At 39.5% G+C, this 69,196-nt stretch overlaps 2 protein-coding genes across 6 annotated transcripts in view; both read right to left on the reverse strand.

Annotated features, from left to right (window-relative positions):
• Positions 1-1,670, reverse strand: part of LOC125168612 (disintegrin and metalloproteinase domain-containing protein 20-like) — a 5,957-nt gene extending 4,287 nt beyond the window's left edge. For 2 of the 4 annotated variants that reach the window (XM_047863776.1, XM_047863775.1), the window contains exon 1: positions 1,482-1,670. The gene's annotated coding sequence lies outside the window, so the exon portion shown is untranslated. Of the gene's footprint in view, positions 1-1,471 lie in introns of all 4 variants that reach the window. The other 2 variants (XM_047863779.1, XM_047863777.1) reach the window with 1 other exon arrangement.
• A 31,131-nt stretch (positions 1,671-32,801) lies between these two features.
• MED6 (mediator complex subunit 6) lies at positions 32,802-56,495 on the reverse strand. Of its 2 annotated transcripts, none has more exons than XM_047864102.1 (8): positions 56,355-56,495; positions 51,037-51,196; positions 49,199-49,290; positions 47,151-47,233; positions 46,686-46,794; positions 44,681-44,796; positions 33,797-33,824; positions 32,802-33,212 (listed from the first exon to the last, which is right to left on the reverse strand). In XM_047864102.1, the coding sequence occupies exons 1-8, from the start codon at positions 56,374-56,376 to the stop codon at positions 33,082-33,084; spliced, it is 741 nt and encodes a 246-aa protein (XP_047720058.1). In that variant the 5' UTR covers positions 56,377-56,495; the 3' UTR covers positions 32,802-33,081. The 2 variants fall into 2 exon arrangements, with proteins under 2 accessions (XP_047720058.1, XP_047720057.1); XM_047864101.1 differs by lacking the exon at positions 56,355-56,495 and adding an exon at positions 52,509-52,745.
• Between the last annotated feature and the right edge of the window lie 12,701 nt (positions 56,496-69,196).

Genomic DNA, 69,196 nt, shown 5'->3' on the forward strand with positions numbered 1-69,196 from the left:
TTTAAAAAAGGATGAGAATGTGTGAGTTGGAAGCAGGATATTCAAGATAAAGCATTAGATGGACGCCTGGGTAGCTTAGTCGGTTAAGCATCTGACTCTTGATTCCTGCTCAGGTCCCACATCTCTGCCCCTCCCCTGCTTGTGCACATGCGCACATGAGTGCACGCTCAAACACATACGTGTGCTCTCTCTCTCTCTCTCAAAAAAAAAGAAAAGATAAAGCATTATAAAAAGGAGAATAACCTATATTAAGCTTTGTCAGAAATATGATGCAGTAATAATAGAAAAGTTCATTGCTGAGAATCTTTGAGACACATCAGACTGTCAGCATTGCATTGCTCCAAAGATGAGCCTTGAAGGAACACTGTGTGACCACAAACCATGTGAACCGATGTCACTCCAAAGCCCTCCTTTCTACAGTTACCAGCACTTCAAGCAGTGTTAAGGTTTTCCTCTTAATCAATACTTAGCTCTTCTATTTCCAGCAGCTATTTCAAATTGCCCCGAACCCTTATCTTCCCATGTCTCCTCTCATGCCTAGTCACAGACTCATTTCAGTGTTTCTCAAGCTTAGGCCACAAGCCATACAGGGTCACGAAGTCAATTTAGTGAGCCACAACCAATTGACACATTACTAAATATCAGAGAGCCTCACACAGATCAGTACCCCCTGCTGTTACCTACCACCACAGAAGCTATAGCAGCATTCTACTGACACTTGTTATATAATTATCAATTATTTCCTGAACTCAAAAACTAAAATTTATAGCTGGAGATGGGATCTGCACATTATATTTCTCCGTTGTTACTTGGCTTCCTGAAGTTTTATCAACACGGATTCGAGAGAGAGAATAAAACGCAAGAAAAGAGGACAAGGAACTTGTCATTACCTATCTGCCTACCTGCTGTTACATTCTGTAAATTCCCAGCCATGATGCCTTGCTCTGGTGGGGAGAGTTGGTTACCACATTCCCAGAACCAGCTCCATTAAGCCCTAACAAAGGTATGAGTACTAGATGAACAGTGTGCCCTTCTCAGAAGTCTGAGCACCAGATGTACAGAACCATCCTCCAGTACCCCGGGTGACCCACACTAGCTAGCCAGTGTCCCTTCCTCAGATGTTCCAGGCATACCACAAAGCACCCTGATATAAGCCCCATGTGTATAGCACTTCTCTCTCTGAGATCTGAGTCACAATTCTGGAAGACCTTCTTCTAAGTTGCTAAGTATCAGCTCACCAAGTCCCCCAGTACCAGCTCAGCATCACCTTATGGGAAGAACAGCTATTAGCTCTACAGAACCCCTTTTCTGATTTCCTAAGTTACCAACGTGACCAGAGCAAAGCCCTATCTTCTACAGTCCAGATCTATGAGGCCCATTATGAAACTATCCATTTATGATAACCCCATCCTCTGCCCTTCCCTACCCCCCCCCCAATCTTAGGCATAGAGCTTTTTCTAGCAACTAATACCTCTGTGTACCTCAGCACTTCCTTTTCATCTTTGCAATCCTTTAGAAACTTTTCAAGAATTCCTTTAGATTAATTACTCTTGGTAGGCTTTTCTTTCCTGGACTAGATCTTGACAGCTACAGGACTTGGTACCAAGAGTGCTGCCAAGAGAGACAGACACCATGGGACTCTGGGATTGGTATGGGCATGTCCATGGCTTTACACACTGCTGAACTCCTGTCCAATGGGGAATGAGCATGCAATGACATCACAATGAACTGAATTACCAGCCAATGTTTACTGTGATGAAGTGTACTACTGAAGCAAATGTGTAGGCACCAAGTGTGATGATGGCTGAAGCAAATGTGTGGGGACCAAGTGTGATGATGGCTGGAAGTACCTCAAAGACTGTTCTGGAGAATTTGCACAGTGAGGCTCAAGGCTCTAAACTCTCAGCTCAAAGAGCTGATAATGATAGACCTAAAAGAATCTCTCACTGGTTTTGGCCATAGAGTCAGTTTTACCAAAAAAAAAAAAAAAAAAAAAAAAAAAATCAAACTTTAATCGTGAAGTTACAGAGCCACAACATAAGTTGAATGTGTAGATTTGCCAAGACTCTGATGGGAAAGTTAGAACACTGAGAAGGCAAAAAACCTTGACGCTTGCAAAGAAGAACTCCAGATGGACTTAACTGATTCTGAGTATCTTGATCCTCCCAAGTGTCCCTGAGTCTCAGTTACTGGGAGAGAAGCCAGTCCGAAGAGCCTAGACACCTATAGCTTGAGACCCTGTCCCTTCTGTGGAAGTTACTCTGCAAGGAGATACCTAGTCTCCTGAAGACATACTCTTACCATCCTTTATTGGCTCTAGATGCAAATCAGAATCTAATTCAACACGTTCCAGGGGAACAAATTCAACATCTGAATTGAGAGGAAGGAACTTCTACACCAAAATAATGACAATATCTTACTAATTTGTATTGCCAAAAAGGGGGGGGGGCATTATATTAATAACAGAAAAGCTAAAGTAGTTAAAGATATATTTAGTGTGATAAAATTCAACACAAATTTGTATTTATTTAATAAATACCTTCAAAATATATAAAGAAAACATTGAGAAATCAAAAAGAAATAGAAAAATACAAAATCTACTTGTAAATATTAACATACTTCTCTCAGCAACTGAGAGAAAAAGCACCCACGAAAAAAGGATAAGGAAATAGAAGATTTAAGCAAGGCTAATCAAATTAACCTGACACATATAAAACACTACAGCCAACAACTGCAGAACAGGTATTAGGTTCAATGGCACATGAGATATTTAGCAAAATAGATGATATCCATGGTCATAAAGGAAGTCTCAACAAATGGTAAAAATAGAAATCGCATAATATATGTTCCTTAACTACAGAATTTTTAAAAACTGGATAGGAAAAAGAGCTAGAAAATAGCCATTTCTTTCAAAATTAAAGAAAAGCTTTCTAAATAAGCCATGGTCCAAGTATGATCAAAATATGTAATTAAAAATATTTTGGACTGAATGAAAATACAACATATTAAATTTGTAGAATACAGTTAAAGCAATGCTTATATGGAAATGTCTGTATTTCAAGGTATATATTAGAAAAGGATAGTAGGGGTGCCTGGGTGGCTCAGTTGCTTAAGCCTCTGACTCCCGATTCCGGTTCAGGTCATGGTCTCACAGTTTGTGAGTTCGAGTCCCACATCGAGCTCTGTGCTGACAGTGTAGAGCCTGCTTGAGATTCTCTCTCTCTTCTTCTCTCTGTCCCTCCTCCATGCTCTCGCTCTCTTTCTCTCAAAAATAGATAAATATTTTTTTAAAAAAGGAGAAAGATTGAAAATATTTTATGTAACATATAATGTCACAAAGCTAGAAAGATGAGAGCTAATTAAACTTTAATAGATAAAAATTTAAAATAAACACGGGACAGGGGGCCTAGGTGGCTCAATCAGTTGAGTATCTGATTCTTGGTTTCTGCTGGAGTCATGATCCCAGCATTATGGGATCGAGCCCCACGTGTGCTCCATGCTGAGTGTGGAGCCTGGTTGAGATGCTCTCTCTCTCTCTTCCCTTGCCCCTCTCCCCTGCTAATGCTCTCTCTCTCTCTCTCTCTCTCTCTCTCTCAAATAATAAAATAAAATAAAATTAAATTAAATTAAATTAAATTAAATTAAATTAAATTAAAAATAAATAAAAATAAAGATGGGAGTACAAAACAATAAAACAAAAATATACTAAAAAGAAAATAAAGTCAAACACTGGTTCCTTATAAGGAACTGACAAACACTTAGCAGTATTGATCAAGAACTAAATTGAGAAAATACAAATTGCCAGTAAGTGTTCCTATAGTAGTTTCTATTATGTATAAAATAATAATAATAATAATAATAATAATGATGATGATGCAGTGGTCTGGAACTGGACCAGCAATATCTCAAGAAATGCCTGTATTTAATCTTCCCTCTTCTGTATAATTACCGTACAGCCTGCAGTCACCCTTTGAAATCAACGTTGTTAAGTTAGCTTTGGTACTTGGCCAATCAGTAGGCTGAATATTAGGACAATGGAGACAGAGGTTGTGGGTGATAGGTGTTGGTTGAAATTATCAAGGGGGATTTTGTGTGTGTGACCAAAAGTATTATACAGAGGGTTTCATTTTGGTTTTAAGAATTTTAAAATTGCAAATCAAAAAGCCTAGTTCTGTAGGCATTTCAGTTCAGTTTCTAGCTCTGATTTCTTCTTTTTTATGTATAAATCAGACTACATTTAGCAATAATTTTAAGGGGCCTTTGACTGGTCCCATTTACAAAATTGATTAATTAAACATTTAAGCTGCTTATAAAAGATAATGGAAATTTAAACACAGGAATAAATTTGTCAATAAGTTTGAAAATTTAAGCAAATTTTCATGGGAAAATTTGGGAAACTTCCTGGGGAAAATTCCTTGAAAAACCAAACAAAAGTAATAGAAAAATTAAACAGTTCTACATTAATTAGAGTTTGAATCTATATGAAAAATATAAATTAAAAACAATATACCCTTTCACAAAATCTCTGGTATAGTGGGTTCTCAAAGTGTTTTTTTTTTTAATTTTTTTTTTAAATTTTTTTTTTAACATTTATTTATTTTTGAGACAGAGAGAGACAGAGCATGAACGGGGGAGGGGCAGAGAGAGAGGGAGACACAGAATCGGAAACAGGCTCCAGGCTCTGAGCCATCAGCCCAGAGCCCGACGCGGGGCTTGAACTCACGGTCCGTGAGATCGTGACCTGGCTGAAGTCGGACGCTCAACCGACTGAGCCACCCAGGCGCCCCATCTCAAAGTGTTTTTTGAGGTCATACAAATGACTGAATAGTGATAAAACAGAGACATACCCTAATCAAACTTTACTAATTAAGTTTCAGCAATTGCTTCAACAGTAGTAACCTAAGAGCAATGACTGAATGTTTAGGAATTACAGACATTTGTGCCATGATCAAAGGCTTTGAAGATACAGGGATAATGATAACCAATCACACCCATATTTAACTCACCTATTTTGCATGTGCAAGTGGGTTGAAGAGTTACTACTAATTTTCTTAAACAAGGCAGGGGTGATTATAATTACACCTGCTCTTTCAGTTCTGATTTGTTTACTCACAACCCAACACAACTAAATCTATTATGTAGGTAATAATTATGTAGCTAATAATAGTTATGAAGGGTTGAAAGCAAAAGATAAATCATATGAACACCAAGATATAAAAAAGAGAGCAAACATTAACAAAAATAAATCTGATGAAAACATATTAGAAGATGACAAGGTGAATAGAATTGTTGGATCACTATATTGTACACCTCAAATTAATACAACACTATTCATTAATTATACTGGAATTAAAAAGATTGTTTTAATTTAAAAAAACTGACAAGGGGCACCATGGTCAGTCAGTTAAGCCTCTGATTCTTGATTTTGGCTTAGGTCATGATCTCATGGTTCATGAGTTCAAGCCCTGTGTTGGGCTCTATACTGATAGCGTAGAGCCTGCTTGGGATTCTCTTTCCCTCTTTCTCTGCCCCTCCCCAACTCATGCTCGCTCGCTCTCTCTCAAAATAAATAAATAAACTTAAAAAAAAAAAAGATGATAAGGGAAATATTGACAAAGATAAAGAGGTATCAATCAAGGTAAAGAGGAACAATATTTAATATAGGAAGAAACATTCCATGGTATTTTGTTTTTTTTTTAAATTCTTTTTTCCACGTTTTTATTTTATTTTTGGGACAGAGAGAGACAGAGCATGAACGGGGGAGGAGCAGAGAGAGAGGGAGACACAGAATCGGAAACAGGCTCCAGGCTCTGAGCCATCAGCCCAGAGCCCGACGCGGGGCTCGAACTCCCGGACCGCGAGATCGTGACCTAGCTGAAGTCGGACGCTTAACCGACTGCACCACCCAGGCGCCCCTCCATGGTATTTTGTATGCACCTAATAGCAGAGCTTCAAAATATGTGAAGCAAGAGTTGAGAGGTCAAAAAGAAGAAATAAAAAACCCAGTATCATATTTGGAGACCTTTACTTAGAACAAGCAAGAAAATAAGACAGAATTAAATGACATTAAAGTGTCCCAATCAATACATACAGAACACTATACTCAAAAACTTCAGGATACACATCATTTTCAAATGTGTGTAGGGCATTTACCAAAACTGATGACATTCATGGCATAAAGCAAGTCTAAAAGAATACAAATTGTACAACAGATGCACTTTTGGTTTCTGCTCTGGCATGTAAAAAGCTTGCAAATCATCACTCCCACCCTCACAAAAAGAAAAAAACACGAAAAAACTGAAAAATCAATGACCTTTCTTAGGTCCATCAGACCAATGAGACCACAGGACAAACAAACTGGATAAAGCAGAGAATAGGGATGAGCTTACCTAAAGCAGAAGTGGTTGGAGCCAATGACGCGTAAATGGTGACTTCAGTGAATTCCTGGAGTGTTGACTAACATCGTTATTAAAAACTCTTGAGGTCTCACTCTAAGGGGAGCCTCTATACTGCCATAAGTCTGATCTCCAAAAAATCTACCAGATACTCATAATAAAAATCAGGGGGAAAAAAATCACTAAATGTTTGACCAAGAAGAGGAGAAAAGCAATCCGGGGACATATGGTGAAGGTAACAATAACCACTTTGAAATACACCCAGAGTGTCCTCGAAACAAAGGCCTACCCAGCAAGGGGAACAACTTCACCAGAGCCTTATTCAACTTGAGGGAAGTGAAATTACCCAACTTCATCCCCTTTTAGCCTTCTTATGTCACCTAAGTTTGGGGATGGGGAGATAGGAGAGCTTAAATGCCCAAGTTCATAGTCCAGGGGCACAGGACCACTACAAGACTGAGACCTAATCTAAGAACACAGAATGCTTCCCATTCTCCCACTCCTTATACCACATCAAAAGGGCTTCTGTACAAGTGGATTACACCTGAAAGAACTATAAAACATAGACTCTATTTTAAGGAGTTTCTCAGGAAATCCTAAGACAATATGGTAGACAAAAACAAGGACACTAGAAGAAATTGAAACTTCTCACACCTGCAGCTACAGGAAAGAATAAACACAGCCTAACTTCTGGTCAAAAAAACACTAAAGGCCTATCTATCTCATTTTCTATTGCCCAATATATCATGTCTGGCTTTCAACAAAAAATTACAAAGCATGTTAAAAGGCAGGGAAAAAAAAAAACAGTCTGAAAAAACAAAGCAAGCATTAGAGTCAGACTCAGATATGGCAAGTTTTTGGAATTACCTGAATGGGAACTTAAATAACCGTGATTAATATGCTAAGGGGTATAACAGAAAAAGTTGATAATATACAAGAATGAGTAATATAAGCAGAAAATGGAAACTCTAGGAAACAATCGAAAGGAAATGACAAGATATCAAAAACATGATCACAGATATGAAGAAGGCTTTTGATGGGCTCATGAGTAGACTGGAACATGGCCAAAGAAAGAATCAGTGAGAGCTTGAAGATATGTCAACAGAAACTTCCTAAACTGAAATGGAAAGAAAAAAAACTGGGGGTGTGTGGGGGGAGACTATCCAAGAACTGTGGTACAATTATAACAGGTGTAATATATACATAAAGGGACTAAAAATCAGAGAAGAGAAAAAGAAGCAGAAAAAAATATTTGCAGTAATAATGGCTGAGAATTTTTCCATAGTTAATGATAGAAACCACACCACACCAGGAATCTCAGAGAACTCCAAGCAGCAGAAAGAGCAAGGAAAGTAGACCTAGGGAAACGCTGAGTTTCTGGTGCAGCATGTACAGAGACTGGAAGTCATGACTCCATCAGAGCAAACAAGTAAAAAGCTGAACACACTAAAAATTACTAACTTCTTTGAGATCCATAAGAGAACTGAAGTCATGGAAAAACCGCTGTCTCCAAAACTGAAGAGACCAGCAGTGAATATGGAAACCCATAACTTTCCAGAGCAGAAAGCCACAAGCAGAAATATCTGTGGAAAACTGGAATGGATAGGAAAACTTAAACCATAACTGATGAATTACTGAAGGCTAGGTGTGGACAAGTCTGAGACTTAAAAATTATAGGGAAGGCCAGTTTAGAGGGCCCCTCACACTTCTGGGAGTTTTACCTCCATGAACCTGCCAGGTTCTCATGCTGACGTCAGAGAAAAATCCCCTTCTTGTTCTGGCAGGAAGAGATGAAAGTAGCCATAACTGAAATACATCCAGAGCATTCTATTCTTTTTCATAAGGCTTAAAGAACAACTATTTCCCACAGTCTAATCTACTGGGGTTATCAGCATCTAACTGGACTGGGGGGAAGGAAAATATAAGACTCTAACCTCCTCTAGTCATCCTATTCCACCTAGGAGGGGTGGAGGAACTGAGAATAGTTGTGAGGGTCACAGTATAGCTGTACAGGGCTACTTAAAGATTCAGACCTAATCTGAAGATTCAGAATTTCCCCTCCCCCTATACCTTGCCACCGCATCACTAAAGGCCTACATACCAACACATACATATCCTTTTACCAAGTACATCATACCTTGATTATAACAAAAAATATTACAAGGTTTATTAAATATAAAAAACATTTTGAAGAGACACAGCAAGCATCAGACCCAGATCAGATATGGCAGAGATGTTGGAAATATCAGACCAGAAATTTAAAGCAACTATGATCAACATGCTGAGAACTCTAATGTAAAAAGTACACAATATGGAAAAACAATCATGTAAAGATATGAAAATTCTAATAAAAGAATCTAAAAGAAATGCTAGAAATTGAAAACTCTATAATAGAAAGAATGCCTTGATGAGGTCATCAGTACATTGAACACGGCTGAGGAAAGAATCAGTCAATTCAAGAATATATCAATAAAAGTGTTTAAACTGAAAGGAAAAAGAAAAGAAAATAGAACAGAATATCCAAGAACTGTTGAACCATTATAAATGATCTAACATGGGTATGATGAGTCTATCAGAAGAATAAGAAAGGAAAAAACATTCAGAATCCATGACAGAACATTCCCAAAGATTTGCCAGTAGCAAAAAGCAGTATGTTGGGGCACCTGGGTGGCTCAGTTGGTTAAGCATCCGACTTTGGCTCAGGTCATGATCTCACTGGGTTTGTGGGTTCGAGCCCCACGTCGGACTCTGTGCTGACAGCTCAGAGCCTGGAACCTCCTTTGGATTTTGTGTCTCCATCTCTCTGCCCCTCCCCCTCTTGCACTCTTTCTCTCTCACTCTCTCTCTCTCAAAAATAAATATTAAAACTTTTTTTTAAATCACTTTAAAGGTCAGTGGCCTAAACACACCAATTAAAAGACAGAGAGTTTTAAAGTGGATTAAAAACAACCCACCTATATGTTGAGTACAAGAAACCCACTTTAAGCATAAAGACATACAATTTTAAAATAAAGGGACAAAGACTATACCATGCTAACACAAATTAAAAAAAAGCTGGAGTAGATAAATTAATTTCAGACAGGGAAGACTTCACGGCAAAGAAAATTATCAAGGATAAAGAGAGACATCACATGATTAAGGGGTCAATTCTCTAAGAAGACATAACAATCCTTAGTGTGTATGTATCCAACAACAGAGCATTAAAATATAAAAAGCAAAGCTGATTCAAATGCAAGGAGAAATAGATGAATTCACTATTACAGTTGGAGACTTCAATAACCCTCTATCAGTAACGGCCAGATCCAGCAGGTAGAAAATCAGTAAGGACATACTTGAACTTAATACCACCATCAATCTACTGGATATAATTGACATTTATAAAATACTTCAAACAACACCAACAGAATACACATTCTTCTCAAACTCACATGGAACATTCACCAAGATAAACTGCATCTCAGGCCATAAAATACATCTTAACAAATTTAAAAGAATAGAAATGATATAATAAATACTCTCAGACAACAATAGAATTTAACTAGAATTAATAACAGAAACTATCTGGAAATCCCAAATTTGTAGAGATTTAACATAATACAATTTATATTAGCCCCCCTCCAAGATAAAATATTTAGGTATAAATCAAATAAATATACATAAGATCTATATGAGGAAAAGTACAAAATTGATGAAATCAAAGAACCAAATAAATATGGAGATATTCCATGTTCATAGATAGGAAGACTCAATATTGTCAGGATGTGAATTCTTTTCAAATGATCTATAGATTCAATGTAATCCCAATAAAATCTTAGCAAATTTTTTGTGGATATCAACAAAGTGATTCTACAGTTTACATAGACAGAAAGGCCCAGAATAGCCAACACAATACTGAAGGAGAAGAATAAAATTGGAAAACTGACACTATATGACTTCAAGAATTCTATAAAACCACAGTAATCAAGACAGTGTGGTATTGGTAAAATAATAGAGAAGTAGATCAAAGAGGTAGAATACAATGTCCAGAAAAAGGGCCATACAAATACAGTTGACCCTTGAACAATATGGGAGTTAGAGGCACCAACCAGTTGAAAATCCACATGTAACTTTTGACTCCCCCAAAACTTTACTAATCGACTACTGTTGACCAGAAGCCTTACTGATAACATAAACACTGGATTAACACATATTTTGTATGTTATATATAATACGTATTTTATTCTTAGAATAAAGTAAGCTAGAGAAAAGAAAATGTTTTCAGAAAATAAAAAGGAAAAGAAATTTATAGTACTGTATTGCATTTATTTTAAAAAAATCCATATAGAAGTGGACCTATGCAGTTCAAATCTCTGTTGTTCAAGGGTCCACTGTATAGTCAACTGGTCTTTGACAAAGGAGCAAAGGCAATATGATATAGAAAAGACAGTCTTTTTAAGAAATGGTGCTAGAGTGGGATGCCTGGGTGGCTCAGTCAGTTAAGCATCCAACTTTGGTTCCTGATCTCACAGTTCAGGACTTTGAGCCCCATGTTGGGCTCTGTGCTGACAGCTCGGAGCCTGGAGCCTGCTTCAGATTCTGTGTCTCCCTCAGATTCTGTGTGTGTGTCTCTCTCTGTCCCTCCCCCACTCACGCTCTGTCAAAAATAAGTAAACATTAAAAAAAAAAATGGTGCTGGAGCAACTGGATATTCCCATGCAAAACAATGAATCTAGACACATACCTTACACTCTTTACAGAGTTAACTCAAAATGAATTATAGGTGTATATATAAACTGCAAAACTAGTGGTGCCTGGGTGGAGAATTCATTCTCTCTCTGTCTCTCTCTGTCTCTCTCTGTCTCTCTCTGTCTCTCTCTGTCTCTCTCTGTCTCTCTCACACACACACACACACACACACACACACACACACACACACACACACGTATACACACCCTATTTAATATTTACCCCAGGAGTTTAGGAAAAAAGCAACAACATTCTCTTAGTCTTTCTAGAGGAAACGCAACTGGCATGTGGGCCCCACCCAAATGGTGATTCCCAGGAAGGACCCCAGAGCCTGGAGCGCTGGCAGAGCCTTCCACCTATCTCCCTCAGGATTACCTACAGCCAGTGCTTGGAGGACCACACCCTTCTCCTTTGTCTACAGCCTAAGAAGCTCTGGGTTTCCAGAACTTGCCAGTGTTCAAGCACACAGAGCTGCACGCCCTCCATGCAGATAAGTCCTTCATCTAAGATGACTGCTACCATCATGGTTATGTGGAGGGGGCCCCCAGAGATCCCTGATTGTCCTCAGTACCTGTTTATGGACGATTCAAGGGATCCGACAGATAAATGACCTCAAGGCACTTTACCACATTGGAACACTAATTGTTATGAGACTCAATTCCCACCCATGAAATGCAGCTTAATAAAAGATGATGTAACATCAGAAGTTGGAGTTCAGGGCAGAAAATTCAAAACTTGCCCCAAATTCCCACAGCTGGTGGACCCACTGGCCCTTTGTGGAGTTGGTTATAGTGGTGTTCAACTGTAGTTTCAATTACTCAAACAGGAATGTCTCAAAGACAACAGAAATATATTAAATGTGACCAATTTAGTAGATTCCATCTGTCTACGTGTAGGCCTTCGCATTTTTTAAATTGGGGTTGAGATTTGGAACCAGACAAATTTTATCAATGTTGAACAAGTCAACTTCTTGACAGCTTTCAGTGACCGGAAAAGCATTCATCTTTAGCCCCGTTTGCCACATGATTCTGGGCATCTGTGTGTGGGCTGGGATTTTTCTAATGTATTTGGATTGGCTTGCATCTCAGGAATATGGTACCCTCATTTGGGGCCAGCAGTTTGTAAATTCTTCCATTTTGCAGTAGTCATTGTTCACCAACTGGGCCATAATCCTGATATGTCTCACGTAGAGGAATTCTGTTTATGCAGCAAAAAAATATTGCATCATGATTGCCCATAATACAAATACCTGTACTTTTAGCAACTGCAGTTATGGAAGTTACTTTAACCTCATGAATTACAGCTGGGGTGGGGGTGGGTGGGGCAGGGCAGGATCTGTCTGACAAATACACCTATTTTTGGAAATGTTATCCTACTGGAACAATGTGGTAACAAGGTAGTGGAAGGTGATGAAGAGTGTAACTGTGGGTCAGAACATCTGTGCAGAAAGGATCCTTGCTGGGCCTCTACTTGTAAACTGAAACCTTGGGCAGTCTGTGCTTTTGGACCTTGCTGTATAAAATGTAAGTCTGCTTCTCCCAGAAAGCTCTGTAGAGCATATATCAGCGAGCGTGACCTTTCCAAGCGGTATACTGGAAGTTTAAGGCGGTGCCCTGATGATGCCTTGCGGTGACAGTGCCCACTGTTAACACAAAATGTGCAACAGTCGCAATAAACAATGTCAATATATTTTGGGCAAACAGCAAGGAATGTCTCCCTGAGCTGCTGTAAAACAATTAATATGCAAGGAAATCATTTTGGCCACTGTGGTATGAGGGTTGAACATATAAACATGCCCTCCTCCAAGTACTTTATGTGGAAGAGTACAGTGTGAGAATATAGAAACAATCCCCAATCCCAAACAACACAATGCCATAATTCAGATTATCAGTTAATGGTGCCAAGTGTTGAGGAACCAACTACCACTTTAAGAGGGAGGTAGTTGATATTGGACAAATAAGAGATAGCATCTTTTGTGGTCTAGGCAAGTTATGTATAAGAGCTTTGTCAATTATTTGATCCTAAACTATAACTGCAAATTAGAAAAATGTCATGAGAGGAGTACACAACAATGAAAAACACTGCCACGGTACTTCCCTACTGTGAGTTTACAAGCCAATGGAGGAAGCTCAGATAGCAACCCAGCTCCAAGAGGCAGACCCTTTCCCCTACTATTAACAATTCTTGACACAGTAATTCTATTCATCCTCGTTTTCCTTCCTTCTATAGCTTATGTTTTATCAGAATACTCTGTTTTTAATGGAGTCTCTACTCAAGAAAATATCCTTAGGGGTGCCTGGGTGGCTCAGTCGGTTAGGCAACTGACTTCAGCTCAGGTCATGATCTCACGGTTTGTGGGTTCAAGCTCCGCATCGGGCTCCATGCTGACAGCTCAGAGCCTGGAGCCTGCTTCAGATTCTGTGTGTGTGTCTCTCTCTCTCTCTTCCTCCCCTGCTCGTTCTCTGTCTCTTTCTGTCTCTCAAAAATAAATAAAATGTTAAAAATTTAAAAAAAAAAAGAAAATATCCTTAGAACTTAAAAGAGGACATAGAAGGATTACAAAATACTCACTGGTTCAAAGAAAAAATGTCTTTGGAAAAGGAAGCCACTGCATGATTACTGTCCAGTCGTTCCCAATGACCCGCAGTTCATTAATTTAGAAAGTCTGATCAAAGGCAAATTTTCTTGGTTCTCTATGCTTAACTGAAGGATTAGCAGGCATTAACTTCTGAAATTAAATGTCTTTTGCCTTTTGTTAGTAACTACTCAGTTCTTTTTCCATTTAAGGTAGGGTGACACTCAGTACGAAACCCTCGAAAAGTGTCCAAATGCTTTCGTCATATTAGCACTGTGGCTACCCCCTTTAACCAGATGTAAGGGAACTAGTGTGTGGCACAATCACTGAGACAAAACATTCAAAGGTAAGGCTCCCTTTGTAGTATCTGAAGGCAAAATGGTACAGGAAATCAGAAGAAAGAATGGGGCTAATCCACAAAATAGCCAGAAAAGAGCCCAAAATACTATAAAGAGATACATAAAGGTAAAAGTCAGGGAGTCAAAGGAAAGCACAGGAAAATCTGCTGTTTTTATGGTTTCTGTAAAAGCAGTTAATAGTCTGAAAAAATCTCCAGTGAAGTAGTTTCACAAAGGAATCTGGTAAGGAAAAATGTAGTCTAAAATAAAAATAATATATAGGCCAAACCTTATAGTTACTATCCTGGCTGCTATAAAGGAACCCTGGAGACCCTAGCTGCCTTTAGCATCCAATTAGATGTCTCTGGGTAGTGGGGCTGATGAATTACCTTTCAAACAGACTGTGTGTGTGTGTGTGTGTGTGTGTGTGTGTGTGTGTGCGTGTGCGTGTGTGTTAGTACCAAGTACACTGTACAGAGTTGTGGAGACTCTCCTGCCCTTAGCTGAGGTAAATAGACATGAAAATACAAAATTACAGTGGTAAGATAAATGCTATATAGATGATATGCACAGGATTCTTGGGAAGCACAGTTACTGGAACAGAGGAGAGCCGATCAGAAGGCAACTGAGTTACTTCAGAAGAAGAAGTGATAATGAAAATAGCCAGCACTTACGGAAGTGCTTACCCAAGTATCAGGTTCTAATCTAAAAATAATATTAACTCATTTAACTTTCAAAACAATCCTGACAGGTGGGTATTGCTATTATCCCCGCTTTATGGTTGGAAAAACCGGGCACAGAAGGATTGGATAACTTAGTCAAGGACGCAGCCGGCAAAAAGTGAAGAGTGTGTGAACCTAGGCTTACTGTTAGTCGTTAAGCGAAGAGTAAGACTTAAAAATCTGCGTGGCCAAGAAGACAGTGCACAGACTTTAAAGTTCTGCCACATAGTAGCAATGACACCTGGAACACACTTTAATCTCCACAAAATTTTACCTCCTTGATTGCAACACTGATAGTAACAGCTTACAAGGTTGTAGCTGACACTGGAGACAGCATGCTGTAAATGTAAAATACATATAAAAGCACGTAAAATACTTGTAACATGGTAAGGATGGCAAGGACAATGATGTCGCCCTCTGTACGCTCTGCTGCTCCCCGTGGGCAAAAGTCAAGGGCAAAGACCCAGCCTCTTGCTGAGAAATGGTGCTGCTCAAATTCCAAAGTATGGACTGCACCAAGATGTTTAGGGTGGAATTTTCTGAGACATCCTGAAATATGACAGTCATAGTACACATGGACATATTTATTCATTTGCTCAGCCCTTCATTCAACAAAAATTGTTTAAAGTAGTTCCCATGCCCATTGTCAAGACTCAATGCCCTACCAACTGAGCCAGCCAGGTGCCCCTCATTCAACAAGTATTTCCCGATGTTGGGCACTGCGAGAAATTCTGGGGATATGCCAGTGAACAAGACTGACATTGCTCGTGGAAGTTAAAGTCCAATATAGGAGTCAAACATTAAACAAATAGTTAAGTAAAACTGTGTTGAGAACCCCCACCAGAGAGTTTAGGGCCTATGAAAATGTATAAACTAGTCTGGGAGAAAAGGCTTCCCGGGAAAAAAAAGGCACTTGATTTGAGACATGAAAATGAAGTAAAAATAAGCAAGCTAGGAGGCAGAATGTACAAATTCCATGAAAAGGAAACAGTATCTGCAGGAAATTATCATCAGCATTTGACAGACTTGATCACTCCCTCCTCCTTGAATTGCTGTCTCCATTTGGCTTTCAGGGATTCACTTCACTCGCCCCTACTTCTCATCTTCATTGCTCTTCTGATCTCCCCCAACTCTAAATGTGTTTTAGTGGACATTTTTCCCCTTTTCCACACTAATCCTGACGGTGATCTCATCACACTTCATGGTGTTAAAGACCACAGATATGCTAAGTCAAAATATACGTGTGTGTGCGTATGTAAGTATCTCCAGCCTGACACTCCTTTAAAATCCAGATTCATGCTTCCAACTGACGACTTGGCGTCACCACTTGAATGTTTAATTGGCATCTCAAATTAAGTTCCTTATCGCCTCCCAACCTCACCCTTAAAGTTGCTTGTGTCAGTCTTCTTCATCTCAGTTAATGACGGTTCTATCCTTTGAGATGCTCAGAACAAAAATCTTACTGCCATCTTTGATTCTTCTTTTTGTCATACTTCACACCGCAAATCCTGTTGTTTCAACCTTCAAGATACACATGGAATCTGATCACTTCTCCCCACCCCCACTATCATCACACTAGTCAAAGTCGCCATCATCTCCCCTGGATTATTGCCACAGACTCCTCCCTTGTCTTCTGTTTCCATCCTTATCCCCATCACTCAACTCCCACACAGGGACAGAGTGAACTGTTACATTCTAAGTCATATCAGATTATATCCTATATCCTATCATTACTTTGCTCAGAATCCTCCAGTGGTTTCCCACCTCATTCACAGTAAAAGTCTACAGAACGTTCTACAAGGTCCTACCCAATATACCTCCCTGCCACCACTGCCTGTCCCTCCCTCCTTACCTCTGATTCATCTCCTATGGTATTCTGCCCTTTGTTCATTCCCTTATAGCTGTTCCCCTGCTGATCCACGAACACACCAAAACATACTCCCTCCCTCAGAACCTTTAGCCTTGTTACTTGCTACTCCCTTGATCTGCACTGATTAGGGGTGCGGGTGTAAATAATTGGTCTCAGATTGATCAGAGAAATATGACCTAGATATATACATTTGTGAGTCTCCCAGCACATGGAAGGCAATTAAAGTCATATCAGGGTTAAGATTTCCCGTAGAGAATAGAGGGAGCAGAGAAAAGGGCCCAAGAACGGGGGACACTGACAAAGAATAGCTCACATACGTGGATGGAACTGGAGGGTATTATGCTAAGTGAAATTAGTCAGTAAGAAAAAGACAAATATCCTATGACTTCACTCATATGAGGAATTTAAGATACAAAACAGGTGAGCATATCAGTGGTAGAGCATTTGACTACAAAACAGGTGAACATAAGGGAAGGGAAGCAAAATTAATATAAAAACAGGGAGGGGGACAAAACATAAGAGACTCTTTTTTTTTTTTTTTTTAAATTTTTTTTTCAACGTTTATTTATTTTTGGGACAGAGAGAGACAGAGCATGAACGGGGGAGGGGCAGAGAGAGAGGGAGACACAGAATCGGAAACAGGCTCCAGGCTCTGAGCCATCAGCCCAGAGCCCGACGCGGGGCTCGAACTCCCGGACCGCGAGATCGTGACCTGGCTGAAGTCGGACGCTTAACCGACTGCGCCACCCAGGCGCCCCCATAAGAGACTCTTAAATACAGAGAACAAACAGAGGGTTGCTGGAGGGGTTGTAGGAGGGGGGATGGGCTAAATGGGTAAAGGGAATTAAGGAATCTACTCCTGAAATCATTGTTGCACACTATATGCTAACTTGGATGTAAATTAAACAATAAATTAATTAATGAAAAAAAAAGAATAGCTCACAAAGGCAAATGAAATGAAGCAATCAGAGAGCCCGTAAAGTAAGGATTGATGGATAGATACACAGACGAGTAAATAAATACATAGAGAGGGGCACCTGGGTGGCTCAGTCAGCTAGGCGACTGACTTCGGCTCGGATCATGATCTCACAGTTTGTGAATTCGAGTCCCATGTCGGGCTCTGTGCTGACAGCTCGGAGGCTGGAGCCTGCTTCGGATTCTGTGTTTCCCTCTCTCTCTGCCCCCTCCCCCATGCACACTCTCTCAAAAATAAATAAACATAAAAAAAAAAATAGAGAGGTAGGTAGGCCAGATAGGTAGATAGATAAACGAAATTATGATACTGCAGAAAGCAAAGGCAGAAAATATTTCTAGGGAGTGACTAGAAGGCAAGGCAATCAGTCCTCAAGTAACTTAGGATTACCAGGAGAGATGGGGAAACTATCACACCCAGAAGATTTAGTACCTACACATCCTGTCCCACCCTCAAATCACCAGAGGAAAGCCTCCATTCACTGACAAACACATATTAAACACAAGTTTAATCTGAGTAAATATATTGTTTGCTATGGATCTATAATTACAAGTATGAACAACCAAGATTCACTGAGTAAGAAAAAACACAACAGAAAGATCAACAAAACCAATGGCAAAGTCGCTCTGGCCTCTCCGACCAACCTAGCAGTCTTTAAAGTTTAGCAAACACTCTTAGCCCGTGTGACTGATTAACTAAAGTTTATTGGTATATCTGTGGATCATGCATTCTTTCCCAGAAAAAACAGAGCACTTCCGCTCTCATGAAACAGAAACCAGACCCCCTTGCACGATCCCCGGACACTAAGGAACCAGACCCCCTTGCACAATCTCCAAGCACTGAGATAACGTCTGTAGCTGGCACCATTGAATCTGCACGTAATCAAGAAATGTTAGGGACCCCTGCACTCCCTTATTGATTAACTGCTCTAAACCCCTTTAATAATCTCTGGGCCAGGCAGAAACCTTGGAGCTGGCCTTTGGACAAGAGTCCACCTTCTCCTGGGGTGGCTGGCCTCCTAACAAAGCTCTAATTCCTTTTCAATCAAAGCTCAGCTACAGGCAGCCAAATTTGGGTTTTGGTTAACAATGGTTCTTTCAAAAGATTAATAAAATGACTGGAACATTAGCAACACTGGCTAAGAAAAAGAGACAAAAGATAAATGGTAACTATCAAGAACGGAAAAATTGGGACAAAATTACAGATCCTGCAGACATTAAGAGATCACAAAATATTACAAATAACTTTCAGCCTAAAATAGACAAATTACTTAGAAAGATAAAATCTACAAAAGCTGATAAAAAATGTGTTCAATCTGCATATGTAAGAAAATGAATCTGTAACTGAAAGTCTCAATAAAATACAAGTTTCATGGGTAACTCCTACCAAACGCTTCAGGAAGAAATAACAAATTTTTTTTTTTTCACAAACTACTCCACAAAACAGGAGACAGTATTTCCCAAAGCATTACATGATGCTCATCTAACCTAGTTACCAAAACGAAAAAGCACTTACAGGAAAGACAATATTACAAGCAAATCTTACACATAAAATTAAATGTAAAAATCCTAAACCAAATCTTAGCAAATTGACTCCAATAACATACATTTTTAAAAGGTATATATAAAAAAAAGACAACACCAGTGTGAGCAGAAAAAGTTAGGGGTCCCTGGAAAACAAAGATGAGACATAGCCTTCTTGACAGAAGAAAAGCCATTTTAGGCCCCCAGCCATCTTGTGAAAGAATTAAGAACAAACAGCCACTATCAGGCAGGAGATAGCCCAATCATATGAGGGACAATAAATCAATGGTAAAACTCCCAGTGCTGGTTCCAAAGCAAAAAATGACCTGATGCACATGCTTGAATTATCTTTATAGGATCTGAACCCCGTAGAGCATTCAGATACTGAATCAACTAAAGCCAGAAAACTGATGATGCTGACCCTTATTGGCCCTCTTGACCTTGAGCTGGACTTTTCAGTCACCTTCAGATGACTTGTGCCCCAATGCTTTACTAAATCCCCTTGTGCAATGAATTACCCTTTCATGAATATGTATGCACCCTTAGCTTAAAACTTTCCGGTTTGTTGTCTGAGGAGATATTGCTTTGGGAAATATCCCGTGTTCTCCACTACTTTTTGCAAGCAAAACTCTTCCTTTTCCCATTCTTTGACTTGGTCGTGTCTTTTGGCTCAATATCCATGGATAGGGGAGCCCAGTTTTGGGTAACATTGTGACAAAGTGGGGTTTATTTCTGAAATACAAGACTGGCTAACATTTGGGTGAAAACTCTGTGTAACTTATCACATTATCAGAAGAAAAAAAAAAGAAACCATGAGTATTTCAATAGACTTAAAACAAAAGCATAAAATGTGTTTGCTAAAATTTAAAACTACTAGACTTCCACTTTTTATGGTGCAGTAGCTGGCAACAAACGTGCCCTCGCACCATAAGAATTACATCACCAAAACACATATGTAAAACAACTACCTTTAAACGTTGCCATATGGGCAATATAAAACGATAAACCCTATAATTCACGTGAAATCTCAAGGGATCCCAAATAGCCAAAACCATCTTGAAAGGGAAGAACAGTTTTAGGTCTCACATTTCCTGATTTTGAAATCATGCCCCATAGAGTTAATAAGGTAAAAATTAGTGGAAATTAAAGCTTGTTTTTCAGAGAAATGTTTCCCCTAATCAACCACTGTTTCTTTTCAGACCCCACTAACAAACACACTAGTTTCTTTGCAGTAGCCTGGACTCAAGATCAACTGATATGATTCCAGCTTGTGAACAAACAACTTACTACAAAGCTACAGTCATCAAGTATGTGGTGCTGGCATAAATATAAACACTGATCAATGGAATAGAAAACCCAGATCTTCACATAAGCCTTCATATGTATAGTTAAATGATTTTCGACAAGAGCGCCGTGACTATTCAATGGGGAAATGACAGTCTTCTCAACAAATGGTGTTGGGAAAACTGTATATCCACACGCCAATGAATGAGGTTGTAGACCCTTACCTAACATCAAATACAAAAATTAACTCAAAATGGATCACAAGACCTAAATGTAAGGATTTAAATTATAAAATACTTAGAAGAAAATGCAGGGAAAAACAATGAAATTGGATTTGGCAAGGATTTCTTCAAAATGACACCAAAATGAAAACCGTGTTCTATAGGTTAATGAGGTTAAAACTGTCACCAGTAAACCCCTACCGACTGCCTTTCTTCTTCACAGGAATGTCAACCTTATCTTTTAGCAGCAAACAACAGGAAGAGCTCCACAGGCCTAGACCAGTTTGAGACTGACCACTGACCACAGTAGATGGACCATGAAGCGTCTGACAGCTACCTCGACTTCATTATACTGTTAACACCTCCGCCCAAGGAGGAGCACAAACTTCATTAACGTAACACAGGATACAAGCATAGGCATGTCTTCAAAGTAGCCTGTACAACCTATGTCCATCTCTACATGCAGTAACGAAGTTTCCCTTTCTATTCATCCTAATCCTAAATAAAAGAAACCCACTCGTCCCCATGGGAAGTTATTCCCTGTGATTTCCTTATTTGTTGCAAATAAAAATTCTGTTGTATGACAACTCCAACTGATGTAATCTTTTTTTTTTAATTTTTTTAATTGTTTATTTATTTTTGAGAGACAGAGTGTGAACGGGGGAGGGGCAGAGAGAGAGGGGCAGAGAATCCAAAGCAGGCTCCAGACTGAGCTGTCAGCACAGAGCCTGATGCGTGGCCCGAACCCCTGAACTTCAAGATCATGACCTGAGCCGAAGTTGGACGCTTAACCAACTGAGCCACCCAGGCGCTCCCACCTGGTGTAATCTTTATCTGTAACTCATCAAGAAGCAAACTCATGTTAGTTTGGTCACAAAATCACAGGCAATAAAACAACAGACAAACCAGACCCCATCAAAATTAAAAACTTTCGCACATTAAAGTACACTGCCAACACAATGAAAAGCAACCCACAGGAGAAAATATTTAGACATCATGTATCTGACAAAGGATTAATATCCAGATTAAAGAACTCCTACAACTCAACACCAAAAAAACCCAATTAAAAAATGTGAAAATAACTTGGGAGATACTTCCTAGAAAATATATAAATTTTCCCTATCATTTTATGAGATTTTTAATAAAATATTTAAATGAAAAAAAAATACACAAATGGTACTCGAAAATGTGCTTACCATCATTGACTGTTAGAAGTCATACTGCAATTGTTAATAATATATATTTGGTTTTCATCCCTTTCCTGGCACAGAGCTCCTAAAAACCTTGGGATTTCCTAAGTGGGGTGAGCCACAAAGGTGCCTTTTGAGATGTTAATGAGGTGACTTCTGAAATACCCCAGGTCATCTAAGGATGGGGGCTGGTCACCAGAAGAATCAACCACACGGCTAGAGGGTTGGAACTTTCAGTCCCAGCCCCACCCCACACTACCCCTAGTGGAAACGGATGGAGATTAAGTTCAATCACTAAAGGCCAATGATTTAATCAATCATCTCTATGTAATGAGGCCTCCATCAAAACCCAAAAGGACAAGGTTCACGGAGCTTCCAGGTTGGTGAACATTTGTAAAGAGTAGCACACCCAGGGAGGTCACGGAACCTCTGTACCCCTTTCCATATACCTTGCCCTACGCATCTCCTCCAACTGGCTGTTCCTTGAATTATATATAATCTTTCATAAATAAGTTGGTAACCTAGTAAGTAAATTGTTTCTCTGAGTTCTGTGAGCCACTCTAGCAAATTAATTGAACTGGAAAAGGAGGTCATGGGCATTTCTTAGAGCCAGTCAGAAGCCCAGGCAAGAACCCAGACTTGTGATTAGCTCTGAAGTGGGGTACAGTCGTGTAGACTGAGTTCTTAACCTATGGGATCTGACGCTACTTCCAGGTAGATGGTGTCAGAATGGAGTTGAATTGGAGGATACCCAGCTGGTGTCTCAGAGAACTACTTGGTGGTGTGGAAAAAATATACACAATGAAACTGATGTCAAATTTGTATGAGGTCAATGCAAACCAAACCCACAATGAGCTACCACTTCACATCCATTAGGATGGCTAATTTCAAAAAAAACCCAATAACCAACAAGAGTTGGTTGGAACCCTTGTACATGGTTGGTTGGAATATAAAATGATGTAGTTGCCATGTAAAACAGTATAGCAGTTCCTCAAAATAACACAATTACCATTTTTTTTAAGTGTCAGGTTTTTTTTAATGTTTATTTTTTAGAGAGAGAGCATGGGTAGGGGAGGGGCACAGACAGAAGGAGAGAAAGAATCCTAAGCAGGCTTGGCACCATCAGCACAGAGCCCAAAATGGGGCTCAAACTCATGTACCGTGAGATCACGACCTGGGCTGAAATCAAGAGTCAGACGCTTAACCAACTGAAGCACCCAGGCTCCCCCACAATTACCATTTCTGGGTACATACACAAAAGAATTGAAAGCAGGGACTCGGGGTGCCTGGGTGGCTCAGTTGGTTAAGCGTCTGATTCTTGATTATGGCTCAGGTCATGATCTCACGGTTGGTGAGTTCGAGCCCGACATCAGGCTCTGTGCTGACAGGATGGAGACTACTTGGGTTTCTCTCTCTCTCCCGTTCTCTCTGCCCCTCCCCTGCTTGTGTGCATGCTCTCCCTCAAAATAAACATTAAAAAAAAAAATTCTGACACTTTCTCAAACATAAATGAACCTTGAAGACCTTATGCTAAGTAAAATAAACCAGACCCAAATAACACAAATATCGTAGAATTCCATTTATATGAGATACCTAGAGTAGTGAAATTCATAGTGACATCAAGTAGAAGGGTGGTTGCCAGGGTCTGGGGGAAGGAAGAAGGGGGAAGGGGGAAGGGGGAAGGGGGAAGGGGGAAGGGGGAAGGGGACTTATTGTTTAATGAATATGGAGTTTCAGTTTGGGATGATGAAAAAGTTCTGGAGATGGATGGTGATGGTTGCACAATGATGTGAATGTACTTAATGGCACTCAACTATATACTAAAAAATGGTTAAAATGGCAAATTTTATGTTATTTATGTTTTAGCATAAGCTTTTAAGGTTTAAATTGAAAAGAAATAAAACTCTTTATTCCCATATGACATGATCATGGATATAAAAAATCCTAAGCAATGTACCCCAAAAAACAACAAAATAATAACTGAATTAAAAAAATTTTTTTTTAATGTTTATTTATTTTTGAGAGAGAGACAGAGTGTGAGTGGGGAGGAGCAGAGAGACAGGGAGACACAGAATCCGAAGCAGGCTCCAGGCTCTGAGCTGTCAGCACAGAGCCCGAAATAGGGCTCGAACTCATGAACCGTGAGATCATGACCTGAGCTGAAGTCGGACACTTACTAACTGAGCCACCCAGGTGCCCCAATAACTGAATTTAAGTAAAGTAACAGGATACAAGTTCAAATGCACACAAAAAACTAAATGTCTATATACTGAAATGAACAAATGTAAATTAAAATTTTAAAACATCTTTTACAATAGAATCACCAACCATGTTATGTCGAGGAATAAATTTCACAAAACATGTTAAGACCTGTACTCTCAAAACTTTGCTGAGAGAAATTAAAGAAAACCTAAATAAATGGAGAAATATAGCATATTTGTGGTTCTGAAGATGTGACATTGTTAAAAAGTCAGTTCTTTCCAAATTGATCTATCAGTCAATCCCAACCAAATGGACCACACTCCTGAATGTAAAATGAAGAATAGAGCTTCTAGATAGAGCAACAAATCTCCATAAACTCAATGAAGAGAAAAACCTCAAACAAGGCATAAAAAAGTATTAACAATAAAGGAAAAGATTGATAAACTGAGCTATATTAAAATTAAGAACTTCTGTTCATTTTTAGACTACCATCAATAGAGCTAAAAGCAAGGACAAAAAACTCCTATCCAAGACATACCAAGAACCTATTACAACCCTTTAAGACAAAGATAAAAACAAAAACAGAAAAATGTGCCAAAGAAACACTTCGCAAAAATAGATATCCAAATCGCCAAATAATCATGAAAGGACGCTTAACATCATCAATCGCCAGGAAATACATATTTCAGCCTCAACAAGCTATCACTGTATGCGCAACAGAATGACTCAATTCTTCTTTAATTGACAGTATTAAGGGTCAACACAGATTTGGAACCACAGGAACTCTCATAAACTGCTGATGAGAGTAGAAACTCATACAGCTACCTTGGAAAATATGTTAGCATTATCAGTAGAAGTAGTAGAAACGCATACTTATGACCCAGCAGTCTGATTAAGAACATGAGCACATGCACACTGTTAGGTTCCTAGGGTTGCGAAAATAAAGTACCACAAACTGGTGGCTTAAAGCAACAGAAATTTATTGTCTCAAAGTTCTGAAGGTTAGAAGTCCAAGATCAAGGTGTTAGCAGGGCCACACTCCCCTTGAAACTTATAGGGGAATTTTTCCTGGCTTCTTCGTAGCTTCTGGTAATGTGCTGGCAATCTCTGGCATCCCTAGGCGTGTAGATGAAGCACTCCAGTCCATCTTCACACGGTGTTCTCCCTTTGTCTCTTCACATGGCCTTCTTTTTTACAAGGACACCAATCATACTGGATTAGGGACCCAGCCTAATTAAGATTAGCATGATCTTATCTTGACTAATTACATATGCAATGACCCTATTTCCAAATAAGGTCACATTCTGGGGGACAGACGCACAATTCAGCCTATAATTATAAAAGCAAGTACAAGAATATTTCATAAAAGCATTTTTTTCATAATAGCCCCAAACCATAACAATCCAAATGTCTACCACCATTAGAATACATTTTAAAAGCTGTAATAGAAATAGGCATGTCTTCAAAGTAAGGGAAGGGAATTTATGTAAGGGAATGTTACACAGAAATGAAAATAAAAGAACTACAATAACGTGAAACAATTTGTTTGACTTTCACAAACATAACATTAAACAAAAGAAGTCATACATGAAACACAATGCATTTTTATTAAAAGTAAAAAACAGGGGCGCCTGGGTGGCTCAGTCAGTTAAGCATCCAACTCTTGATTTAGGCTCAGGTCATTTCTCATGGTTCACAAGTTCAAGCCCCATATCGGGCTCTGCCCTGTCAGAATCCCTGCTTGGGATTCTCTGTCTCCCTCTCTCTCTCTGCCCCTCCCTCACTCACACACACACTCTCTCTCTCAAAAATAAACTTTAAAATAAACAAACAGGCAATCAAAACTATACACTTATTCAGGGATGCATGGTTACATGGTATAAATGTAATGACAAGTGATTAACCATAAAACTAAGATAAGCATGATCTCTGATCAGAAGGACAAGCGTTGTGATTAGGAGAGGACAAAACAGAGCTTCTGGGACATTGGCAATGTTCAATTTCTTTACCTGCATATGGTGAATTACACGGATACAATGACCTGTACTCTATTATTTTATACACCTTTCTGTAAGTGATATTTTATAATAATGTAGTTAAAAGGAGCTTTGCTGAAAAAAATTGGAAAAATACTTGAAGCAAATATGACAAAGAGTCAATAACTTTATGTCAAAAGTTCACGCTTAAATAAATGCAAAATAAACAAAGTGCAAAATTTTATAAACTAAGTTGCCTTTTGTATAAGAAGGGAAATAAGGAGTAACCTAACAAACGCTACCTTTCCCATGTGACCAAAGTTAACATCACCAGAAATGAGGCAAATTGACGGCATGTACCTTCATAAGCACCTTTTTGTGGTATTCCTGACAAAACCGTGTGAGGTGAATTTAATCACGAAAACAGACCAAACAAAACCAAACTGAAAGACATTCAATAGATAACTAGACTAAACCCTTTAAATACCAGGTCATGAAAAACAAGATTAAAGAACTATTCCAGATTAAAGTGGACCAAACAGGACAACTAAATCCAATGGATAATTCAAGATAGTCTTTTGCTATGAATTTATTATTTTGCTGTAAATTCTCAGCACCACTGACAAGATGGAATAAATCTACAGATTAGGCAGTAGTATTGTGACAGTTTAATTTTGATAACTGTACTGTGGCTATATAAGAGAAAGCCCTTGATTTTAGGATATGTGCACTAAAGTACTTAGGGCTTGTGGGCCTTATGACTGCAACTGACTCTCAATCCAAAAGTAAAAGGTGTAATTATGTGTATTTTATACACACACACACACGGAGACAGAGCACATGCAAGCAACTGACAGTAAGAGAAGAAAGAGATTAAAGAATAAAGCAAGTATGGAAAAATGTTAACACATGGGGATTTGGGGCAAAAGGTACATATGTAGGAATTGTTTCTACTATTCCCACAACTTTTAAGTTTGAAATTATGTCAAAATAAAAAGCTAAAAGGGGGTGCCTGGGTGGCTCAGTTGGCTAAGAATCTGACTCTTGATTCAGCTTAGGTCATGATCTCATGGTTTGTGGGTTTGAGCCCTGCATCAGATACCAGGATGGTGCAGAGCCTGCTTGGGATTCTCTCCCTCGCTCTCTGCCCCTCCCTCACTCCCACATGCAAGTCCCTCTTTCTAAAAAATAAACAAACGTTTAAAAAAAAAAAACGACAAGAAAAATCTTACCATACAGAAAATCAGACATTTCACAAACACAAAAATCACAGAAGAGAAATTATTCAACCACTCAAAACAATTTTTTGCTACTTAATTAGCACTAAAACAAAAATTACAATAGACCATGGTAGCCAGATTCTGGAGAAGTTGGTATTTTCATACTTTGCTGTTTGAGTGATAACTGGTTCCAAACCTTTTGAGAAAAACAACTTGACGATACGAACCTCAGGGTTAAAAAAAAAAAAATTTTAAAAGTACAGATTCCAGTGATTCTACTGGTGGGACTGTATCCTAAGGGGGAAAAAAAAGCCTAAATAATGAAAAGTCATCATACACAAAGGTAATCATTACAACCTTAAGTGAAACATAGGGAAAATGTAAAGAAAACCGATATAACCACTCATGGGAATTATTCAGTCACTAAATTAGTCTACAGAAACTAAGCAAACATGGAACAGTATTTACAGAAGATACAGTGATATGATCAAGTCTGCATGAACAGAATAATTACATATGCAAGTTCATGCAAGTCTGCATGAACAGAATAATTACAAACTACAGTATTAAAAATTACTATGCACAGGTGAACAGTGGGGAGTGGCCAGGATGGCGGAATAGCATGGAAGTTTTTTTTCTCTTGCATCCCTCATCCCTGAAATACAGCCAGATCAACACTAAAACATTCTGCACACCTAGAAAACTGATTTGAGGATTAACACAACAATCTGCACAATCTGCACAAGAGAATTTAGCAGGTACCTGGCATGGAGAGGTGAACTGGGGGAGAAAGCTACAGAGGGCAGGGAGCTGTTTTTGTTTGCGGAGAGAGGACAAAGACGGTGGGGGGGGGGGGGTACGGAAAGCATCCTGCATCCCCACTGTCCAAAAGCAGCTGGAGAGAAAAGAAAAAGTACACAAGGGACTGAACAAAAAAAGGGGGAAAGGAGAAAGGAGAGGGTTTAAATTTCATTAAGACTCTATAAACAGGGGGAGCGCAGAGTCTGAAAGTACGTGGCTTAATACCTGGGGGTGCTCTGGTGGGAAGGGCGAATCCCCAGGAGCAGAGAATGAGGTCCTCAAGGTCTTGGGTCACATGGGGAGAGATGGTTCCCCTACTGGGAGGACATTTGGTAGAGGCTGTGAGGCCTTCCCACAGGCAAAGGTCCCAGTGGATCTGGGAAAACAACCCCATTCACTGGTGCTGGAACAAGGACACTAAGGGGGAAGCCTGGTGCCAGATGTGTGGGGTGATTTTCCATAATCCCTGAAACCCTGCTGCCACCTGATCACACCAACTTTTTCTGGGGCAGGTTGGCACCCAGCCAGTCTCTGGCCATTGGCAGCAGCATGGTGTCCTGAACGTTCCAGGGGGCAGCTGACACCTGGCCATTGCTCAGTGAGAACCTTCTCCATATGTCTGAGTGGGTCAAAACTGCAGTCCCTCAGAAGTGAGGGGCTGGGAAAAAACAGCCACATCTGAGATAAAACTCAGGAGGGAGGTGCCGCCTGGCAACCTGACAGCTTGGTGACAGACAGTATAAAAGCGGAGAGTGGATGGAATCCAGAGACAAAGGAGGGGTGAGCGATTGCTGATTGGGAAGAGCAAAGAGTTCTGATACTAGAGACTGGGTAGCTAGGTCATGCCATTTTCACCCCTCCCATGCATGCACATACACACCTACAGGCGCCACAATAATCCACCCCAGCAAGCTAAGCAGCGCCATCTAGTGGAGAAAGGAGCTGTTACACTAAGCCCCACCCAACTGGGCCAACCTCACTCTTCAGGAACACCACAAGTCTCTTCATCTGCTTAGTTTACAGACTATAAAGCGCTTCATGGTTTGACTTCTAGGGGAAACCGATGTAATTTCAATGATACTTCAGTCTGTTTGCTGGTCCATCTATTCAATAATTTTTTCTTTTCTTTTCTTATTCTTGAATAAGAGAAAAAATTTATGTTATCCATTTCTACACTTTACTTTTGGGTAAATTTTTCAAATTCTATTTTTTTACTTCCATCATTTCATTTTATTCTATTTCACTGTATTCATTTGTTCAAATTTTCAAACGTTTTCCTTTTTTTTTTTTCTTGCTTTCCCTTTTTTCTCTGTCGAGCTCCTTTAAACAACCAAACCAGAACACACCTAGGATCTAGCATCCGTTATTTGATTTTTTTGTGTTGTCTTTAATTTTAATTTTTTTTACCTTATGGATTCCTTTTCTTCCTTCTAACTGACAAAAGAAAGGAATTCACCCCAAAAGAAAGAACAAGAAGAAATGACAGCCAGGCACTTAATCAGCACAGAATCAAACAAGATATCTGAACCAGACTTTAGAATCACGATAATAAGAATACTAGCTGGGGTTGAAAACAGATTAGAATCCCTTTCTGTGGAGATAAAAGCTAGATGAAATTAAATTAAAAAATGCTATCAATGAGCTGCAATCTTGAATGGATGCCACGGTGGCAAGGATGGGTAAGGCAGAGCAGTGAATCAGCGATATAGAGAACAAACTTATAGAGAACAATGAAGCAGAAAAAAAGAGGAAGACTAAAGCAAAAGAGCACAATTTAAGAATTAGAGAAATTAGTGACTCATTAAAAAGGAACATCAGAATCATAGGGGTCCCAGAAAGTGAAGAGAGAGAAAAAGGGGTAAAAGAGTTATGTGAGCAAATCATAACAGAAAACTTTCCTAACATGGGGAAAAACACAGACACCAAAATCCAGGAAGCACAGAGGACTCCCCATTAGATTCAGAAAAACCCAAACATCAACAAGGCATATCACAGTCAAATTCACAAAATACTCAGGCAAGGAATGAATCATGAAAGCAGTAAGGGAAAAAAAGTCCTTAACCTACAAGGGAAGACAGATCAGGTTTCCAGCAGACCTATCTACAGAAACTTGGCGGGCCAGAAAGGAGTGGCAGGATGTATCCAATGTGCTGAATGAGAAAAATATGCAGCCAAGAATTCTTTATCCAGCAAGGCTGCCATTCAAAATAGAAGGAGAGATCAAAAGTTTCCCAGACAAACACAAATTAAAGGAGTTTGTGACCACTAAACCAGCCCTGAAAAAAAATTTAAGGGGGACTCTCTGAATGGAGAAAAGACAGAAAAAACCCCAAAAACAAAAACAGACATACAAACAAACAAACAACAACAACAACAAAAAAACAAAGACTAGAAAGGACCAGAGAACACCACCAGAAACTCCAACTCTACAGGCAACATAATAGCAATAAATTCCTATCTTTCAGTACTCACTCTAAACGTCAGTGGACTAAATGCTCCAATCAAAAGACACAGGGTAACATAATGGATAAGAAAACAAGATCCATCTATATGCTCTTTACAAAAGACCGACATTAGACCTGAAGACACCTTCAGATTGAAAGGGGATGGAGAACCATCTATCACGTTAATGGTCACCAAAGGAAACCTGGAGTAGCCATACTTATATCAGACAACCTAGACTTTATTTATTTTTTTAAATTTTTTTAAGCGTTTATTTATTTTTGAGACAGAGAGAGACAGAGCATGAATGGGGGAGGGGCAGAGAGAGAGGGAGACACAGAATTGGAAGCAGGCTCCAGGCTCTGAGCCATCAGCCCAGAGCCCAATGCGGGGCTCGAACTCACGGACCGCGAGATCGACCTGAGCTGAAGTCGGATGTTTAACCGACCGAGCCACCCAGGCGCCCCAAGACTTTAAAATAAAGAACAAATGTTGCTAAAATGTCAATACTACCCAAAGCAATCTACATATTCAATGCAATCCCTATCAAGATAACACCAGCATTCTTCACAGAGCTAGAACAAACAATCCTAAAATTTGTATGGAACCAGAAAAGACCTCGAATAGCCAAAGCGATCTTGAAAAAACAAAACCAAAGCAGGAGGCATCACAGTCCCAGACTTCAAGCTGCATTACAAAGCTGTTATCATCAAGACAGTATGGTACTGGCACAAAAACAGACACTCAAATCAATGGAACAGAATAGAGAACCCAGAAATGGACCCACAAACATACGGCCAACTAATCTTTGACAAAGCAGTTAAGAATATTCAGTGGAATAAAGACAGTCTCTTCAGCAGGTTGTGCTGGGAAAACTGGACAGCGACATGCAGAAGAATGAACCTGGACCACTTTTGTAAAGCATACACAAAAAACTCAAAATGGATGAAAGACCTAAACGTAAGACAGGAAACCATCAAAATCCTTGAGGAGAAAGCAGGCCTCTTTGATCTTGGCCACAACAACTTCTTACTCAACACATCTCCAGAGGCAAGGGAATCAAAAGCAAAAATGAACTGTTGGGACCTCATCAAAATAAGAAGCTTCTGCACAGCAAAGGAAACAATCAGCAAAACTAAAAGGCAACTGACGGAATGGGAGAAGATATTTGCAAACAACGTATCAGATAAAGTTAGAACCTTAAAGGGTTAGATAAAAGTTGAGAACTTTTCAAACTCAACACCCCCGAAAAAATAATCCAGTGAAGAAATGGGCGAAAGACACGAACAGACACTTTTCCAAAGAAGACATCCAGATGGCCAACCGACACATGAAAAAATGCTCAACATCACTCATCATCAGGGAAATACAAATCAAAAACCACAATGAGATACCACCTCACACCTGTCAGAATGGCTAACATTAACAACTCAGGTAACAACAGATGTTGGCGAGGATGCGGAGAAAGAGGATCTCTTTTGCACTGCTGGTGGGAATGCTAACTGGTACAGCCACTCTGGAAAACGGTATGGAGGTTCCTCAAAATATTAAAAATAGAACTACCCTATGACCCAGCAATTGCACTACTAGGTATGTACCCAAGGATACAGGTGTGCTGTTTTGAAGGGACACATGCACCCCAATGTTTATAGCAGCATTACCAACAACAGCCAAAGTATGGAAAGAGCCCAAATGTCCATCAATGGATGAATGGATAAAGATACACACACACACACACACACACACACACACACACACACACACACAAGGGAGTATTACTTGGCAAAAAGAATGAAATCTTGCCATTTGCAACTATGTGGATGGAACTAGAGGATATCATGCTAAGTGAAATTAGTCAAGAGAAAGACAAATATCATATTCACTCATATGAGGACTTTAAGATACAAAACAGATGAACCTGAGGGAAGGGAAGCAAAAATAATACAATAACAGGGAGACTCTCAAATACAGAGAACAGAGGGTTGTTGAAGGGGTTGTGGGGGGGATGGGCTAAATGGGTAAGGGGCTTAAGGAACCTACTACTGAAATCATTGTGGCACCATGTGCTAACTTGGATATAAATTATAAAAAAATGAATAAATTATAGAAAAAATAAAAAATGAAAATAACTATGCACAAAGAAACTTCACTGTTATCGTATTTATAGGGGAAGGTTTTTACCTTTTATCTTTCAAATTGCAACTTATTATTTTAATACTGAGAAATGCACAACTAATATAAGAAAATAAGCTTAGTTACTCCTTTCACATTAATCCTTCATGTTTACAAAGTGCATGTGGAAATATTTCAGCGAGAGAAATAAGGGAAAAAAGTCATGATAAAGTGATTTATACAAATACTTTTATTTTGATTTTAGATGTATATATAGCAGTATACATTTGAGTAAGGAAGCTGCTCAAGTTTAGTAGGGGAAAGGTTACAAAAGATACATAAAAAATATTTATCAAAAGCATGAGGATCCTTACATCCTTCTTAAAGAACAAGCACATTCTGTACAAATGGAAGGGTCGTGACAAAGAATTTTAAAGTTCAAGAGCCTGTCACGGTAATGAGGTATCAACAATGGACAAGAGGAGTCTTGCAAGCTTCTCTCTGACCAGTACTCACTGAAGCCTCATTCGTTTTTCCGGGGGGCCTTTAGTGCTCACTATCTGTTGGACATTCTTCGTGGTCTCCTTTTCCTCAGATTTTACAGTTTCTGGTATAGGTTCTGCCTCTTTCTTTGTCTGATCCACTAGACATCAAAAGCAGACATTTTTTGGAGGGAGAGGAAGGTGGAGGGATGAGATCAATTTAGACAAAGGTCATGTGAATGGTTCAGGCTTAAGTTCATTTAGAACTGCTGCTTATCTCAAATGCTAAATTTAGCAGTTTCATCAGGCAGACGAAGAACCCATTTACAAACCTAAAAACCTGATAACCCAAGCAAATCTGTGATAGTAGACAAAAACACAGGACATTATGCATAAACAAGATATATAGTCTATCCCAGGCTGAACACATAGTTCAAAATCTTTTTTCAATGATGAAACAGAACAGCTTTTTTTCACACTGAGATATGAACTAAAAACAACTTCAAATCACCTCATCTTCTCCACACATCCTCAATACTTACTCTTTCCACTCCAATTAATCTTTCAAATACTAATATGACTACCACAAATCACCATCTTTTGGCAATTTAGCAGATCTCAAAAATTAGAAGTAATGAATTACCATGAGAGAGTCTAGAAGGACAAAAGGACCACAGCTCATCTTACATGCTATAGTTGTTAACTGAGTTTTATTTCAAGTTTAATAAGAACATCAGGAACATACCTGGGACAGGCTTTTCTCCAGACTTTTGCTATAATTTAAAAGGGGGGGGAGAGGGGAGAAAACAGGGCAGGTTAGCAAAATTTTCTTCTTCTTGACGTCGTAATTCTTATTAAAATAATACCTTCATTCAAATTATATTAAAATTGACTCCATAAAGAGAAACTACTATTCATGTACCATAAAAAGTAAATTTATCACTTTCTACTTATTCTCATGTTCCAGAAAAGACAGAACTAGAACTAGAAAGAGTCAAACATAAATAAGTTTCCCTTGAACAGCTATCTATAAGCCCTCTACCTCTGTACCCAGGCTACAATGCTTTCAAAAAGTAGCTAAGTAGAGAGGCCCCTGGGTGGCTCAGTCAGTTAAGCGTCTGACGCCTAGTTTTGGCTCAGGTCATGATTTCACAGTTCATGAGTTCAAGCCTCACATCGGGCTCCATGCTGACAGTGCGAAGCCTGCTTGGGATTTCCTCTCTCCCTCTCAAAAATAAGTAAATAAACTTTAAAAAAAATTAAGAAAAAAATAGCTAAGTAGAATCCAATGGGAGAGAATAATGGAGACTTTCAAGACTCCAGAGGCTTATTTGTTTCGGGGATATGAGCTCAAAGCAAGCAAATGAAATATGGATCAACCCTCCAACTTTTTTTTTTAATTTTTTTTTTTCAACGTTTATTTATTTTTGGGACAGAGAGAGACAGAGCATGAACGGGGGATGGGCAGAGAGAGAGGGAGACACAGAATCGGAAACAGGCTCCAGGCTCTGAGCCATCAGCCCAGAGCCTGACGCGGGGCTCGAACTCACGGACCGCGAGATCGTGACCTGGCTGAAGTCGGATGCTTAACCGACTGCGCCACCCAGGCGCCCCATCCCTCCAACTTTGAAAGTTGGCAGGTACGGGAAGCAAAGAGGAAAAAGGTATTTTCCTATGAACGTAAAGGCTTCTGATTAGAGTACTATTAAAAACCAAACTATAGGAAAGAAAGGATGGGGGCATCATGAGTCAGGGACAAAGTGAGATCCTCCATTGTACACAGCAGTTCTTTTATCTGATTATGCTGTCGTCTCCCTTTTCCTATTACCCAAGTTAAATGCTTTAAAACTTTTCTCCTCCTTCCTCCTCAAGGCTCACAACCTACCCTTCACCTGAAGCCAATGGCTCTGTAGTCTATGTTTTTAATCTTTTTTTAACGTTTATTTGTTTTTGAGAAGAGAGAGACAGAGCATGAGCGGGGGAGGAGAGAAAAAGAGGGAGACACAGAATCTGAAACAGGCTCCAGGCTCTGAGCTGTCAGCACAGAGCCCGACATGGGGCTCAAATTCACGGACCGCAACATCATGACCTGAGCCGAAGTCGGACACTTAACCGACTAAGCCACCCAGGTGCCCCTGTAGTCTACATTTTAAAAAACGGATGTCAACAACCCAAGTTCCCTCCCATCTAACTACCTTCAAACTTATACCCTTACCTATACATACACATTGCTTTATAGACTTCTCTGTCATCTCCAAAGAAAATGTTCTCTTCGTTTTTAAAGTTAACGTCTCCAGGCATTTTCTGAATTTCTATGCCCTCCCTAAGCTTTGTTATCTATTCCTAGGACTAAAGATGACCAAATTTCCTGATATCATATGTTCCAGATTCATGCTGCCAACTGCCTACTAGCCCGTCCAACTGCAAGTTCTGGGAACATTACACTTAAAAAGACCAAAACTGAGCTCCATACTATTACCCATTGTGCAGAAAAGATTAACATAGAAGGCTTGAGGCTTCTATGTTTGAAAGGCAAGGGTGGCCTTTGTTGATGACTAGGAATTTTGAGTTTTGGAAAGTTCTCACCATTCTGATAGTGGTGGCTCATTGTGCCTAGACTGTACAATGTTGTTCATGTTGAACATTTGCTTTTCTTCCAGGCATGTGAATTTTGGTATGAGCTAGAGAGCACCTATAGGATGATCCCCCCCCCTCCCCCCCAAAAAAAAACACTGGAACCAAGTCTCTAATGGACTTCTTTGGGCAGAAATACCACACACGTTGCCTCATTTTCATTGTTGAAAGAACACATTTTGTGTAACTCCTAATGAGAAGGAGAGGATATAAGGAAGCCTGCACATGGGCTCCTCCAGATGCTACTTGTCTTTTTCATCTGGCTGTATATCCTTACTATGTCACTGTAATAAATCTTGTGAGTCCTTCAAGCAAATCTCCAAACATGAGGGCGTTATGGGAACCCTCAACACACCCACATTATCACATATCTTATGAACACATTAGGAATTAAACATGTCTAAAGTAATCTGAGGGAACAAATAGTTTTTCTTACTTTAAAACAAGAGAGGAAATATATGGCACAACATTGAGGAAATGAGAAATTGAGAGGGGTTTTCTTATACTCCCAGCACTGAACCATTTGAACTATACTGGACACTGGACTAGATGTGGACACTGGAATAACATCCAATGCACTCTCTCTCAGCTTTTCTAGTGAATACTGTCAAACAAACTAGTAGGATGTGGTTTCAGATAGGAAAATAGAATGGGGGCACCTTTCTGACAAAATCTGATCAAGTAACCTTGTGATAAATCTAGTGAAGTAATATACTCTGGTGTTCTAGCATCTTCTGAAAACAGCATTGAAAAGACATTCATCACAAAAGGCCCTGAACTCCTATCACATCAGTATCAGTGTAACTCTCAGTAGTAACACAAATTAAAATATGGAAAAAGGAGTTCCAGCAAAGTAGGCAGGACTTTTCTAATATTCTCCTGAGCACTTTCATAGGGGCAACCCAGCAGCTCAACTGTCAAATAATGGATAAGTAGGAGTAAGTTTTGAACTACAAATAGTTCTGGGAGACACAATGGGTAAATAGGGAGCTTGTAGGAAATTTCAAGTAAACCAAGTATCTATTTTCTTCTCTCGATGTAAGGAGAAATGTTTTGGGTAGAAGGAGCAAAGGGAGGAACAATTCTAGAAAAAGCCATCTTTCTCCTAGTTCTGTTACAAAGAGTTGGACATACTCTCTCTTTGGGAGTTGGCTTTGGCCCTTGGATGGTTAAATGAAAGGTGGGGTTCTAAAAAAATTTTTTTAATATTTATTTTTGAGAGAGAGAGAGAGAGAGAGAGAGAGAGCGTGCAAATGGGAGAGGAGCAGAGAGAAAGGGAGACACAGAATCTGAACCAGGCTCCAGGTTCTGAGCTGTCAGCACAGAACGCAATGTAGGGCTCGAACTCATGAACCACGAGAACATGACCTGAGCCAAAGTCGGACACTTAACCGACTGAACCACCCACACGCCCCAGGAAAGGTGGGGTTCTAGAAAATGACAGCTGAAGTATGATTGTAGCTAAACCTTTAAAAGAAAAATGTAAAAAACTCACTGAAATGATATGAAGTCTACAACCTGCTTCAAAATAATTGGGAGGAAATAGAGAAAGAAGACATAAAACAAGCCTGGCTATGTTTGATAACTGTTAAAGCCAGATAACGGGTACATGGGGATTTTGTTTGTAATTATTCTCTTTACTTTTATATATTATCTTAAATTTCTATAACTTTCTATAAAGCAAAGGTTTTGTTTGTTTGTTTGTTTTAAGATTCAAAAGTCTTTGGGTTTTCTGTATTGTCCAGCCTAGCTCATCAGGATAGGACAGCACATGGGACTTAACAGGACACCCAGCCAGAAAAAAAAAAAAAAAAAGAGGTCATTCAGCTGGAATACCTCAGAACCCAAACACAGCAGTAAGCTACTGAATATTCTGGTGGTTGGTCAATGAAAATAGAATGCTTAACAACTAAAATTTAAACCCCTAATACTTAAACCACAAATCTGTTTCTTTTCCTATATTCTGAATTTTGGTTAACAATCAAAACCAAGTCTGAATCTAAGCCTGAAGCCTCAGAATTATCCTTAATGCCAACCTCTCCAAATCCGACCACCAAATTTGGGCAATCCTAAATTCAAATATCTCTTGAATCTATCTTCTCTCTACAGCCACAGAATTAGTTCAAGCTCTCCACAACCTAACTTCTCTGATTCCAAACATCACCTTTTCCTAAGCATCCTCTACATTGTTAATGGTCACCTTCATAAAACTATACTGCATTACTTCCTTGCAACTTGTTTTGTAACATTTAATGGGTCCCGACTGCCATCATTCATAGTTCTCAGCTAGTCAGTGGTAAGCATCTAGAAGATGAGGTACAAAATATTTCTAGGGCACCTGGGTGGCTCAGTTGGTTAAGCACCTGACTCTTGTCATGATCTCATGGTCATGGGATCAAGTCCCAGGTGGGGCTCTGGGCTGAGCATGGAGCCTGCTTGGGATTCTCTCTCTCCCTCTCTCTCTGCCTCTCCCCTGCTCATGCAGTCTCGTTCTCAAAATAAATACATAAATACTTCTTTAAATCTTTTTTTTAAAAAAAAGATATTTCTCAGGGCACCTGGGTGGCTCAGGCGACTGAGCATCCAACTTCAGCTTAGGTCATGATCTCACGGTTCAGGGGTTTGAGCCCCATGTCGGGCTGTGTGCTGACAGCTCAGAGCCTGGAGCCTGCTTCAGATTCTGTGTCTCCCTCTCTCTCTGCCCCTCCCCTGCTCATTCTCTGTCTCTCTTTCAAAAATAAACAAACATTAAAAGGAAAAAAGATATGTCTAAACTTCAAGAGAGCATTATTTAAAAAAGAATATATAAAAATTGACACTGCTTTGGTTTGTAGTGATGACAGTTCAAATAATTCAAATAACTTAATGTTTAAAATAGCAAATAAATACTGGACTATAAAATGAACCATAAATTCCTTTGTCCAGCATACAAAATCCTCAATCTAACGCTAACCATCTTTTACGTCTTGTATTCCATTACTCTTCCCCACCACAATCACATAGGGTAATATTTAATGTGTACAATTTGATGAGTTTGGACATACACATACACCCGGGATACCACCACCACAATCAAGGTAAACACATCCATCACTTCCCAAAAGATTCCTTATATTTCTTTGGTTTTGGGTTTTATTCGTGTGCTAAGAACACTCGACATCTACCTTCTTACCAAGTTTTTAAGTGTGCAACACCATATGGTTACCTATAGGCACTATGTGGTACAGCAGATCTCCAGAACTTATTCATCTTGTATAACCGTAACTTTATATTCATTTAACAACTCCCTATTTCCCCCCTTCCTCTGTCCTAAGGCAACCACATTTTCTGCATCTGTAAGTGTGACTACTTTAGACACCTCATATAAGGGAATCATATAGTACTCATCCTTCTGCCAACTGATTTATTTTACTTAGCATAGTGTCTAACAGGTCCACCCATGACGATGCAAATGGTACAATTTCCTTCTTTTTAAAGGCTGAATAATATTCCGCTATACGTATATACCACAGTTTCTTTATCCATTTATCTGTTGTTGGCCATGTGGGTTATTTCCCTACCTTGGCAACTGTGCACAATGCTGCGATAAACATGGGAATGCTTCCAGCTCAAACTATGCTACAAAGCTGTGGTTAATCAAAGCAGTGTGATATTGGCATAAAAAGACACATACATCAATGGAACATAACAGAGAGTCCAGAGATAAACCCACAAATATATGGTCAATTAATTAACAACAAAGGACCAGGAATACACAATGGGGAAAGGACAGTCTCTTCAATAAACAGTGTTAGGAAAACTGGACAGCCACATGCAAAAGAATAAAAGTAGACCACTATCTTTTTTGTAAATTTTTTTTAACGTTTATTGATTTTTGAGACAGAGAGAGACAGAGCATGAACGGGGGAGGGTCAAAGAGAGAGGGAGACACAGAATCTTAAACAGGCTCCAGGCTCTGAGCTGTCAGCACAGAGCCTGATGCGGGGCTCAAAATCACGGACCACGAGATCATGACCTGAGCCGAAGTCAGATGCTTAACCGACTGAGCCACCCAGGCACCCCAAAAGTAGACCACTGTCTTATACCATACATAAAGATTAGCTCAAAATGGACTGAAATCATGAGACCTGAAACCATAAATATCTAGAAGAAAACATAGGCCATAAGCTCCATGACATCTGTCTTGGAGATAACTTTTTGGTTTTGACACCAAAAGCAAACACATCAAAAGCAAAAATAAACAAATGGGACTCCATCAAACGAAAAAGCTGCACAGCAAAGGAAACCATCGACAAAATGAAAAGGCAACCTACAGAACGGGAGAAAATATTTGCAAATCACATATCTGGTAAGGGGTTATGATCCAAAATATATGAAGAACTCATACAACTCAAAAGCAAAACAACGAAACAAAAACACCAAACCACCCAATTAAAAAATGGGCAGAGGAACTGAACAAATATTTTTCCAAAGAAGCCATACAACTGGCTAACAAGTACATTAAAAGGTGCTCAACATTCTAATCATCAGAGAAATGCAAATCAAAACCACAATGAGATATCCCTTTACACCTATTAGAATGACTATCATCAAAAAGACAACAGATTACAAGTGCTGGTGAAGATGTGGAGAAGAGGGAACACTTGTACCCTGTTGGCAGGAATGTAAACTGGTACAAACAGTATGGAAGGAAAACAGTACAGAGGATCCCTTAAAAAATTAAAAATAGAAATACCAAATGATCCAGCAAGCCCACTTAGGAGGAAGAAAATATCCAAAGAAAATGAAAACAGGATACTGAAGAGACATCTGCATTCCCATGTTCACTGCAGCATTACTCACAATAGCCAAGATATAGAAACAACCTATAATCAAAAGATGAATAAAGAAAATGTGGTATGAAATTGAGTCTTTTTCAGCCACCAGAAAGCAGGAAATGCTGCCATTTGCAGAAAAAAAGATGAACCTTGAAGGCATTATGCTAAGGGAAATAAACCAGAAAGAGAATGTGAAATACTTTCACATATAAATGAAATCTAAAAAGGCCAAATTCGGGGGTGCCTGGGTGGCTCAGTCGGTTAAGCATCTGACATCAACTCAGGCCATGAACTCCCGGTTCATGAATTTGAGCCCCACGTTGGGCTCTGTGCTGACGGCTCAGAGCCTGAAGCCTGCTTCAGATACTATCTCCCCATCTCTCTCTGTTTCTCCCCCACTTGCACTGTCTTTCTCTCTCTCTCAAAAATAGAGATTAAAAAAAATTTTTTTAATAAATAAAAAAATAAAAAGGTCAAATTCATACAGAGTAAAGGATGGTTATCAGTGGCTTGAGAGAGCATTGGCAGGAGAAGAGGAGCATGTTGGTCAATGGGTACAAATCTCCACTGACAAGTTCTAGGGATTCGATGTACAGCATAGTGGTTATAGTTAATACTGTATTATACATTTAAAAGTTGGTAAGGGTGAATCCTGAATGATGTCACCACAAAAAAAGAAAAGGTAGTTATGTGACATGATGGAAGTGTTAGCTAATGCTATGGTAAGTCACTTTGTAATACAGAAGTGTACCAAATCAACACACTGTATACCTTAAACTTACACAATGGTAAACACTAGTTATATCTCAATAAAGCTGAAAACAAAAAGTTTATTACCATGTATTTTTTAATGTTATTATAAATGGGATTGTTTTCTTAAACCTCCTCAGATAGTTTGTTGTTAGTGTACAGAAATTCAACCAATTGAGTGTTCATTTTGCATCTTGCAACTTCACTGAATTCGTTGATTAGTTCTAACCGCTTTTTAGGGGAATCTTCAGAATTGTTATGTATAAGATCTGTCAGGGATCACGTATAAAGACAATTTTACTTCTTTTCCTACTTGAATGCCTTTTATTTCTTTTTCTTGCTTAATTTCCCTGGCTAGAACTTCCAGTACTGTGGAGAGTGGGTATCCTTGTCTTGTTTCTGATCTTCAAGGAAAAACTGTTTTTCACCATTGAGTGTGTGGGCTGTGGGTTTATCACATATGGCCTTTATTACTTTGAGGTACATTCCTTTTATATCCATTTTCTTGAATTTTTTTTTTATCATAAAAGGGTGCTGAATTTTGTCACATGCCTTTTCTACATCTGTCGAGATGATCACGTGATTTTTAACCTTTGTTCTGATAATGCAGTATATCACAAGATTCATTTCAGTATGTTGAACCATCCTTACATCTCAGGGATAATAAATCCCACTTGATCATGGTGTAGGATTCTCTTAAGGTGCTGTTAAATTCAGTTTGCTAGTATTTCATTGAGGATTTTTGCATCTGTGTTCATCATGGATACTGAACTGTAGTTTTCTTTTCTTGTAGTGTCTTTGTCTGCGTTTGGTATCAGATTAATGCTGTCCTCATAAAATGAATTTGAAAATGTTCCCTTCCTCTTGCAAATTTTGAGTCTGAGGACTGGTATTAACTCCCTTTAAATTCACCAGTGAAGTCATCTGGTCCCAGGCTTTTCTTTGTGGAAAGGTTTGTGAGAACTAATTTAATCTCCTTACCTACTTTTGGTTTGTTGAGATTTTATGTTTCTTCATGACTTAGTCTTGGGAGGTTGTACGTTTCTAGGAATTTCTTACAGGTTTTCCAATTTTTTCTTTTCTTTTTCTTTTTTTTTTTTTTTAGGTTTTCCAATTTGTTGGCATGTAATTGTTTATACAGTCTCTTACGATCCTTTTGTTTCTATCTCCTCTTTCATTTCTTTTTTTTTTTTTTAATGTTTATTTATTTTTGAGACAGAGAGAGACAGAGCATGAACGGGGGAGGGTCAGAGAGAGGGAGACACAGAATCTGAAACAGGCTCCAGGCTCCGAGCTGTCAGCACAGAGCCCGACGCGGGGCTTGAACTCACGAGCTGTGAGATCATGACCTGAGTCGAAGTCGGACACTTAACCGACTGAGCCACCCAGGCGCCCCTCTCCTCTTTCATTTCTAATTTTGAGTCTCCTCTTATTACTCTAGTTAAAAGTCTGTCAGTTTTGTCTTTTCAAAACAACTCTTAGTTTCATTTTCCTTTTCAATTTCTTTGCATTGGCTAACTTGTATGTGAAAATTAAACAACATACTCCTGAACAACTTAGGGGTCACAGAAGAAATCAAAAAGGAATTCAAATCTGGAAAGAAATAAAAATGAAAACACAACATACCAAAACTTATGGGATGCAGCAAAAGCAGTACTAACAGTAACATTTATAGTAATAAATGCCTACATTAAAAAGAAGAGGGGCGCCTGGGTGGCTCAGTCAGTTAAGCATCTGACTGACTCTTGGTTTCAGCTCAGGTCACGATCTCACGGTTCACAAGTTCAAGCCCCACATTGGGCTCTGTGCCGATAACACAGAGGCTGCTTGGGATTCTCTCTCCCTCTCTCTCTCTGCCCCTCTTGCTCCCCTGCTCTTGCACACTGTCTCAAAATAAAAATAAACTTAAAAAAATTTTTTTAAAGAAAAATTTTAAAGATTTTAAAATTTTTTAAAAAAGGAAAGAAAGTTCTCAGATAAGCAATCTTAAGTTTACAGCTCAAGGAACTAGAAAAAGAAGAACTAACTAAGGATTTCTGGTTTCTGAGAAATCTGTCCATGAATTAATATAGCCATTAATGTGTCCATTAATACTCTTTCATGTTTCTGGTTTTGTGTGTTCTATCCCCATTTTCTAGATCAGCATTATCCAAAAGAAATATGTGAACCACAAATGTAAGTTGGTAGTTACATTTTCAAACAGAAACCGATAAATTTTATTTCTTAACCAAATATATCTAAAATAGCATTTTTTCAACATATAATCAATATTTTAAAATTATTAAGATATTTTACTTTTTCTCCCTAAGTCTTTGAGCCCAGTATGTATTTTACACTTCCATCACAGCGCACCTTAGACGAGCCATGTTTCACATGCTTGGTAGTCACATGTGCCTAACGGCTGCTGTTCTGTGCATGTCTAGGTGTTCTTCCCCCCACCCCCCCTCATAAATACTATGTACTCACTGAATGAATGGTCAACGACACCTCATCTACACTGTCATGGGTACTCAGATTCCTACAGACACTACAATACATTTGTTTATTTATTCGAAAGACACAATTTATCTCCAAATACAATTCGCAAGATTTCCTGCGCTGCTTTCCACTCTGTCTTCTGCTCCCTTCATCACATTACCATTCCAACAGCGCACTCCTCTCACACAAGGAGGGTCAGGGAAAGGGGAACAGGAGGACTGTTTTAAAGTTATCCCAAAGTGTGAAAAATCTCATTTAATCTAAAACGCACCTGAAAATCCTAGTCCCCCAACCTTGTGTACACACAGCCCTGGTAAACACCTGTGTGAACTAAGACTAACCAGGAGAATAACATGTTCACATACTTACCTCACTTCAAAAGCTCACTTTGCTATTGCTGTCAAAACCACCCAAAATAACAATGGAATTCACATAACTAAAATCACCATTATGATGTAACTCTATTTACTACTACTCCTGCTTCCTCCATTTATTATGCCAAACACTCTACCTCAAATGTTCTTTTTATTACAAAAGTTTTAACTAATCTATCATTTAAGGACTTAGATAGCTACCACATCAGGCTGAAAGGCAGCAGACAGAGTAAAAACAACATGTTTCAGATTCTAGTTTAGTTACCATCTATGACACTTTCAGCAACCTTTGAACAAGAACATTGTGCGTACGCAGTCCTTAGTTTGTGAGGATTCAAAGAGAAAATAAACTTAAAGGCACAGAACAGTGTTAATTACAATCCCTTTACCTACTTCTTCCATTAAGTCTTTGAAAACCTTTCCTTTGATTCAGATACGATTTTTCGCCAAGAGACCATTTTTTAATTAATGAGGAAAGTCAGTCTTTTTAGGTCACATCTGAAACAGTTCTCGATTAAAAATAAATATTCCAGGAAAAAGTGTCAAATCAACATTAACCACATGCATTCTCATTACCTGCACAAATTTGGGTGGAAATTTCTGCCTAAGGTCCAGGAGCAAAGCATCCACACGTTGTCTCTGAAAAATAGAGCTTGGTTCCTCTTTCCTTTTGGCTTTAGGTTTGACTTTATCTATTAAAATATGAAATCCAAATCAAAACACTGCCTAATTAGTTTGGTGTATATATTTTACATACCTTTGTCCACCATGAATATACTCAAATTATCATTATTTTTAATGACTGCTATTCCAAAGACCATCCCCCCAAATAAATTAAACACAACATATACAAACAAGTGTTCGAACTCTCCGTCTTAAATGAAGTTAACATTTTAACATTTAAAATGCTGACTCCTCCGGCACCTAGGTGGGTCAGTGGGTTAAGCATCTGACTCATTTTCGGCTCAGGTCGTGATATCATGGTTTGTGAATTTGAGCCCCACGTTGGGCTCTGTGCTAAGAGCACAGAGCCTGTTTGGGATTCTCTCTCTCCTTCTCTCTCTGCCCCTCCCCTGCTCTCTCTCTCAAAATAATTAAACAAACTTCAAAAAATCTTAAAAAAAATAAAAATAAAAAAATGAAAAGCTGATTCTTTTAAAGATACTTCAGTTTTGGTATGTAAGCATACATAGATATTAAGAATTTTAAGGCTGGGGCGCCTGGGTGGCTCAGTCGGTTAAGTGTCTGACTTTGGCTCAGGTCATGATCTCACAGTTCATGAGTTCAAGCCCCACGTTGGGCTCTGTGCTGACAGCTCAGAGCCTGGAGCCTGCTTTGGATTCTGTGTCTCCCTCTCTCTGTCCCTACCCTGCTTACACTCTGTTTCTCTCTCTCAAAATTAACGTTAAAAAAAAGAAAGAGAATTTTAAGGCTAAAGTTTTCCATAATTACCTAAATCACAATCCAGAGTATTAATTTGAAATTATCTTGTGTATATTTTAAGTATATTAAAATGGTCTTCCCACTATACCTAATAGCTACAAATGGAAATGCAACATTCACGAACTCAAGTTACCATACTCAATTATAAAGACTGTAATTCACTGGGAAGGGCAGGGGACAGGACAAACCAAACGACAGCAGATCATGAAGAAAGAAAGAAAAGAACCTGCAAGAGAATTTCTGAAATCAAACGTGTGTGGAACTTCCTCAGAAGGTTAAGTGTATTGAGGCACTGTCTCTCAATGAAGAGTTCCAGATAAGTTTTATTGCAAACATTCCACTACAACAGGGGCAAACAGCTCTGGGGAGAAACTTTCCTATGTCAAATGTTGCCACCTGCACCTACTATTAAGAATAAATACAACTGATGGAAACCAATTTGACAATAAATTTCATATATTGAAGAAAAAAAAAAGAATAAATACAACTGTATCTGAAAGACCATTTGCTCCATTTAAAGGCTGAATTCTATTTAAAAGCTACTTTTCCCTCAATAACTTATTTTGAGTTGCTATTTCTCAGAGAAGGAAATTTCAAGTATAGGTATATTGTCATAGACACATTTCCAGGAGTACTTTTATTGTAAAATACGGTGCAGAACAAGTAGCAGATTAGCAGCTATGGAAACTAGGGGACCTGGGTAGGTAGTAACATGCAAAGATCATTAAACAGACTGGCCATCTGCAAATAGGGCTATTAAAGCATCTTCCCTACGTTGAAGACTGGGGATATTTAGGTTCCAGATTTCAAGATGACTCAACAGTTAGGTAAGCAGGATACATCATCATGATTCATTCCAAACACTGATTATCCTCTATATGTTCCAAATATTTTAAAACCATGAATCAATTTATAAAAGATTACCAGTTACCTACAGATTAAAATTTACATCTGTTCCTGTGGGAAAGCTATTATTACCACATCAGTTACAGGAATCATAGCTAGGACAATGCCATCATCCTATGAAGTCTTCCTATGTAAAACACACCTAGAAATCAATAGCCATTTTCCTAAAGAAAACCGCTTCATTCTCAAAACACCAAAAAGAGTTCTTAGGAGGTCCAGGTATTCTACCCACCTTGTTCTTCATGATCTTTGAAGTGCCACCAATAACCTTTGGAAGGATGATATCGACAGTAGGACATAGCTTCATCAAAAGCTGACTGAATGCCATGCACTGCAGTGAGCTTGTAAAAAGAAAACAAATTCTGAATTTCTCATTAGATCAACTAAAATCTCCAAAGAAAACACCCACAAAATATTACATATGCAAAGATAGTAATTTTCTGGGGTTTTTCCAGAACCTGAATCACTACAGAGCTGGGCTGTGATATATACTTTTAACATGGACTTGGCCCATAGTAACCAATGTTCAAGATATTCTGATAGTCAACCCTTCATACCAACCTACACGAGAAAGAGAAGGAGAAGCTTCTGTTGCATTCCTGGATACTTGATTAAAAGTTGATTGATTAAAAGTTTTGATTAAATATAGCTTGATTAAAAGTTTTGTTTAGTGTTTCAAGAGTGTGAAGATACTTACCACCCTAGAGTTTATAACTGACCCCAAGTCTGGTGCCTGATAGATCACTCCAGCAATGATATAGTAATCAGCCAGTGGGATAACTAAAGGAGTGAAAATAAAAACATTCATGAATACAGCTATGCATACAAACTGCTAAATAGATTTTCATAAAAAGAACAACTAAAATTTGCTATTTTTCCATATTAAAGCTTAAGGCATGGTTTGGCAATTCCCATTTTTGTAAATAAATTTATATTGGAAAACAGCCATACTCATTCATTTATATTATCTAAGGCTGCTCTGACACTGGTTGAGTAGCTGTTACAGACTCCACGAGGCCCTCAAAGCCTAAAATATTTACTCTCTGGACCGTAACAGAAAAGGTTTGCAAACTAGAGCAGTGCTTCTCAAACTTGAACGTGCCTCTGAATCACCTGAGCATCTTGTGAAAGTCAGATTCTTATTCAGTAGGGATAGTGCATTTTTCATAAGTTCCCAAGTGATCAAACGCTGCTATCAGTCAACTACACTATGGAGAATAAGACCTTAGAGTGAGAGATTTAGGGCCTAAGGTGAAGATATCAGATGCACTAAACTTGCCACTGCAGGGACGCCTGGATGGCTTAGTTGGTTAAGTGTCTGACTTTGGTTCAGGTCATGATCTCACTGCTCGCAAGTTCGAGCCCCACGTCAGGCTCTGGGCCAACAGCTCAGAGCCTGGAGCCTGCTTCGGACTCTGTGTCTCCCTCTCCCTCTGCCCCTCCCTCACTTGTGTTCTATTTCTCAAAAATAAATAAACAACAAAAAAAATTTTTTTAAATAAACACTAAAAAAAAAAAAAATTTTTTTTTTTTTTAAACTTGCCACTGTGCCCCATTCCTGGGTCTTAAAGAAGAAAACAGCTGCTAGTGAAGCTGGTACCACCTCTGTTGCTTCCATACCTTGAACCCTCTCATCATGGAAATCTTGTTCCTGGTCTTGCCTTTGTCTAAGGTTCTTTTTTCCTTGGGGAAGGGGCTCTAGATCATTGATTTTGAAATTACATTTGGATTCTTGACTCTGGAACCACAACTTCTTTAGCAAGTCATTCTTTGCTCAAGAACCAATACCAGGGTGCAGGTTTTTCCTAAATGTCTTGAAAAGGTTATCTAATGAGGAGATATAGCTGGTCATGCCTGGAATAGGTGACTAGCTCTTTGATTCAAAGTCAAATCTGAATTCTACACCCTTCAGTATGATTTCTAGAGCAAGTTTATGTTTAGTAATAGAAGCCAGGTAAGAATTTTGGTTGAATAGGTCAACGAGGATTTTCAGTTGATCCTCTACGAATTTGTAACAGAATTAGACTCAGTGGACTGAGATGAGAAATTACTTAGGGCACCAGAGGTTCCCAACAACTATACTCACAGAAGAGGTGGCTGCAACATAGCAAGTTGCTTTGTTAGTGCTTACAGAGTTGTCCTTGGGCATGCTAGAAGACTCCTGATATCCAAGCATATGACTAGTGGAACTTGGCTTTTGAAACATTTCCTAAGTGGTAAATTTATGCCTGCTATACTACAGTGCCTAGACAATTTGTCTATAACAACATGGTTACAATGGAAACCTCATTTCCTTCTGAGAAGCTGGAATTCTGGCAGGCAGAGGATGTCCACATGATTAGCCTTCGAAAGAAATTGAGTATCAAAAGGCCTTCCCTGAGCAGACATATTACACATGTGCGTGGGGGCTGCTGGAGGGAGGATGCACTTGGTGAGGCCCCTCGCAGGAGGGAAAGCAACGGAAGCTTACACGTGGATTCCCATAGATCCCACTTGATATGGCTTTTTCCCTTATTGATCTGTCTGTGGATCCTTACTGCACTGCCATAACAAATCTTGATTATAACTAACATACCTAGATGCTGAGTCTGCTGACTCCTCTTAGCAAGGCACTGAACATGCAAATGGTCTTGGGGATCCCCCAAACAGACCCCAATCCAAATAGATAAGAACATGTGGCTCAGAAAGCTAAGTAAGCCATGCATTTTAAGAAGAAAATTATGCCTGAAGTCTACACATTTTTACCTTGGGTAGGGGACTGCCGCTGTTGCTTCCGAATGATAAAAAGAATGGGCTCTTGAGCATGCAGAAGGATGTATTCCACTCCAACCATTTGACTGAAAACAGAACACAGACACCCAGAGATCTATGAATGCCCAACAATCAACTGTGTAGAACGTTCAGATTATTATATAAAAATACAGCAACATTATAAATTGGATTAAAACTGCCTATGTTAGGGGCGCCTGGGTGGCGCAGTCAGTTAAGCGTCCGACTTCAGCCAGGTCACGATCTCGTGGTCCGAGAGTTCGAGCCCCGCGTCGGGCTCTGGGCTGATGGCTCAGAGCCTGGAGCCAGTTTCCGATTCTGTGTCTCCCTCTCTCTCTGCCCCTCGCCCGTTCATGCTCTGTCTCTCTCTGTCCCAAAAATAAATAAACGTTGAAAAAAAAAAATTTAAAACTGCCTATGTTTGATATTAAAAACTGGCTGTCCAATAAAACTGGCTATTTTCCCAGACAGGTGGGATATAAAGTAAGATTTGATTTTTAAACAACAAAGTTTCTCTATAAAAATTCATAATAAACTTAAATCTGAGCATATTCAGTCATAAAAGTACACTGAAGAGTGTACATTTCAAAAAGCTGCAACTAAAATAGCATGATGCTTCCTGAGATACATAAATATATGTAAAATCTAAAAATATATAGTACATGAAGACTATACATGTCTTGACTATATATTTCAACTCTATATGCTACTCAACTAGAAAACATCAAAGACCTTATCCTTCCAACACATTTTTTTAACCTGCCAGATTGCTTAAAAGCAACAAGTTGTTCTAATAGTTGTAAATATTTGCCTCATAACAAAAGTCATTTAAAATACCACAGAAATTTAATTTCATGAACCCTCTCTGATGTTTAATGATAAAAACTATATACACAGCTGTTTCAGAAACTTTTGTAATAATTCTTAATTATTTAGCATCCTAACTCTGAAGAAATACTTTGCAATTGCCAGGCAAAAATTTTATTTGTCATACAAAGAAAAATCTACTATTAACCGGACTATAGTTTAAGACATTACATTCGATGTAAAAGAGACGGTAAGGGGCCCCTGGGTGGCTTAGTCGGTTAAGCGTCCGACTTCAGCTCAGGTCATGACTTCGCGGTTCATGGACTCGAGCCCTGCATCGGGCTCTGTGCTGACAGCTCAGGGCTTGGAGTCTGCTTTAGATTGTATCTCCCTCTCTCGCTCTGCCCCTCCCTCTGTCTCTCTCTCTTTCAAAAATATACATTTTGGGGCGCCTGGGTGGCGCAGTCAGTTAGGCGTCCGACTTCAGCCAGGTCACGATCTCGCGGTCCGTGAGTTCGAGCCCCGCGTCAGGCTCTGGGCTGATGGCTCGGAGCCTGGAGCCTGTTTCCGATTCTGTGTCTCCCTCTCTCTCTGCCCCTCCCCTGTTCATGCTCTGTCTGTCTCTGTCCCAAAAATAAATAAACGTTGAAAAAAAAATTAAAAAAAAAAAAAAAAATATATATATACATTTAAAAAAAAAGAGAGACAGTAAGTATGGTCACCTGGTTGAGGATAACAGTTGCATTGCTAAAATCACTAATTAGATCTGCATCTAAACCTAATAGCTGTATTTTACTAGACAGTAATATATGAAATTATACAGAAAAGACTTCCTAGGTTACAAGTGATTACTGATCATTCTTTTGCATGTCAAATTTGTACAAACCCAAACAAAACTCCAGTTCTTCCCAAACTTCTACTCTGTACTTCACTATCCATAGCTTGAAAGAACCATTCATTTCAAAATCTCTAACTGGCAACAATGCTATCTTCTTACAGTAACTTACTTTAAGTGTTCTAATGTAAGCCTCTGCATTTTGACCACTTCATTATTACATGTCCTGTCGTAGAAAGGATTACTTCTTTCTGAAAAGTAATCCAGGACACTTCCACTGTTCAAAATGGGGATCCAGGAACTGTCAACCCAAGAGATTCCCAGCAGATTATCTATAGGAAACAAAATGATAAAGGATGAGAAAAAAGTAAAAAAGCCAACCCAACATTTATTATGCACCTAATGCAGGAAGCATTATGAATATAAGGATGACAAGGATCCTAACCTATACACTTTCACAGAAGAGGTAAGTGTGCAAGAAAGCAATAACAAGGTGACATGATAAGTGCTAAAATAAAGATATGAATAACTGTGTTATCAGAGCACGGTGGAGGGAGAATACTTTGTCTGAGGGAACAGTAATGATTTTTCACTGGGTGAGGAGGAGGTGGGTTTTAGCACTACATGTTAAAGAATAAACAGGGGCGCCTGGGTGGCTCAGTCGGATGGGCGTCCGACTTCGGCTCAGGTCACGGTCTCGCGGTCTGTGAGTTCGAGCCCCGCGTCGGGCTCTGGGCTGATGGCTCAGAGCCTGGAGCCTGCTTCCGATTCTGTGTCTCCCTCTCTCTCTGCCCCTCCCCCATTCATGCTCTGTCTCTCTCTGTCTCAAAAATAAATAAACGTTAAAAAAAAATAAAAAAAAAAAGAATAAACAGAGGTTCATCTAGGACAAAAAAAGGCGGGGGGGGGGGCAAAGTAATTTCAAGCAGAGAGAATGCACATACAAAGATAGACCAATATAGAGGTAAGTGGTTAGAGAATAATTTGATTGTGTGAAATGATAGGATATAAAATGTAGAAAAGTCTCAAAAAATTGGAAATCCTGAGTTTTGTTCAAAAATTGTCAGACAACATGCATCCCAAAGAAAACACACCCACAGCCACCAGTTTGAGATCTCACCAATTAGGGACAGAGAAATAAGTTAGGAAGCTATTATTACAGAGGAGATAATGAATGTAAAAGTTATGAAGCTAATGAGAAGTAGAATGCCCTTAATTACATACAATTTCATATTTTGGAATACAATTAACTCTTTAATTTTTCAAAATGCAAAAAGAAAAACAAGACATGGTAAACAGAACTAGATAGCTTTCACTACTGAGCTTTTATTGGCTATTGATTGCAATAATGTTCCATATCATTGATCATACTAAATCCCACTAAGAGTAAGTCTGAACATCAAAATGCCTATTTAATACTGGTTAAAAAAGGGAAGAACTGAAAACTTCAACCTCTCTAAACGGTAACTGCTTCTGGCACCTCTGAAAAAAAAAGACCTAATCCAAGGCAATAAGCGGTTCTGAAGGAAATGAGTAAAATGAGAAAAAGTAATTACATAAAGGTAAAATGTGCTGTGTGTGTTGCAAAACCAAGGAAAAAGCAAACAGATGAAGTACATCAATGACCAAATAATCAGTACTCACCGTTAAGATGGTTCATCATAACTACATCATGCCATGACCAAATACCAGGCCAGGAAATAGCATTTTCAGCAAAAGATTTTTTTAATGAAAAGCAACTAAGGATAATCATTATTCTCAGCTTGAAACACTACAATCCAGTTATTAACGTAGTTTTCTTTAAAGCAACTTTCTTACACATTTCTTTCTTATTTCTTTAGGAATGATTATTAACAAAAGCATTTGTAGATGGACAATTATAGGTTTCTCACATAATGGAACTATGTCTGTATGATGTCATAATAGGTTACTGACAATAAGCTGTTAAATTATTACAGATCATTTCAGCATAGGTAGAAGAGTAATTTGCAGAAACAAATGTGTACTTAGAGATTCTACCTACCAACGATTATGGAGAGTCAATAAATATGGGCATGAGATAATGAAGACTGGTGGAAGGCAATGGCGATGCATGGGAAAATAAGGACAAATAGACATTCTTAGGGGAGAAAACAGACAATTTCCTGAATCATCAATTATAAAGTCAGAGAACTTAGGAACCAATACTCATTTAGGAAAATAATGATAATGAATTTGGCTTGGCTATATTAAGTTAAAATAAGGAATCAGAATTCAGAAGGAATCATAAATGCCATCTGCTCCAAGTGACTGTTCAGTATATTTTCCCTATAATTTTCTTCACTACGATGTATCCTGATCAGCAGTCCTATGTCATATTTTCCTCATTTGGTAAACTAATCAAAGCTAAAAACCAGGCAAGTATGGCTTAGGAGACCAATACAAATGCAGAGAATATTGTTTACCGCTTCTGAACACTGACTTTGTGCCGGGCACTATTTTAACCACTTTACCACACAGAACTCAAAGAGGTTGGTACTATATAGATACTACATAGTATCCATATGCTAGATTGTGTACATAAAATGCTTAGCACAGTGTAATAACCCAATAAATGTTAATTAGGGTGATGTTGGTGGCAGTACCAACAATTTATTTTAAAATCATCATGAGCAAATTTATCTCTGGCTTAATCAAGGCTGGTCTAGTTTGTACCTTTCCTCCCCTCCCCCCAGTTTATGCCTTTTTGAAAAATAGAGACTCCTTTTATTTTCAAAAAGGTGTGAGGTTAGTATATCATTTAAACAGTCACGCTAGGTTGAACTCATTTCAAATGTCAGTATCTCTCCAAAGCCTTTGTCTACTTCGCAAGACAAAAATAATGGCTTCTTTCTCTATGTTCTCACAGAAATTTTTACACTTTCATTAATACTCATAACCCAGAAATACAAATGCGTTCCCATTATATTTGACTTTTTAGACGACTGAGGCCATGTCTTGCTCATCAAGAACTTGCATAGGGCCAGATTTAAAATAGTCAGCAAATGTTAATTAATTTATGATTGCGGGCCAAGGACAAGTGACTCTACTCATCACAGGTTCACATATATTCCAGAATCCAAGGACGTTCACTTACAAAATGGTTAACTGAGATTAAGAGGGTGATATGTGGCTGAGAAAATATTACCTGTGCCACTTGAGGACTACCTATGATCACACCGCCATTAGGAGAATACACTACTAAGTCAAACAAACTCCAACCACTTCCTACCACCTCCACTGTTACCACCCTAGTCCCAGCTACCTCGACATTTCCTTGTATTGCAGGAATGAATTCCCAACTGGTCTTCCTAATTCCACCCTCTCCTTTCTACACTGTTCTCAACAGTCAAAGTGATCCTTTAAAAAAAGAAAGTCATGGGGCACCTGGGTGGCGCAGTCGGTTAAGCGTCCGACTTCAGCCAGGTCGCGATCTCGGGGTCCGTGAGTTCGAGCCCCGCGTCGGGCTCTGGGCTGATGGCTCAGAGCCTGGAGCCTGTTTCCGATTCTGTGTCTCCCTCTCTCTATGCCCCTCCCCCATTCATGCTCTGTCTCTCTCTGTCCCAAAAATAAAATAAAACGTTGAAAAAAAAATTAAAAAAAAAAATAATAAAAAAAGAAAGTCAGATTATGATCATCCCCTTTGGTGAAAACCCCCCAGTGGTGGTCTGTTTTACTCACTGGAAAAGCCAAAGACTTGACTATGGCCTACGATCCCTACCTATATGATCAAGCCACCAATTACCTTTCTGACCTCATCTCCTTCTCACCTCCTCTCTCTCTGCTTCAGGCATACTGACCTTACTGTTCCTCTAACACACCAGACATTCTCCCACCTTAAAGCCTTTGTAATGACCTTAACAAATCTAAGTAAAAGTAAAACATTGTGAAAGGTAAGTATTTGAAAACTCTGAGGGACGAAATGTTTCTCTTTTTTATTCAACAGCAAGAGGATATGTTGACATAGCCTAACTACAGCTCTCTATTAGCAAGTGATAAAATTAGGCACTTGAAACTCTCACAATGAAAAAAACAAAAAAACAAAACCATAAAAACACGGTACAGAAATGCTGAAGATCACTGGACATTCTGAGTAACTATAAATGAGAATACATTTCTATTAAGTGTGCTAGACCCCCATTTGGTTAATATAGAAAAAGGAATCTCAAAACACTTCCCTTTAAAAATCAGGTATATGCAAACAAAAATAACCCTAGGTGAAAACGATTAGGAACATATTACAGTTAGACATCTTTTTTTTAAAATTCTTTTTTAACGTTTATTTATTTTTGAGACAAAGAGAGACAGAGCATGAACAGGGGAGGGGCAGAGAGAGAGGGAGACACAGAATCGGAAATAGGCTGTCAGCACAGAGCCTGACGCGGGGCTCGAACTCACGGACCGTGAGATCATGACTTGAGCCGAAGTCGGACGCTTAACCGACTGAGCCACCCAGGCGCCCCTACAGTTAGACATCTTTTGAGGAAAGCCCTTTTTCTTTAATTGGCCAGGGGTAAGAGGGCTTGCATCTAGGTACAAAAATTCACACTTTCTTAAAGGAAAAGTACACAAAGTTTCAAACGGAAGTAAATATAGATTGAGAGTTTCTTACAGGTGTAAGAAGTTTTGTGGAAGCCACCACCACAACAGTAAAAAATAAAGATATTCACGGGCACTCTCTCACTCTCAAATTTTTCTCGTTCTCATGAAGAGTAACTTCCATACCTCCTTCCCAAGGGGGAAGCTGGTCTGTTTGGAACGAAATTCTCACGCTTCAAGCTATATTTTCACTCTTTGAAATTCCAGGGCACAATTCCTAGGCTGCTTTCTTTTTCTTTTCTTTCTTTCTTTATTTTTTTACAAATTCAATGAAAAAGATGTGTGTACGTGTGCTGGGGAGAATGTATAGCCTAATTTATACGGAGATCAAAAAGCAAAAAGCAATTAAGGGATGTTGCCTCCCTGTCTATATTCACTGATTCAACAAATACCTGAGCACCTTTACAGTTCAGTTGTGAAAAAGGGCCGATCCTTGCGGTCGGTAATTGTGGTGTGTTCTACGGCAGGTATTAGAGACTCAAAAAGAAAATCTTCGGGATTCATGCCCGGGGACGCGTGGGGCGCAGTGTCAGGAATAAGGCAGCTCCCACGCCCAGTCCCAAAGAGATGAACCAACTCACGTCATCCCACCTCTCGGCCCAAAGGCCACCCCTTCACCTGGACAAAACAGCCCCAGTCTTGTTGGAGAGCGTGTCTGCAACAACACTGCAGGTCTGAGGGCAAAGCCCAGAGCTTCCAACCCCTTCGTTTTGAAGCTTCTAAGAGACCGCTGAGAAGCTGGGGAGAACGAATTTCGCCAGATCAGAGCCTTGGGAGTTACCACAAACGAACCTGAACCTTGCCCCCGCGAGCTACAAACCCCCAAACCAGCTCCCAGCCAATCAGGAAACAAAGGGTAACAGCGCCGGTTACCTCGGATATCCACGGCCGCCATAATCCCCAAAGCGCTAGCCGGTTCTCTTTCCGGCGTGCAGTAGAAACGTAACAGCTCCGACGACGGAAGCGGCGCGAGGTTGACTGCAGGGACAGCGAGGAACGCCAGGCGGAGACTGCGCGGCCAGGAGAGCGGCCTGGGGAGGGGAGGGGCAGGGAGGAGGGGGCGGGGCTGGAGAAGAGAGGGGCGGGGCCGGGCTGGCAGGTGAAGGAGCGGGAAAGAGGTGAGGGGCGGGGCCGGGAAGTGGAGCGGGGCGAGGCGAGAAGGAGGAGAGAGAAGGAGCCGAAGAGGCGGGGAGAAAGCACTACCGGCGGAAAAAAGTGGGGAGGCTTTGAAGAAAGTGAGACTGAGCCGAGTCCTGCCTCTCGCCAACCACTGAGAGATTCGAAAACTGGACCTTGATCTTTTGTGATCGTTAAAAAAAAAAAAAATTCTGACCCAGAGGTTGGGGGGGTGATGCATCTTCAATTTTAAAAGGTCCCTGGGGTGTATCCAGGGGCTGTTAGATTTAGGAGCGAGTACGCCGTTGTTTTTAATCCTGCAAGTGTGGGATGCTACAGAACTAAGCGGAAACAATTTGAGACTCATTAACTTCTAAGTGACTAACCTCATTAAAAGTCTAAACCCATTAAATAAATTCTTAGGTGCCTCAGACAAAAATTTCACAAGACTGGAAATGTTTCTGGAGTGAGATATTAACAACATTAAAAGAAAGGGAATACCTCTTGGTTCCTGACGAAGGGTTTAGTGTCTGCATTCCAGGTAATCTGGGGTAGGAAGCAAGCCCACAGAGAGGGAATCATTCTGTGATAGGGGAAGCCATAGAAAGCCTCAGAAAGATTCTCAAGCTCCAGTGTGGCCCCTTAAAAAGCAAGATGATGAGGGTATCTACAAGTAAGACACTGATGTGGAGAAGAGAACCCCCAAATCTAAAGGAGCCCTATATACAGAGATGAAGTGTGGGTGTATATATCTTCTCCAAAACTTAGATACTATGAGAGCTCCCCCAGTATTTACAATCCAGGAGCAAAGGGGGAGGATCATGAATTTACAGGGATTTTTCACCTCGTCTGCTGGGAATTCAAAATTTTTAAATCTAAGTAGGATAAAAATATACTGTATTGCTCTCTTACAGTTCAATTTTTGAACTGGGCTTTTATACCAGAGGTGGTATGTATATAAGTGTCCCAACAGAAGTATGCACTTGCACAGAACAGAGTTTTTAAAAAAATGGATTTTTCCAGGAGAAAATTTCCAGGAGAGACTGGTGGGGGTCCTGGTGGAGAGGGCATTCCAAAAAGGGGGAACATGGTGTCCAATAAACAGAAGTGTGAAACATCAAGCTTTTGGTTTTGCTGGTTTTGTTTTCTGGGGTTTTTATTAGGAGAAAAGGGGATTAGGAAAAAGAGCACCAGAACATGGGTGTGCAGATAATAAAACACATGGTGATCATGGTAAGTCAGACCTAGGAGCTCAGCCTTTATCTTGTAGCTGGTGGGAGAAATGTGATTGGGCTCTATTTTAGAAAGATTATCCAAGGAGGATGAGTTGGAGGCATTTATAAGACTCAAAGCAGGGAGTCCATTTAGAAGAAGGTCGCAAACTAAATCATGTCTACACTCATACAAAGGCAACAGTAGCTGAGGGAGAACGAAGGATTACAGATATTTAGGAGACAGAATGGGCAGGGAATCAATGACTAACAGATGAGCCTGATGAGGGAGAGAGAGAAAATAAAAATGATTCCCAAGATACTGATTTATAAGACTAGATGCCATTAATTGGATTAGGAATGACAAGCAACAAGTGAGTAGGTGAAAAAGGCGGTAATGATTTATTTTTGAACATGTCTATATCCATGTACATGAAGTCTCTGCAGGACTCTCTGTACTCTAGGGTTTCTCAGCCCTCGCACGGTTGACATTTTGGGCCAGAAAATTCTTTGCTGGAGATACAGAGAGCTGTCCCGTGCCTTAAAGGATGCTTAGCAGTATCACTGTCTTCTAGTTTTTCCCAGTTTCTCAGGCATCTCTTAGAAGCTTCAAAATGAAGGGGTTAGAGGTGCCTGGGTGGTTCAGTCGGTTAAGCATCTGACTTGGTTTCAGCTCAGGTCACCATCTCACAATTTCAAGTTCGAGCCCTGTATCAGGCTCCATGCTGACAGTGTGGAGCCTGTTTGGGATTCTCTCTCTCCCCCTCTCTCTGTTCCTCCCTTACTCGTGCTGTCTCTGTCTCTCTCAAAATAAATAAGTAAAACTTAAAAAAAAAAAATGAAGCGGTTGGAGGAAGCTCTGGGCTTTGAGCCCTCAGACCTACAGTCTACAACAAGACTGGAGCTCTTCCATCCAGGCCAAGGGATGGCCTTTGGGCAGAGAGGGGGGTGGGGTGACGTGATTTGGTTCATTTCTTGGGACTGGGCGTGGGGGCTGCCTTATTCCTGACATTGTGCCCCACAAGTTCCTGGGCATGATTGCTCAATGGAAATGGATTTATGCAAAGTGACAAGAAAACTCCTTAAAATCTCTCTTGACCTTAGAACAATGTAGAACAACTTCCTTTATGCTATTGTTCTGGAAATGCACAGAATAAAAAGATACACACATGGTTATGTTTTGTGTGGTATCCTACCAGAAAAGTGTTCTAGCAAGTATTAAATGTGTGGGTTTTTTTTTTTCTCTCTCTCTTATTTAGTGAGGAAAAAGTCAGCTACTTCATAACATAGTCCAAGACAGGAAATTACCTCAGAATTACTTACGAGATATCTTTGAAAAGTTACCCTAGAACCTCTGAGAATGGTCCTGATGGTCCAGGGAGAGATATGGTACCAAATATTTTGTAGTTTAAGGGTTGTGAGAACATCTACACCACCCTTCATGGAAAATACCAAAACCTGACATGGGCAGCAGCTCAAAAAAATCTGATTACTAAGAGTTCAATACTAGAATCCCAGATAGAGAGCACAGATAAGCTTAGCACAGAAGAAATAGAATCCTTCCAAGAACCTCTCCTTGGATTTTTATTCCCGATGCAGGACAACAGCCATGTCTCCATGAGGTTGTATAGCACTAAACCTCATAGGACTCACGGAGCATCAAAAAGCAATAGCAAAGGTGGACTAAATTGATCAGACTCCAATATGGCATTCAAAGACTGCTAACAATCCTCACACCAATTGGGTCGAGTATGCCCCTGAAATGTTTGGCTACTTCTGGTGCAAAGCAAAGGAAGTATTCCAAGGAAGATCCTTGATTACTGAACACTGATTACGGATTACTGATATGGTAGGTAGGGCCCCAACAGTGATACTGAAAGTCAAATTGCTATATCTCAAGTGACTATCCCAGCAAATTTGGGGAAGGGGGTGGCTGTGGCAATAGCTTGGAAATCAGCTGGTAGATCTTGCTTATTCTTAGGGTCCTGCAAATAGAGGATTAGGTGGTTTCCCAAACAGGATGACAAAGGAGAAGAAAATAGCAATTCCTAGACTTTATTAGTAATAGAATTCTTCATGGTATTCTCATCTTGTCTTTTTGATCTAGGCTATTTCTGCACGTATGTCCCCATTTCTAGCCAATTACTTTTTTCTTCTCTTTTTTCATGATTCATGTCACCAAAGGTTTATCTAATTTGTATATATTTTAAAGAAAAACTTTTAGTTTTATGAACTTGCTCTATTGTATCTTTTTGTATTTCTCTTATTTTTGCTTGTGTTTTTATTCTTTCCTTCCTTCTATTTTCTTTGGTTTTACTCTGTTGATCTTTTCCTAATTTACTGAGATAAACATTTAGCTCATTAATTTCAGCTTCTATTCATTTCTTAAATAAGCATGAAAGGCTATAAATTTTCCTTGGGGAAACATTTTCATTGTATACCTCAAGATGTGATGTATAGTGTTTTCATTATCATTTGCTCTAAGTGTTCATTAAGTTCTAATTCAATTTCTTCTTTGACATATGAGCTACTTATAAGTGTGTTTTTAACTTCCATATATATAGAATTTTTAACCTTTTTGTTTTAACTTCTAACTTAATTGCATTATTCTCAGAGAACATGTTCTACATAATGCCTATTGTTTAATATTTGTTTAGATTTGCTTTATGCCTCATATGATCATGAGTGCTTAAGAGGAAATGTACCCTTTAAGTGTTGGACACAGAATCTGGAAGCATGAGCTACCCCAGCCTCTCAAAATTGTCTTTCCTGGTCTCCATGGCACTACCTGCTTCTAGTATCCTGCTGCTTCTCAGACCATTTCTTTTCTTTTTCTTTTAAAATTTTTTAAATGTTTTATTTGTTTTTGAGAGAGAGAGAGAGAGAGACAGAGACTGGGAGTGGGGGAGGGGCAGAGAGAGAGGGAGACACAGAATCTGAAGGAGGCTCCAGGCTCTGAACTGTCAGCACAGAGCCAGATGAGGGGCTCAAACCCATGAACCGTGAGATCATGACCTGAGCCGAAGTCGGACACTCAACCGATTGAGTCACTCAGGCGCCCCAGACCATTTCTTTTCTATCTCTTACATTGGGTTCTCTTCCTTTGTTTTACCCACAAAATTCTCAAATCCTTAGTTCCATGCCTCATCTTTTCTATCTTCTTGTTTTTTACTCTCCTCTCTAGAAGATCTAATTCATACTGTGGCTTCAGCTTCTGTCTGTTATCGGGGTTTACAAAGTAGCCTAATCCAGACCTCTCTTCTGAGTTCCAGAAACGTATTTGCAATCTCCACCTGGACAGCTCCAACTTGCTGTTCTGTGTACCACATGGCAAGATTTTCACCCTTGCCTGTATTCTTGCTCCTGGCCAAAAAGTCTTGCCTCCCCTCTTCCTTGCCACCTGTATCCAGTGTACCACCAAATCCTGTCCATTCTCCGTAGGCTCCTGTCCTGTATGAGGCTTCTCCTTGGCATCACCACTGCTGCTCTTCTAATTTCAACACCCCGTCTGTCTTGCCTGAACATTGTTGCTAGGGGAATTTTACCCTTAAAAGAGCTTTCTTGTTCTAAAATCTCTGACTCCCTATTTTCTGCCCAAAGGACACAAGTGGGCCCCAGTTTGCTTTACAGCTTTATCTCTCAACCCCAAACCACCACTCTACACACTGAACCCCTACAACACTGAGCTTCTCGTGGATTCTGGAACTGCACAGGATGTTTATGTCTTTGACCCCTTGGAAATGGTTCCATCTGGAAACTTTGTGAGTTTTTTACTTTGGTTGGTTGATTGGTTGGTTTGGTCTTGTTTTAGGTAGGCTCCACACCCAACGGGGCTAGAACTCACAACCCTAAGATTAAGAGTCATGAGGGGCACCTGGGTGACTCACTAGGTTAAGTGGCCAATTTTGGTTCAGGTCTTGATCTCACATTTCATGAGTTCGAGCCCCATCTCGAGCTCTGTGCCGACAGTGCAGGGCCTGCTTGGGATTCTCTCTCTCTCCCTCTCTCTCCACTCCTCCCCTCCTCACTATCTCTCTTGCTCTCTCAAAATAAATAAATAAACTTTAAAAAAAAAAAGAGTCATGTGCTCTACCAACTGAGACAGCCAGCTGCCCCCCTCCCCAACCTGGAAACTTTGAAGGCTATTTTCTCCCTTCCCTCACTCACACCCTAAGCCCAATATACAGGAGGGCAAATGTGTATGCACACACATGCATGCGCACACACACACACATACACACACACACCTGGAAAAACCTCCTCATGTGTAAGCAAGATTAGAATGAAGAAGGAAGTTTTTTTTTAAGTTTCTTACTCTGCAGATGTTGACAATTAGGGACTAATGTGATTTTAGTTAGAGGAGAGTAGGTGAGTAGGGAGAAGGCAGGGAATGGTTAATAATACCTATATTGGCAAATAGTCCCCTTCTCTTCATTTTCTCTCTGCTGACTTGTTAGGAAATTTTCTTAACTCCCCATGAAATGATAACACGTTCATTTCCACTTCTCCCCCGACACCTAATTGCCTAGCCTTTTAGATGATTGGATGACCCTGTCTCCCAATCCACTTTCATGTTACTTTCTCTTGGGATTGGTTGCCTGGTAACTCTGACACCAGGTTTGCCTTCCTAGTAATTATGCTCTTCATATTCTCCAAAATTTATCTCCTGCTGAGTTTTTCCATGGTTTACATTTTTTTTTTAAATTTTTTTTCAAGGTTTATTTATTTTTGGGACAGAGAGAGACAGAGCATGAACAGGGGACGGGCAGAGAGAGAGAGAGACACAGAATCGGAAACAGGCTCCAGGCTCTGAGCCATCAGCCCAGAGCCCGACGCGGGGCTCGAACTCACGGACCGCGAGATCGTGACCTGACTGAAGTCGGACGCTTAACCGACTGCACCACCAGGTGCCCCTCCATGGTTTACATTTTATTTATTTCTAAATCTAAAATGTGTGGACATAAAAAAATAATTATATTTTCTCAGGGCCATGTACAGTGTATATTTATGTAATAAGCCTTACCAAATTCTCATTGGTAGGAAGAAAGTTTCTGGGATCATTTTCCATTTCCTGCCAGAGAAAGTGACCCTTTCCTTCACAGATCTTTGTCCTTGTGAGTATGGATTTATGTGGACCTGACATGTAATGTGAGCTAATTCTTTACTTTCCTGTGAGTGCTCAAGTATAAGATTCAATGTCCTTTCAAAGATCCAGATTAAAAGAAGATAAAAACTTGACTTAAAAACAGAAAAAAATGTTTCAAATAACAGAGTTTGTAATACGGCAACTTTTTTGTGTCACCAGTCCATGCCATGAGTTATTCCCAAATTATACACACAAAGAAGAGTAGCAATGCATATACCATTTGGATATACAGTATACCCATGTAAAATGTAAAACATATTGCATATGTGTGCTAACCTCCAGGGCTTTGTATCTTATTTTAGTTTGCTATTTTTTAATGATTAATAGAGGATTTATCTTCACAATAATACATATAGTCATCATGGCCAGGCTTACTATGAGGTGTTAAATATTTGATCCAATTTTCTTTCCTGAATGAGTTTTTCTTGCCTATCTCTGTCAGTTTTGAAAACATAATACCAGAAGCAAAGGGGCCAAATTCCAAACTGAACTCCTAAGAGTGAGGTCTTGGGAGTGGATCTGAAATGGAATAGACATTTGCTGATCTTGTGTGGGTCTGATGAATTAAAGCAGGATCTTTTTTTTTTTAATTTTTTTTTTCAACGTTTATTTATTTTGGAGACAGAGAGAGACAGAGCATGAACGGGGGAGGGGTAGAGAGAGAGGGAGACACAGAATCGGAAACTGGCTCCAGGCTCTGAGCCATCAGCCCAGAGCCTGACGCGGGGCTCGAACTCCCGGACCGCGAGATCGTGACCTGGCTGAAGTCGGACGCTTAACCGACTGCGCCACCCAGGCGCCCCTAAAGCAGGATCTTTGATGAGCCCTTGGTAGCTGGGGTTGTACCAGAACAGGTATTCCTGTTTAAGTCAGGATCTTAAGCCAACCACGGCCTTGTGGCTTCCATGATTTCCCAAGATACGTCATATTCAGCTAGGTCGAGGATATCAGGTGCATGGCCAGGCATAACGGTTTGTTGGGACTTTGTATTTTAGTATGCCATACACTAACCTGAGAATATCTCTCGGTTTCATGGACAGATCACTCAAAGAAACAATTGGTCTTCCTAGTATTCATTCATCTATTCATTTTTATTTATCCATTCACTTGTCAGTAGTGGGTGGCATGGAATGACCTTGTGAACCAATATTGTAATACACAGAGAAGAGTGATGTAATAGATGTTATTATAGGTTTGTAGAAGACAACTCAACCGTAAAGTTCCTGCTGAGCTGTAGAATAATGGGGGAAGGTTTCTATTCTGTTCTTAACATGTTTGAAATTGTATTTTTAGATGAATAAGACATAGTTGTACACATCTATACACTCAAAGACGAAACAAGAAATTCACAATTAATTTTTGCTGCAAATTCTATTACCCCTCTTGACAGAAAACTGTATTTACATACAAGAGTTGATCAGATCTAGATTAGAAATCACAATAAGATATGTGGTGTTTTGATATAAAATGGAAATAAATTTGACTTTGATGTGTAGTTAAAATTGAAATAAGTCAAATTTAAAATTAGAATGGATAAGTCGAAAATGGTATTAACATCACACTTGTGTGTAAAAATCCATAAAAATACTTGTGTTTATACAGACACAGCAAACATAGGTAGAAAGAATTTACAAAGGTTGAGTCTTTAAATTACTTGATTATGTCAATGTTGCTCATTATTAATGCAAAGCACTAAAAATACGTGGCTGGATTCTAAGAATCCCCAAATTACAAAAGCTTGATCCTGGCTTAATAGTTCTTGCTAGAATTAAACTTACAATATCAATATCACATGACAGCTCAATATAATTTGTTCAACCGTACTCCATGAAATATAGCTCTGGTAAATATCAAGGAATGAATAAACTAGAATTGCTAGTTAAGCGAAACATGACAAAGTTAAAATGCAACTGAAGTGGAGGAAATGTTGACAAAAGTAGAAATAATAGTTAACATTTATGTATGAATTACTTACTATATATCAGGCAGAGTGCTGAGCGCTTAAAGATTGATGTGATTGGGACTCCCAACAAACTCATGCATAGTTACTATTAAATCTCCAACTCAAGAACCGAAGGGTAGAATGGTGGTCCCCAGGAACTGAGGGAAATGGGGAGATATTGGTCAAAGTATATAAACTTTCAGTTGTATAATGAATAAGTTCTGGGGATCTAATGTACACCATGACGGTTATAGTTAATAATACTATATTATATACTTGGAATTTGCTAAGAGAGTAGCTCTTAAATGTTTTCACTACACACACACACACACACACACACACACACAAAGGTAACTGTGAGGGGGCACCTGGGTGGCTCAGTTGGTTAAGTGTCCAACTCTTGATTTCAGCTCAGGTCATGATCCCAGGGTCATGGGATTGAGCCCCACGTCAGGCCCCATGCCGAGCATAGAGCCTGCCTAAGATTCTCTCTCTCTCTCCCTCTGGCCTTCTCCCCAGCTCTCTCTCTCTCTAAAAATTAAAAAAAAAAAATTTAAACAAAGGTAACTGTGAGGTGATGGATGTGCTAACTTGATTGTGTAATCACTTCACAATGTATATATATGTTAAATCATCACATTGTACAACACAGATATATGTAGTTTCCATTTGTTGATCATGCCTCAATAAGGCTGGGAGGGAAAGGTTGCCAACTTGCATGTGAGAGAACAGCAGCTTAGGAAAGGTAAACAAGTCGCTCAAGTTCACAGTGATGAGTGGTGGAGCCCAAGCCTCCAGTACCCTTACACTCTCCCATTTTGTTCTTCTGCCTTTAATGTATTGAGCACAACAACTGAACTTTGAACTAGTATCAAAAGATGAGTATGATGGTTCCAAGAAGAGGAAAGAGAATGGGCACTTTGCTCTAAGTAGGGGAATAGCTGTAGTGGAAGGGATTTTGTTCAAAGGAGAGCAGGGATATTATGCCTTGAGCATACAATGTGATGATGCTGCAAAATGAGACTGCAAGAGATACTTGAGCCCCCTTTATTCCAGATCTTATTTGCTTAGGAGTTTTGATTAGATCCTAAAGGCATTGGCTAGTCAAAGGAGACTTGCATTTGATAATGGGAACTCAGATGTCAATGTGGAGGGTGAATTGAATGCATACTAAGCAACAGTTTCTAACAATCCAGACAAGAGGAATGCCAGACTGAATTAAGGCAGGAGCTATGAAAGTAATAAAGATATGGGCCTTCAAGGGGTGAGAGAAATTTGCTCTCCTCTCCGAGGCCCAGAAGTGCAAGCACTTCAATAGATAATTTGGTATGTGCAAAAATGGGAATGGTCAGCAAAGGAATACTGTCCTGAGTTTTTCACACATCAGTAATGTTTCCTGCTGTGGGTTCTTCTTTACCAATCCGGATGGGGAATCATTATTTGTGCACTTCAGAGGAAAAGGTAATTATAAAATTCATTAGGCTTCCCAAATAAAGAAGTGTAATGTCTTCCAAGAAAATAATTAAACTACCATGGGCAAAGAGCCTCATCTGTGTAATTTGAAGCAATGTAGTGGGTCATTGTTTAGTGTCTCAAATCTAGTCTACATATAGCTCATTCATAATCATGCTCCATCTGGCCAAAATTAGTCACATTATTCTGTAAGCCAAACAAAAATACTAGTTTTGTTTTAGAGATTTCAATATTCTATCTAATGTAGTCTAATGTGTATCTGGATGATCCATTCTCCTTCTCTCAATAAATTTGAATCTTGCTAGGGTGAAAAGAAAAAAAATAGAATCTATAGCATGTATAATAAAAAGCTCTTGTTTCAAAAGCCCAGAGCCCTTAATAGAAGGGGTTTGGGATGGAATATTCTTATACCTATTTAAAAGACAGGGAAGCCAAACAGATGTGGGCCAAGCTGCCAGGTGTTGAGGTGGTCAACTGGGATAACAAACTAAAATGAGAATAACAAGCAAACTTCTTTATTTACTTACCGCAATGGTGCAGGCAAGAGAGAAAAGAGAAAGGCACTGGCTCACTAGTGTTCCATTTTTCCCCCAGGGAATGACACCAGGCAAGGATCAAACAGAAGCACAGATGGGGGATATCATCTAACTGGAATCCTGAACAAAAAGCTCCTGCTTTTTTATGGACTTGTGGGGCCACAGGAAGTAAGAAGGGCGAAAGGGCTTAACGTGGCAAGATACTGAGTCAAAGTGGAGAAAACTGCCTTGGTCAAGGTCTTGATGGCAGTGCTTGAACAGTGTCTCAGCAAAAGTCCCCCATAAAGAGACCTCCATAAAGAGCTTCCTAGGCTGGGAATGCAGACATGCATATGAGCATGGCCGGCTCAAAAGGGGCTTGAGTCCTTGACTGCCACTCCCTCCAGATGCACTGGCTATGTACCAACTCTGGTGTGAGGAGGGCAGCTTCCACCATGAGGCCTGCCAGGCAAAGCCTTGTAATTGCCTGTGCCCAAAACTGACAGATTACACACAGGATTATTGTCCTGGAGCCACACTCCCCAAGGTGAATCCAGGAGACTCCAGATCTGGTAGTCAATTGAGGTGGATTTAACTGTCCAGCATGCCAATCTGACAAAGCCATAAACTGTGAATAGAGGGCATAAAGGAATTTTTTTGGTAATGTCATTCAATTCCTAAAAGTTGGCAGTCTTGATTTTACATAACTGAGAATCCCAAAACCAAAGATTAGACCTAGGGCTTAGAGAAAGAAGACTCTGGAATTTTTCTTCTTGTCCCAACTTCACTGGTTTCCCGTTTATCTGTAAAATCCAGCTTTGAGAAGAGGAGGGAAAGGGAAAGGAGTGGTGCTCTGAAAAAAATTGGCCTTCCTCAGTGCTGTGGACACTCACTGTGTCAGTCTTCATCACAGAGAAAGTACACATGAGCACATATTGTGTAATTTCAGAGCATTGGCAAGAGTCTCCCTATGTGGCCGGGATGCAACTTACATCTCAAATGTCTCTTAAATTTGTTCCCTAATTTCCATTCTCACTGCCTTTCACTTTATTTTAGTTTATTGTTTATTGTAATAGACTTCTGACTACTGTCCCTGCTTTTGGTTTATTTTTCCCACTGGAATATCTAGTAAGCAATAAGGGACACAGAACTGAAGCCTCTTTGGAAGTTATTTCTGTAGAGTTGGTAATTGAAGCCCATGGGAATGAACAAACTCTCCTGGACAGTGATGAAGGATTAAAAAACAACCACAAATCTCTTCCACTAATGAATTCGGGAAAGAGCGCACACCCATTTTTTTTCACTTATTCAATAAATAATTATTAATAATTTTTAGTATTATGCTCTTTCTATACTCTAGGGATTAAGAAAATAATTGAAAGGCAATAGGGTGGAGTTTTCAGCAAAGGCTTCATATAGGAGATAATGTTTGAGTTGACATGAAAGATGAAATAGGGGGCGGTTTAGTTGGTTACGTGTCTGACTCTTGATTTCAGCTCAGGTCAGGAGATCAGGTTGTGAGATCAAGTCCCGCCTAGGGCTCTGTGCTGGGTGTGGAGCTTGCTTGGAGTTCTCTCTCTCCCTTTCCCTCTGCCCCTCCCCTACTAGCACTAGCTCTCTCTCTTTCTCAAAAAAAAAAAAAAAAAAAATGGGGTGGGAAGAGGAGGAAAGAGGGGAGAAGTTAGGAGAAACAGAAAAATGTGGACATGAAGCATCCTCGCCTTTTCAAAGTTTTGCAAACATTTCCCTATGTCTGAATATTGGGAGTTAGATGGATAATGAGTGAGATGAATAAATATAAGACACAGCAAGAGGCAAATTTTACCCCGATAACTGGTGAGCTTATATTCCATAAGTAATTTGGGCTTCATTCTGTAAGCAATGGGGGAACCACTGGAGAATTTTTTATTTCGAGTAATAAAAAGGTCAGATTTTGTTTTAGAAAGCCCAATCTGGCAATTATATGAAAAATAGGGTGAAGGATATAGTGACTGGAGACATTTCTGCCTATAGTCTAAGTGAAAGAATATGGCCCTGAATAGGGAAAATAGCAATGGAATTGAGAGGAAGGAATGGGTGTGATGGGCATCAAAAAAGTATAATTTAAAGGACTTAGTCACTGGATGGCTGTGTGAGTGGGAACTCCAAGGTGACTAACAGTTATTTGACTTGGGTGAATGGGTGAATATCATTCCTTTCTCCTTTGGGTCATTAAAACAACCTCCATATTGATCTTCAGTCTTTACTCTTTCCACTTTATTCTTCACATTCCCATCAGAGTGATATTTCCAGAATACAATTATATATATATC

Source organism: Prionailurus viverrinus, chromosome B3 (assembly GCF_022837055.1).
Source record: "Prionailurus viverrinus isolate Anna chromosome B3, UM_Priviv_1.0, whole genome shotgun sequence".
NCBI lineage: Eukaryota > Metazoa > Chordata > Mammalia > Carnivora > Felidae > Prionailurus > Prionailurus viverrinus.

What these genes read in the sequence shown, in the direction of transcription:
- MED6 (XM_047864101.1), bottom strand. Translation starts at nt 52,617, where the DNA reads ATGATTATCCTTAGTTGCTTTTCATTAAAAAAATCTTTTGCTGAAAAT. An exon ending in CAGTTATAAACTCTAGGGTG is followed by an intron (nt 46,795 to 47,150) that starts GTAAGTATCTTC and finishes TCTTTTTACAAG; the next exon opens with CTCACTGCAGTGCATGGCAT. An exon ending in TTCCACCCAAATTTGTGCAG is followed by an intron (nt 33,825 to 44,680) that starts GTAATGAGAATG and finishes TTTAAATTATAG; the next exon opens with CAAAAGTCTGGAGAAAAGCC.